This window comes from Pyrus communis, chromosome 14 (genome assembly GCF_041283825.1).
Source record: "Pyrus communis isolate YQ-2024b chromosome 14, ASM4128382v1, whole genome shotgun sequence".
In the NCBI taxonomy this organism is placed as follows: domain Eukaryota; kingdom Viridiplantae; phylum Streptophyta; class Magnoliopsida; order Rosales; family Rosaceae; genus Pyrus; species Pyrus communis.
In genome coordinates this window covers 21,325,677-21,388,539 of record NC_142578.1, presented here as the reverse complement: position 1 = coordinate 21,388,539, position 62,863 = coordinate 21,325,677, and the positions used below count along the sequence as shown (strand labels likewise).

General features: G+C 37.2%; 7 protein-coding genes and 2 pseudogenes across 12 annotated transcripts in view; 2 read left to right on the top strand and 7 right to left on the bottom strand.

The window, feature by feature from the left end:
• Positions 1-9,557: 9,557 nt before the first annotated feature.
• LOC137711932 (protein POLYCHOME-like) lies at positions 9,558-12,289 on the bottom strand. Of its 2 annotated transcripts, XM_088683852.1 has the most exons (4): positions 12,153-12,287; positions 11,762-11,953; positions 11,295-11,685; positions 9,558-10,449 (listed from the first exon to the last, which is right to left on the bottom strand). In XM_088683852.1, exons 3-4 carry the CDS (start codon positions 11,670-11,672, stop codon positions 10,066-10,068), a joined length of 762 nt encoding a protein of 253 aa, XP_088539978.1. In that variant the 5' UTR covers positions 11,673-11,685; positions 11,762-11,953; positions 12,153-12,287; the 3' UTR covers positions 9,558-10,065. The 2 variants fall into 2 exon arrangements, with proteins under 2 accessions (XP_088539978.1, XP_068307188.2); XM_068451087.2 differs by lacking the exon at positions 11,762-11,953 and having other exon boundaries at positions 12,153-12,289.
• A 2,403-nt stretch (positions 12,290-14,692) lies between these two features.
• Positions 14,693-16,458, bottom strand: LOC137713786 (ras-related protein RABA4d-like). Its single transcript, XM_068453138.2, has 2 exons — positions 16,124-16,458; positions 14,693-15,412 (listed from the first exon to the last, which is right to left on the bottom strand). Exons 1-2 carry the CDS (start codon positions 16,456-16,458, stop codon positions 14,968-14,970), a joined length of 780 nt encoding a protein of 259 aa, XP_068309239.2. The 3' UTR covers positions 14,693-14,967.
• Positions 16,459-20,189: 3,731 nt separating this feature from the next.
• Positions 20,190-23,277, bottom strand: LOC137713917 (transcription factor bHLH130). The gene is made up of 6 exons (XM_068453271.2): positions 22,194-23,277; positions 21,346-21,446; positions 21,095-21,262; positions 20,913-20,978; positions 20,752-20,820; positions 20,190-20,668 (listed from the first exon to the last, which is right to left on the bottom strand). The coding sequence occupies exons 1-6, from the start codon at positions 22,663-22,665 to the stop codon at positions 20,597-20,599; spliced, it is 948 nt and encodes a 315-aa protein (XP_068309372.2). The 5' UTR covers positions 22,666-23,277; the 3' UTR covers positions 20,190-20,596.
• A 2,334-nt stretch (positions 23,278-25,611) lies between these two features.
• Positions 25,612-27,301, top strand: LOC137712124 (FHA domain-containing protein At4g14490-like; annotated as a pseudogene).
• A 5,324-nt stretch (positions 27,302-32,625) lies between these two features.
• Positions 32,626-35,007, bottom strand: LOC148691378 (uncharacterized; annotated as a pseudogene).
• Positions 35,008-44,503: 9,496 nt separating this feature from the next.
• Positions 44,504-47,139, bottom strand: LOC137713922 (receptor protein kinase-like protein ZAR1). Its single transcript, XM_068453279.2, has one exon. The coding sequence runs from the start codon at positions 46,828-46,830 to the stop codon at positions 44,878-44,880; it is 1,953 nt and encodes a 650-aa protein (XP_068309380.2). The 5' UTR covers positions 46,831-47,139; the 3' UTR covers positions 44,504-44,877.
• A 1,276-nt stretch (positions 47,140-48,415) lies between these two features.
• On the bottom strand, positions 48,416-52,924 carry LOC137713628 (WD repeat-containing protein 55). Of its 3 annotated transcripts, XM_068452951.2 has the most exons (16): positions 52,396-52,528; positions 51,788-52,061; positions 51,625-51,689; positions 51,446-51,533; positions 51,287-51,359; positions 51,101-51,207; positions 50,950-50,992; positions 50,794-50,850; positions 50,590-50,666; positions 50,380-50,428; positions 50,241-50,287; positions 50,078-50,151; positions 49,669-49,724; positions 49,305-49,425; positions 49,067-49,181; positions 48,830-49,019 (listed from the first exon to the last, which is right to left on the bottom strand). In XM_068452951.2, the coding sequence occupies exons 2-15, from the start codon at positions 51,913-51,915 to the stop codon at positions 49,099-49,101; spliced, it is 1,068 nt and encodes a 355-aa protein (XP_068309052.2). In that variant the 5' UTR covers positions 51,916-52,061; positions 52,396-52,528; the 3' UTR covers positions 48,830-49,019; positions 49,067-49,098. The 3 variants fall into 3 exon arrangements, with proteins under 3 accessions (XP_088540246.1, XP_088540247.1, XP_068309052.2); XM_088684120.1 differs by having other exon boundaries at positions 48,416-49,181; positions 52,396-52,924; XM_088684121.1 differs by having other exon boundaries at positions 48,416-49,181; positions 51,788-52,058; positions 52,396-52,520.
• A 520-nt stretch (positions 52,925-53,444) lies between these two features.
• On the bottom strand, positions 53,445-57,095 carry LOC137712859 (OVARIAN TUMOR DOMAIN-containing deubiquitinating enzyme 4). 2 transcript variants are annotated; one of them, XM_068452033.2, is made up of 7 exons: positions 56,863-57,095; positions 56,194-56,245; positions 54,991-55,575; positions 54,797-54,918; positions 54,602-54,642; positions 53,961-54,059; positions 53,445-53,744 (listed from the first exon to the last, which is right to left on the bottom strand). In XM_068452033.2, exons 2-7 carry the CDS (start codon positions 56,216-56,218, stop codon positions 53,573-53,575), a joined length of 1,044 nt encoding a protein of 347 aa, XP_068308134.2. In that variant the 5' UTR covers positions 56,219-56,245; positions 56,863-57,095; the 3' UTR covers positions 53,445-53,572. The 2 variants fall into 2 exon arrangements, with proteins under 2 accessions (XP_068308134.2, XP_068308135.2); XM_068452034.2 differs by having other exon boundaries at positions 56,707-57,003.
• A 4,654-nt stretch (positions 57,096-61,749) lies between these two features.
• The window catches only part of LOC137713845 (protein cornichon homolog 1), a 2,732-nt gene continuing 1,618 nt past the window's right edge, over positions 61,750-62,863 (top strand). Inside the window, exons 1-2 of one of the 2 annotated variants that reach the window (XM_088683807.1) lie at positions 61,750-61,934; positions 62,391-62,572. In XM_088683807.1, the coding sequence (XP_088539933.1) occupies positions 61,860-61,934; positions 62,391-62,572 (257 nt within the window). In that variant the 5' untranslated portion in view covers positions 61,750-61,859. The remainder of the gene's footprint in view (positions 61,935-62,390; positions 62,573-62,863) is intronic. The other variant, XM_068453200.2, reaches the window with a different exon arrangement.

The window sequence follows — 62,863 nt, the reverse complement described above, 5'->3', positions numbered from 1 at the left end:
ATCGGACAAAATTGAGTCAGTAGCCTTATTTCTTCCTTCTTTTCCATTTCAACTTCTATCTGTGGGAAAAATCACCAATACCTTAAATTGTTTGGCCATTTTCTCTCCTCACAATGTCATTTTTCAGGATTGCCTCACCAAGAAGACGATTGGTGAAGGGTTTTACCTAGATGGCCTCTATTACATATCAAAAAACAGTCCCAGAGGATTTCAAGCCAAGTCCAGTTCATCCCAAGATAGTCAATTGTGGCATCAACGTTTAGCTCATCCTTCCCAACCTGTTTTGTCTTCCTTGTTTCCAAACTTAGGGAATGATTTAATTTCGTGTGAAACATGTCATTTGTCTAAAGCCACCAGATTGTCTTTTACCTCATCCTTATCTAGGACTAGTAAAGTTTTCGAACTAGTTCACTCAGATGTATGGGGACCAACGTTTGAATCTTTTGATGGTTATAAGTATTATGTAACTTTTGTCGATGATTTCTCTAGAGCCACATGGTTGTACCTTTTAAAGTCTAAGAGTGAAGTGATTGAAGTTTTTAAGGATTTTCACAATCTTGTTAAGAACCATTTTTCCTCTCAAATTCAAACCTTAAGATCTGACAATGGCACCGAATATATGTCCCATATCATGTCATTATATTTGAGCAAGCATGGTATCATGCATCAAACAAGTTGTGTCGGCACACCTCAACAAAATGGTGTAGCTGAAAGGAAAAATCGTGACATTCTGGAAAAAACGAGAGCATTAATGTTACAAATGAACGTACCAAAGAGATTTTGGTCACAAAGAGTCATGGCGGCTGTGTACATCATCAATAGACTTCCTAGCCGAGTCTTGGGGTTTAAATCTCCACTTGAAGTCATGAAAGGAAGAAAAATCGTTTCACATCTTAGAGTCTTTAGCTGTGTCTGTTTTGTTCATATACAGTCACACCATCGAGATAAGTTGGACCCTAGAGCTCTCAAATGTATTTTTCTTGGTTATTCATCAACACAAAAAGAATATAAGTGCTATGATCCTCAACTAAGAAAAATAATTGTATCTAAAGATGTACGATTCCATAAAGCTAACCCTTTTTTCAGCAAATCACATGAAGCCACAAGTCAGGGGGAGTGCATCTTAGACCTAATTCCTCTACCAAGAATCTGTACTTCTACACCTCCCATTGAAGTCAATAATGAAGGTACTCATCCTGATAATTTTGTGCATGATGATGACAACGGCAACATAGAAAATCCTCAAGGTGTGGATGACAATTTGAACGAGGATGAGACAAACCTCCTAGTACCTCGACGCAATCCTCGACATGATAGACAACCTCCCACAAGGTTTCAAGATTTTGTCACATATAAACCGAGGCATCCAATTTCAAATTGCGTGTCGTATCAAAAGGTAACTCCATCTCATGCTGCCTTTCTTAACAACATTTCAAGTCACAGTGAGCCTCAAAACTTTTATGAGGCTAATAATCAAGTTGTGTGGAAAGAAGCAATGAGAGATGAACTCAAAGCACTAGACCAACACAAAACCTGGAGCATCACCAAACTTCCACAAGGAAAAAAGGCAGTGGGCTGTAAGTGGATCTATAAGATCAAGTTTAATTCTGATGGTTCGATTGAGAGGCATAAAGCCAGGCTGGTGGCTCGAGGATTCACTCAAACATTTGAGGTGGATTACAAGGAAACATTTGCTTCTGTTGAAAAAATGAACTCAGTAAGGGTTCTATTGTCTGTTGCCGTCAATAAAGGTTGGTCTATGTATCAAATGGACGTGAAGAACGCCTTTCTACATGGTGATCTTGAAGAAGAAGTCTATATGAGATTGCCACCAGGACACCCTCAAAGCCAAGAGCCTAATTTGGTGTGTAAGTTACATAAGTCAATTTATGGACTGAAGCAATCACCACGTGCTTGGTATGCAAAACTAAGTACCGTTCTTCATAGCATTGGTTTCAAAAGGAGTAATGCAGATTCATCATTATTTGTTCGCACAAGAGCTGCAAGCAAATTAGTTGTGTTGATATATGTGGATGACTTAATAATTACAGGTGATAATGCTGCTGAAATCACCACACTCAAACAGTCACTTCAACAACAATTTGCGGTTAAAGATCTTGGGGTGTTGAAGTATTTTCTTGGAATCGAAATGGCATCTTCTTACAAAGGACTATTTCTTAATCAACGAAAGTACGTCATGGACCTACTTAAAGATGCCAATATGAGTGATGCCAAGCCTGCACTTACCCCTCTTGATAGCAAGCTCAAGCTTGACTTGGGAGGCACGCCACTCTCAGATATCAGCTTATATCAGAGGCTTGTTGGCAAGCTGATCTACCTAACGATCACCAGACCAGACATCTCACATTCAGTAAGTATTGCCAGTCAGTTCATGCACTCTCCCACCATCGAGCATCTGAACCTTGTCAAAAGAATCTTACGTTACTTAAAAAGGGTCTGTTGGTCGTGGCATCCTCATGGCAAAGAATGACAACACTCAAATCATGGGGAACTGTGATGCTGATTGGGCAGGAAACGCAATCGATCGCAAGTCCACCATTGGTTATTGTACCTTTGTTGGTGGAAACCTGGTCACGTGGAAGAGCAAGAAACAAACTGTCATCGCAAGATCAAGTGCCGAAGCTGAATATCGTGCAATGGCCTCAACCGCGTGTGAGCTGATATGGCTAAAAGGACTTTTATGTGACTTAGGTGTGTTCACAGCTCAACCAATGACCTTATTTTGTGACAACCAGGCTGCCATGCACATAGCATCAAACCCCGTCTTTCACGAGAGGACGAAGCATATTGAAGTCGATTGTCACTATGTCCGTGAACAAGTACAGTCGCAGGTGATTCAGACACATTATGTAAAAAGCTTCGATCAGCTGGCTGATATATTTACCAAACCTCTGGCTTCTCATCAGTTTCAAAGACTCCTCTCCAAGCTTGGATCCATCAACTTACTGGATCCAGCTTGAGGGGGAGTATTGGAAGAAGGACAGCACGGCAAGCTGTATGTACAGACAGCACAGCAAGCATACAGCACAGCAAGCATGGGTAAAGGAAAGACAGCAAGGGTGTGCACTCTGGAAAGGAATGTGCATGTGATTGCTGTCTCATGGACAGCAGGGAAAGGAATGTGCATGTGCATGTGTGCTATCAGAAGTCTTCCCATGCGTGCTTGGTTACTGTTAAATCATTTTCCCATGTGTGCTGTCAGAAGACAGCAGATGGTGCTGCTGCATGTGTGTGTGCTGTTACCTCGTAGTTTAATGTGTAAAGGTGTATAGATGGTGCTGCGGCATGTGTGTGCATGCTGTCACTTACAGTTTAATCTGTAAAGTTGTTGTTGTGGTGTATATATCAAAGCCTTCCCGTAAGGCCTGAACATATGAGATTTTGAAGTAAAAAAAAAAAAAAGGTATTACAATTCAAATCAGAAAAATCAATAGTTTCAATATCCTGGGTATCTGGATGAGGGTGTTTTAGCCATGATAAGATGTAAAAGAAGAGGTCGCGTGAGGGGAGGGTTTGATTACTAGATTGGGTGACTTGTAAATTTTGGTCTTAGTTTCAGTTACATCTAGTTTTTAACGGTAATTATACAATAGCATAGAAAAGACACAATTCGCATTTAAGTTTTGAGTTGTAGAGATACAGAACAGGCCAGGATTTCAATCAAATTTTCCTTCTTTTTTTTTTTCTCTTTTACCTAGCTTACTGGATTTGGGTTTTATTGTGAATATGATCTCCTACTTTAATTGTCATTAGTTTTCTGATCCTTCAATGTTTTATGTGTCACATGCAGAAGTTGACCAATAAATCATTTGAAGGGAGAAGTTGTTATGCTCCCAACTGATAGCACGATTGGCGTCCATGTTTCGGCAAATCTAAATCCTGTTTCATTTGAATATTGGTACGGCATGGGATTTGATAATGTGACTATTATGTACAAGATTGTTCGTGTTTTTGGATATAAGATTGTTCTTTGGATGGATTACCAAGTACAAGTATTTGGTTTCTCATCTTCATGTGTTGGGAACAAGCTCATGAAAGGAGAGAGAATCAGTTCCTCCTTGTAAACTCATAAGAAGGTATCTGCATATGGAGACATGCATTGGTTAACTATTTACTCAAGAAGAGTTTGAGAAAATATTATCTTCCATATAAGCATATTGACTTTCAACTTCAAGAAAGAGAAGTTTTGTGGAACATTCCCATATCGAGTGCTTGTTCCCACAAAACTTCTTATTCTTGAAGTCGAAATTCAATATGCTTACATGGAAGATAAAAAATTTCTGGAACTCTTCTAGACCAAATAGCTAACCAATACATGTCTCAATATACAAATACATTCATATCGGTTACTTTACGAGAAGGAACTGATTCGATATCCTTCCAAGAGCTTGTTCCCAACTCATGACGATGAGAAACCGAATACTCGTATTCGGGTTATCCATCAAAATTAACAATCTTATATCCAAAAACATGAACAATCATATACATATCGGTCATCACATTATCAAATCCCATGCCGTAACAATATTCAAATGAAACAGAATTTTGATTTTTTGAAACATGCACAGTAATCGTGCTACCAATTGATAACATAACAACTATTCCCCTCAAAGGATCCATTGACCAACTAGTGCATGTGACACATAAAACATACAAACATAAGGAAATCAATGACAATTAATGTAGAAGATCATATTCACAATAATACCGAATCCAGTTAACTAGGTAAAAGAGAAAAATTAAAAAGGGAATTTTATTGAATTTCATGTTCTGTATCTCTGCAACAAACTCAAAACTTAAATGTGAAATGTCTTTTCTACGCTAGTGTACCGTTAAGAACAAGATATAATAAAACGAAGACCAAAATTTATCAATCCACCCTACCTAGTAATCAAACCCTCCCCTCACGTGAACTCTTCTTTACGTTGTATCATGGCTAAAATCCCTTCACCCAGATACTCAGGATGTTGAAGCACATACCACAAAAATCAAAACTAGCATACCTAATTACTATCAACTAAAGAACTAGCTAGATTGTGTAGGAAACTGAAGAATGAAGGTTTTTTCCTCCATTATTTTCTAACTCACTGTAGTCCCCTATAGTATAAAATCCATGGGGAAAAAAGTGAATTGGAATTTTAGAAAATGAGAGAATTTGCAAGATGACACTATTGCAGGAGCAAGGAGAATAACAAGAAAATCATGGAGGACAAGAAATACTAAAGAATGCAGCTATGGCGTCTATGAAGGATGACAAGAATTGGGTCCGTATTTATAACATGGTGTTGAGTGCCATTTGTGTTGGCATACGATACTAGCATTGTCCATATCCACTGAATGGCATATTTTACCTAACAATTTCCATATAGAGTTGAATTAGGTGGTGAATACGTCATACTCAATTTGGAAAATTATTTCGTTATTTCTAACAATGAGTTTCGAAAGGAGATATATTAACTTATGGGTTCGTCAATAATCTTTTAATTTAAATCGTATTCAACTTTACTTATAAAGGGAAAAGGAGAGTACTAATTATTCAAAAAAAAATCATTGGTCGTTTTAGTCAATTACGGTCAATAACGACTAACGGTTTTTGAAAGTACAAAACTTGCTTTACTCTATGCGTGTACAAACCTTTCTTGAAAAAATTGATAAACCTAAAGGCATTTTCCATAAAAGAAAATCATTCCTATGGAAATTACATAATATTACTAATTACAATATATACTATTGTCGACATCTCGTGGTGGCAGACCTTGGTGAGATTGCTAGAACTGTGATGTTTTACTTTTTTTTCTTTTTTTCCTTTTTGTTGTTGAGCATTTAGCCTGTTATTAACTGAAGAAAATAAAAAGAGAGGTCATAGATGGTAATTATATTTTTCTTTCCTAGAAAACAAAATTATCGTTATAGAAATAACATAACTATTTTTCTGTCAATAATTCATGTAATGTGTGTACTTACCACTTATATCCCATCCAAATCTAGCTTTGTATGGGAAAACGTTAGGTAAATTTGTCGGTGAATAGGATGTGGACAATGCTAAGATGGTATATGCCCACACATTCACACAAGGGTACCTTTCCAAACGTTATAAATTAGGGAAAGGGTCCGGATCCCTTCCATCTAATTCTCCTCATCAAAAAATCTGGACCGCTAAAGTTATTATAATTTTTAAAGTGAGCCCCTATTTTTAGCTATTGGATCAAATTTCAAGAGCCCAGCCCAGATGAGGAGGATTAGGTTAAAGGGATCCGGAGACCTAGCTAATACTACAATATTGTTGCAAACTTCATAAAAACCCTAGCTATCCTGTAGTAGGTCGTCTTTTCTAGAGTGCCAATGGTATCGTCCTGAATATAATTACCACCTTTTCAATTTCATACTGCAAGAGAATAAAAAGTGCATTATAAGATGGAAGAAATATCCCCATTACTTTTAGATTTGTAACTAGAAAGAGAGTAAAAAAATACTCGTTGGTTTAAAATCTACTAAGAGTTTATCGGATCCATGACTTACCAAAACAAAGTATGATGTCTCTCTCAGAAAGTACACTCTCTTTCTCTTCTCTCCGTCTGGTATTTTTGGTGCTTTCTAGTTTTCTTAATCCTAATGTTTATTGCTTTGTGCTTGAGGGGTGTAAACTTTTGGTTACTTAATCGCTACGTACTCAATTCTAGTGTGCCTAATTAGATGGTCTTTTTTTCTATCATATATATATATATAGCATATAAATCCTCAAGAACGATATATCAAAGCTCAGAGATCATCAATCGGAACGACGGAGTGCGTTCCAAAAATTCGAAAGCTCATCACCTCCCTTCAACCCTAAGATGACTTGTATGAGAACACAAAAATACTGCTGATCATGATGTGCATTTAAACAAGGTTTCATATATCACCATCCAGGCACAAGTTCTTTTTCATTTCTTTATTTATTATTTTTCTCTAATATTCTTGTGTTGTTTGATAAATAAATCAGAACAACATATTTACTATTTGACAATTTTAATGATTTTATACCAGGTGACCTTCCAATGTTCCGAATCGTCTAATCATAAGGGAAATGAAAGGATGCAATCATGCAAACAAAAGAAATGCAGCAAGAGACCAGAATTTTGAATCAAGCATAACTCATGCTTTCTGTATTACTACATGTAGCATAACATTACCTTTTTACTTTGTTCTAATCAACAAGTAATTCTGTATATTAGTTGAATATATATACTGTCAAGTTTTGTATTTCCCAGCTGCCTTGCCTTTCAATGATATTATTCTGATAGAAGTAAATAAAAAGAACAAAAAGCAACACTATTATACAGAGTACACAATTAATCTATGTAATCTCTTATTTTTTTAAAAGAAGATACCATATATTTCATTCATGAAACGGGCAAATACAAAATTTAATACAAGAACATGACCCCTATAGAACAAAAATCTGAAATCATAACATTATAATCCCAGATATTTCAAGAGACTTAATGATACGAAGGATCCGTAAAAGCCAGTACTACAATATCATATATATGTACACACACACACACACACACACACACACACACACACACACACATATATATATAAGCTCCCAAAACTATGTAATCTTTTCGTTAAGGAAATTAAACTGGTGACTGACGGTGGAAGAACCTTTGCTCCATGATTAATCTTTTCGAGTGCTGACGTGAATATATTAGGTGATTTTGCAAATCGTATCGGAATTTGTTAAGTTTAAAGAGGAATAAAAGAATGGAGGTAGGAGATGTCAACTAGCATGGTTAGCAACAACTTCAACAAAGTCTTCTTTTACATTATTTGAGTAACAGTTGATAACGACCAACGGTTTTTTCAAAGTACAATTCTTGCGTCACTCCATGGGTGTACGGTTTTTAAAAAATTCAATACATGTATCTTAAATGCTTTTTCCATAAATGAAAATCATTCTTAATTATGGATTACATAATCATTTTTTCTAGGGTTAGAAATGAAAATTTCCTCTATTTTATATATCTACCAATTAGAAGTGTGAATTTTTTTATGCACCCAATTAGCATGTAATTTAATTAATGCTAATAAGGAAATTGTTAGGTAAATTTGGGGCCAGAAGGATGTGGAAGCAATGCCAGAACGGTATGCCAAATGGTAGCATATTTGGTTTTAATGAATTTTGGTGAATATATAAGAAGCCAAGTCGAATGAGAAGATAATAGGAAGAACCATAAAATGGTACTGCAAACAGCTAGCAGGTTTGGAGTACCGGCGATTACTCGAATACCTGAGTCCATGAAGCTGGATAGGATGGGCTCGATAAGAGCGTCTAATTAGTTTAACAATCATGACTTAGTTTTTTATCATTTAGCTAATTGTTTCCTTTTTAAATGTTTTCCTTTTTATATAACAACATATTTAGACTAAAGAGCAGTTTCAAACTCGTCATTTACAAAATTCCTTTTTGCAGGTGGCATATAAAGTTTTTCTTTGAGAATTTTAACGAAAAGCTTCCGATATTATTCCATTTAACGAAAAATCATATTTTTACATTAAAAAGTCAATCATGGTACTATTTATTTTATCCTTTATTTTATCTTTATCGTTAAAACTCAAAGTTTTCAAACCATTTTCATTAGTTTTCCTTTTTTCTTTTACACTTTCATAGGTGGTATGAAGTTAACTTTAGTCCATCAGATTTTTATATATTTGGGCTTGGTTTTAGTCTTTATCATGGAATTGAATATTCAATACTTGTAATTTTCTGAATCAATATTTCTTGTTCGGTACAAGGACAACGCGATTAGATAATTATAATAAATCTGTCTAATTTATGGGTATGAATTCGAACTCCAGCTTATGGTCTTATTTTCTCGTAAAAGTAATCTAGGAACTAAATATTTATCAACCAATTATTGAAAGACAAAATCAACAGTTTATTCTAAAATAAATTAAGAAATGTGATTCAAGTATTTTAATTGCGGAAGAAAAACTTATTAACATAAAATTCATATTCAAAGCCTATAAAATTGTCATGAGACTAAGTCTTATTTTCTTATAAAATTCACTCTCTTACTACTACTACTATTTGTTCTTCCTTTGGTCAGGATCTTATCGTTTCTTAATGGTGAATCTCCATACCACAAAACTGTTCCATCTTGATTCTTGCTGTTTGGTTTCTGCAATCACATGAATTGCAATTTGCAAACGGCAAACTTACACTCTCCTCGCATTATTCCATTGCTAACACGCAGTTTGGATCGAACAATCCCAGCTCCAATGTTTCCCTTTTTCCACTCGGCTATATTAAAGATGTAAGACGGTGTCCAATTTAATCGACCCTGTCAATTTCTTGTATTTCCATACAATCCAACAATATTGTGAATGTTTCACTTACCAGCAATTAGAGACAATTGGCATAACAAGTTCAAGGGAATTAGCAATCAGAAGCGTCCGATAAGACTGCTTCCAACAAGCAACAAGTCATCTGCATCACACTCTCATATGAACATCAGATTCCAGAAGCATTAGAGAATTAAACAGCAATATAAAGACCAAAGCTTTTTCATATCAATCATCATACATGAAAAGTAAAGGGTCGGACACGAGAAATTATCACATCAGATACAAAAAGGGTAGTGCTATGGCCTCTTTATCCGTCAGCTCCTACAATATATCTAAAGCTAAAACCATCAAAGAATGATGGCAACTAGACACACATTCTACTGTACTGTCTGAAAAAAGAGTTTTCAGATTGATAACTCAACACTTTACTATGACCTTCAGCGAGACATGAAGCTTCAAACTAAAAAATGACGGTGCTCAGTCAGTGTAAAGTTACCACCAGAAGATGATAGAATGTTATGTGTCATCAGTAGATGATAAGCAATATCAACGGAAGATGATAGAGGTCACACTGAGGGTGAGAAAGGTATCACTAGAAGGTGATATGTCTCATGATGTAGGTATCACAAGAAGGCGACACATCTTCACCTGCTTGGGTCCTTGTCCAAACTCCTATGTGCTATGTTGGTAATGTTCCTTCATCAAAACAGATCAGCGCATTGACATCAGAGTTCGGACTTTTTGCTCCCTCTCAGCCTTCTTTGCGCTAGGCGTTCTCTTCAGCCTCTCAAGTTCTTTCCTGACCACTTTCTCCACCATGTCAATTGAGTTCATTAGTTTCTTCTGTGGTGTAAGAAATTCTCCTTCAGATGGCTGATTACTGACATCCCTTAAAATTTGTTGAACTTTACCAACAGAAGGGGGCAGACAGCGCTTGGTCCAAACAGCTGAATACGGAGTCATAGGTACTCCATGATCAAATTGAGCACCTGACACTGGAAGAGACTGACCAAGGGCATTCTGGTCTTGTGGAACTTGACCCTCAGTGTTTTCGCCATCGCTCTCAACCAAGCGAGCTCTTCTCCTTTCAATAGCCTAATCAAAAGTATACAAATTACACATGTCAACCACCTATTAATTATATGCTAAAGATTCAAAACAATTAAGAGACTATTCAAGAACATCAATGAATATCATTAACAATTCCACGACGGACTCAGAGGCAGAATCCTGAGCTAAATATTCCAGTTTATAACCACCACTACTCAAATAATTTGAAGTTGCAAATAAAAACATGGGAAACAGAGGCAACAGTATACCAAAGTCTGAAGATTATAATTGAGCAGCATTCAAAGACCAAGAACCACAGCTCTTTTACAATCAACAGAAAATCATATAAGTTACAATTCATATCAAATGTAAACAAGGAAAGAGACACGAGACGGGAAAAACTATCAGGGTTATCAAATGAGGTTTAAAAATTTGAACAAAATCAAGGAAAATGAAACAATTGAAGTATGCAAAGAGATACCAATAACATTCATCAATTGCTATATGTTCAACTTCTTACTGCAACAAACAGATACTCATCAATTGCTATAGATTTAGAATCAAGCCCAGGCCAATAGACAATCAGATTTACTCAAACATTTGGAAGAAGTTAATCATAAACCATGAAGACCAAAACATAAAGATGAAAAGATGTAAGATTTGGAGATTTTGATTGAGCAACATTCAAAGGGGAAAACCAGAGTCATAATTTAATTATTTGCATATTATATAACAAGTACACAAATTCCCTCAATGTATAACATTCAAAGGGGAAAACCAGAGTCATAATTTGATCAAATGAGAATCCTATTAAGGCCAATAGAAAACAACTTTAAGTCAAATGAATTATATTCTCAATGTATAACAAAGGGTTAAGAAAGTGAGCATACCCTAACCACAGCAGTGATATCCTGGAGAGGGGATCTTGGGTACCAATAAGGCAACACGCTGTTACTAGCTCGGCCCCCTCTCCGGTGAGAACTCCCGCTGGGCGTATTCTCTCTGTCCACCGTTGACAACCTAAATGGGATCCGACCACGCCCAGTCACGGTTATGGGAGTCCTCAAACTGCTCCTTGGGAGCCCTCCACCACCAACAATTCCGGTAGCCCCAATCCCCAACCCTGTTGGTCGTCTCACCGGAGGAGAAAGGGCTAGAATAGTCTGCTCTGGCGGATCAATATAGACTCTCCAGTTGCCGGCCAGCCTCTGAGCATAGGCTGCGGCCAGGTCAACTGGTCTTGACAATCGATCTCTCGCTTCAGGCATTTTCACGATTCAACTGAAACGGCAAAGTGGAAACTTAGATCCAGAATTTTCACATGAAGTTCAAAAAGAAAGAAGAGGGGAACTCTCACTTTCCCAGAAAACTGAACATTTTCTCGGGAAAATAAAAGAAAAGCATCACAAGAAAACGCAAAATCCCCCGACCCAGGACACACTTGTATCACAATCCATAAATTTTTATCACAGGTCTTCTTTTCCCAGAAAATCCATAAGAAAACGTAAAAAGTTCCTGAGGATATTTCCACCAGTAGTGTGATTAAAATCTGCACAAAGAATATAAGAGCTCTCACTTTCCTAGAAAATATTCCATTTTCTCGGAAAATCAAGGGCAATCGTCTCAAGAAAACGCGAAATTAACCTAACCCAGATGACATTCTTGTCAGAAATGACAAATCTAATAGCAACCCAGATGTGCGATTACAGGGTAATAATCGTTCAGAGAGAAGAAACCAGTGATTTTACCTGGATGTAAACTAGGGTTTCGGGAGGTTGCGTTTGGGAGCGTAGAGTGGGAGGTCTCTGATATGAAAGTTGAAGAAGGAGAAGATTTGGCCCTGAGAGAGAGAGCGAATGGCAAATTTCAAACTGGAAAAATGGGCGGTAATATAAACCTACAAACAAAATCCCCAAAATTTTCACACGTGTTTGAAAACTTTCGCACGTGTTAGAAAAAAATTCAGTTTTTCGTTTTTTGTATTTTGCCCCAAATGTCCAAATATGTTGAAATTTCAAATTGTGTTAAGACCATCTCTAACCCTTGAACAAAACTTTGGACTTTATACCATGGGCTAGAAGTGGCCTTTAACTGGCCGACCTTGACCCCTGTTATTTTGAGGTCATATCTAGTATTCAAAGTTTGCCTCAATTTGGTACTGCTCTCGCAACTCACATCGAAACAGTGCTTTACCCCTAGATGTCCAGTCAGCTGTTGCGCCCTTTCTTCTGTTCTTGCTTGCTCGCTAGGAATGAACACACACATGTCACTTGCAATTGATGTGTGATTCCAATCTTTTATCATCGTAACTTATTTTGTTGGAACTCAAATTTTCTCCCAATAACTAAAAAGTGTGTCATGCCTGAATCTAACTAGGGTTCGCGGTGGTGGAGGAACTGGATCGGAAAAAAGAGGGCTTCTAGTTATAAGATTGGTCCCTGAGCAAGTTAAGGAAGTGGGCGATATATAGAGGTTAGAGCTTTTTGGGCTCAAGCTGCTTTGCTTCACCAGGCACCCATATATTAATTTGTTGAAAACAGCTCATTCGCCTCGTATGGCAACTTTCAATCTCATCTTTAGTTTTGGGTGCGCATTTGCTTCAAAGAGTTTCCAAGTAACTGTTTTACGTCTTTGAGCGCGAATCAAGAAGTTTTCCAATCATTGACTCAAACCCATTGGCATCGACTGAATTGGTACGAAAGTTGTAACATGAGAAAATCACAGAAAACAAAGAGGGCTAATGAGTATAAAGTGAGTGACAGGACCGGACTAAAAATTGCTAAGTTGGCCGCCAGAGAGGAAGCCAAACCGGCCTTTTAAGCACAGCTAAGGTAGTATGCGCCGGAGAAAGCCAAGGCTCCGGAACCACAAGAATCCTTAGTTAGAATGGAATTCCAACTCAGCACCTTTCCTTTTGAGATTTTGTAGACCACCGTTGTTTTCTTCCTTCATTTCATAGCTTTAGGAAGGAAGGTTTACTTTTGGGTCATTAATTTGCTGGGTTAAAACTTATAATTTTTAACCCAAAAAATTTAGGTTTTAACTCAGGAACAATTTTTCTTCTCCAACCCTTCTTGGTTAAATTTTTAGTCCGAGATTATTAAAGAATGAATTTAGGATTATTTTTTTCTTAAAGTAACTTAAAAAAAAATATGTAAACTATTCTAATTTAATTTTATGAACATTTTAACCTAAAAATATTTAGAATCCAATAAATATTTAAAAATCACTAAACCGGCACCATGAAACTCATACTACGAAAGAATATGAAACACATAAAACAATTTTTTTTAATTACTTTAGTAGTTAGATTTAAATTTGGACCGTTAGATTTTTTTTTTTTTTTTTTACCGTTATTTGATCGAATTAAATTTTAGTTGTTGGATTCAATAAATTTATAAATATACAACTAAAAAAAATATACATATATGGTGGGTCAGCCCCACTAATCCAGGGGGAATCTGGGCTAAATTTGGCCCAAAAATGAGTTTAAGGTTTTAACTCACATTTGTCTCAAGGGTTGGAGTAAGTTGGGGTAAGTTTAGAACTTAAAATTTGAGTTTTAATCCAAGAGTTGGAGTAGATCTAATGAGCGGGTTTTGTATTCTTGGTGCTTCCAAGTCTCGTTTTAAAATTTAGCACATTTTGAAAAATCTCTATTCACTATTCGTAATAATTCGTTATACATTGGAAAGTAATTCGAAAATTGTTACAAACTCATTGCAATGTTAACTAAATTTCTAAGGCTCTGAAACCTCACCGTTGGTACTCATCGTTCTAATTGTTTTTGCTTTCAAGGCACAAGGGGGAGCCCTCGTTCTTGCCCAATTTCTGACTTTGGTACTCAAGATCATCGTCCTTTGTCCGTATTTTGGTACTCATCTTTCTTATTGATTCTGTATTTGTTACGAGGAACACCATTATCCGTAACTCTATATATAGTTACTTTACGATCATGATTTTGTTCAGTATTTCACTCACAATTTACGTAGACGATTTTCATATGTATATGAACTCTCTACTGAGTTGAGGAAACCACCAAGACACACCAAGAATTCCGAATTGACGTAGGCCGATGATTTTGGTTGCGTTGCAAACTGTCAATGCTGTTAATTACTCTTCTGTAGTGATAACAGTAGCTTCAAGTGCAAGGCATGTTTCAATGATGTCGTATCATGTACTATGCTTCAAGCACACAGTTAATTAAGAACTGCAGCATATGGAAATGCATGAAAACAGAAAATATAAAACGTAAATACTCGAATTCTGCCCTTGAAAGCGACCAAAATACAAATGAAACTTTAATTCTGAGAAATTGTGTACAAAAACTCCTATATTCTAAATAGAAGAAACAGCTTTCCAATTCCAGATACAATTGGAGGCTTTTTTTTCTGTAAATTAGGCTTGTAGGTACCTCATCTGTTTAATACAATCAAACACTGCCATATATAAACTACAATCTCTTCTCCTACAAAGTATATGCAGATGAAATGGACGGAGGAGCCCGAATGAAACATATTTCCCCGAAAATAAATTGCAAAGAGAAAGTGAAGTTCAATGAAATTAGGTGGAGGAGAAGCAGCAGCCACCCTTCCTAGCACCATCCCCATCCGGGCCGGGAACAATAATTGTTGTTCCTTTTAGAAGCCCTGAATCTCCACTGTTTAGGTCACCAGCAGCAAGCGGCTTCTTGCTCATTATCCGGTATATCTCCATTAAGATCATCAAAAATGCGGTTTCCACGTTGGTGGCCTCAAGAGCAGATGTTTTCATAAAAAATAGGTTTTCTCGTTGAGCAAACTCCTGTGCATCCTCCATTGGCACTGCTCGAAGACTCCCCAAGTCACATTTGTTGCCAATGAGCATTATAACGATGTTCTTATCAGCATGCCCCCTCAATTCCTCCAACCACCGTGCCATGTGATCAAACGATTGACGCTTAGTCATATCATAAACCAACATTGCTCCTACTGCTCCCCGGTAGTATGCGCTTGTGACTGCTCTGTACCTGAAGAGAGACTAAAGCGGATGAGTTTAGGAGTCTATGACATTGCAAGCAAAATCGAAATCCCACGGAAATATATAAACACAAACTATGCTTTCAAATATTGGAAATCAGCACAGTATCAAAGAAACCGAAAAACAAAAGCATCTAAGTTTTATTTATTTTTCAAGTTCTTATCCCTTTCATTGCAAAAGCAGCTTCAGCTATCATGAATTTCGTAACTTTCACTGAATCATAAGGTATGTTGATATTCATTTGCAGATGTCATTTATCTTCCTTCATAGGAGATGAGCAATAAATATGTTTCTACATCGAAATCCAGTCACACCTGATCGTAACAACAAATCGATCCTAGATAAGCAAACAACGATATATAACTCAGCGAGATCATTCCTATTTTTCATACCAGGCATTAGATCAAATCTTTACAAATCTGTGATCATCGAACACCGTATTTTCTTGGTCAATCGTAATTTTGTTTAAGAAAATTTAAGGTTACAATTGAACGGAAAATCCGAAAACAAACACTATTGGATCCTTATTATATTCCTTTATTGTTACCATCCATTTAACAAGCATGCATACATTATGATCTATAAACAATAATCACATTACAGTTTTTCCATCATCATCATCTAAAGTAAAATATAAGGTAAATAAGATCGTGTGATTGTAACAAAAAAAAAATGATCATTAAGGCATGCAATGTCGAACCTTTCTTGGCCAGCTGTGTCCCAAATCTGCGCCTTGACGGTCTTGTGATCGAGAACAAGGGTTTTCGTCTGAAACTCAACCCCGATGGTGGCTTTTGAGTCCACACTGAATTCATTCCTAGCAAACCGCGCGAGCAGCTGTGTTTTCCCCACCGCCGAGTCTCCAATCAACACGACTTTGAACACATAATCAATCTTCTGATTGTAATCTCCGTATAAATTCGACATCCTGGCCACGACCGGACCCCAAACCGATTGATTCTCAACCCCACAATCTGGAACATAAAATACCAAAATTACATGAAATAATGATGGTAAATTTTTCAGATCAATCATGTGGGTACATTTTATTAGATCGACTAGAAGATTAAAAGCTTGTGCTGCCTGCAGCGGGCGGGGTTGGGGTGGGTTCGGGAAATTAGAGAAAGAGAGGGGGAGAGAATGGGAATTGTGGTAAAATTAGGGTTTGAGAGGAAGAGGAGTTTGTTGGAGAAAGAGAGGGAAAGAGGAGTTAGAGGCGGGGAAACCTTCGGCTAGTGCGGGTCCCATTAACGGTTTTTCAAGTTCACTGCGAAAACAGTTTTTTTGGTGTACTTGCTGGTACAATAGTTTTGGTACACATGGTGGGATCCCGATAGTTTTGGTAACAATAGTTTCGGCTAGTTCGGGAGATTTTTTGCTGTCAACATAGATTCTTGGAGTGGTTTTTTGGTAAAGCGGGAGACTATACAATTCAATCACTAAACGATCTTATATTTTATTAAATTTGTACAAAGATGATCTTTACATAAAGTATCATAATATTAACGGTTCCAATCATAAACACAAAATTTTATGAGTCAAAAAGCCTTCCTATAGCGAATATGGTCCGTGCTCTACAAATTGCAAGTTTGGCAACCTATGTAGTATGTTCTACTAGTGAAACTTCTCAAAACTATGATCACCATTGGTATCTATTGAATTGGATAACAGATTGATAATGTATATCAAAGTTATAAATGATGGAAAATTTTCAAATATTTTAAGTGATGATTTGTGGTGAAATGATAAGTGTGGAGCCAAAAATAATCAAGAAAATTATGGAGGTGACATGTGGACTTTTGGATTAAAAAGACAAAATTACCCTCGAGGCACATCGGGATTCTCACGCACAAACAGCGAACAATAACGGCCCAATCGAGGTCAAAGGAGATCAAAATGGTATTCTTTTAAACCCTATCATCATTCCTCATCAAATCTTCACCCATAAGGTAACTCCCAATCTTTCTTTTCAAATTGGGATTAATTGCCAAAATTAATTGATTAATTACCTAATTAATTGATTAATTTCCAAATTAATTGCAAGATATTATTTTACATAATATCTTGCAATCAATCCCACCAATCAACCAAATGTGGCCGGTCCCAATTCTCCTAATAGGGCCGGCCACACCCCTATATATAGCCATTTATTTCCTCCAAAACCCAAGTCCAATTCTTCTCCTAAAATTCTCTAAACATTTTCTCCCTCAAATTCTAACTTTGGCATCAGAGGTTTTTCGGCCAAAGGCCCCCCATTCAACGTGGGCGCATGAGACTCTTGGTCTTGACCTTAGGTATTAATTGTTTTGCAGGTGCATTCTCGTCCAAAAAGAAGAAGGTGGAAATTTGCATCCACAAATTGGTGCTTTCATTGAGAGTTTGATTCACACGCTCGAAGAATACTCTCGCATTCAACGTTTCTAATTTCTCATTCATTTGTAGATTTTTCGTACATTCTTATTCCTAGAATTTTTATAAAATTCTTTGAATAAATGCAAAAGAAAAGTACAATGACTAGAGATTCGGAAACCACGACAAACGAAACTTCCAACGTTTAAGAATTTGGACCATGACGATCTACGAGGCTCAAAACGCTGATGAATGAAGCGACACCATCCCCTCGAGGCACCACCGTGGTAGCAGCAACCCTCGATGATCCCACTGCTCAGGGTGAGTATGCCACCTCACAGCAACAGTCCCAAATGTCAGCAGCCGAAGCCTAGCACGCAAAGGCCTACGCCACAAAGCATTATCAAGCCCAAGCCCTAGCAGCACAGTAGCCCAAGTCGTGTTGTGGAAGAAGCAAGCTTAGCATCCACACACACCGCACGCAGAGCAGTCCACGCCAGTGACTCGACCTGCTTACGTAGCCCACTTCTGTGGCCTTCCAAGCAATCCAAACTAGTCCGAGATCAGTTTAACCATCCCGACTTCAGATTTCTGGGCCGACGATTGAACCGAGGGCATTTTCACCCCATTTCTTCACATATTTAACATTTCCTAACTCAAATCTCTCGCCCAGAGTTCAGTACACTTCTACCAACTATAGGGAAACCTACCATCCTAGCCTTTCCATCATGTATGACGAATAACACTTATCCCGACAAGTCATAGAATTGACAAGCACCCTCGCACAACAGACGACTTTAGTGAATCAGCTTTTGCAACATGTCTCAGATGAAGTGTCCTGAAGCAGGACAAGGGCAGATGACGAACCTTTCCAGCAGCATATCGATAAGCAGCCTTGCAACCTGCCACGATCAACCGAGCAGCACAAGTTGTGGCCCTTGCCATACCATATCATCTACCCATGCCAAGTTGACTTCTAGCCCCTGCTAGCCGATGTGTCGCACCACCCTGACGGCTGCCTCATGGCAGCACCACTTGCAAAGAAGACAAAAAAATCAATGGAAGATGGTTCTTTGCACGGACAAGCAAAGAAAAGTGATAAAATAGGGGGAACAAATTTCCTCTAGCTTTCTCTCTTTCTTGTAGGGATAAATAATTTCTCTCCAAAGTTGATTTAATCCCCTAGTTAAGGTAGGCTTAAATAGGCTTTGGAGACGATTTATTTCCCTTTCCTAAAAGAATCTAATTCCAAGTCCAAGTGGGAATCTGCATCAAAGTTAGAGATTTCTACACCTGCAGCCCTTTCCTGTGAGCAGCCCAGTAGGTGTGGGGCCATTTGTGGAGCCAAAAATAATCAAAAAAATTATGGAGGCGACATGTGGACTTTGGGTGAAAATGACAAAATTACCCTTGAGGCACACCGGGAATTCCATGCACAAGCAGCGAACAATAATGGCTCAATCAAGGTCAAAGGAGATCAAATGGTATTCTTTTAAACCCTCTCATCATTCCTCATCAAATCTTCACTCATAAGGTAACTCCCAATCATTCTTTTCAAATTGGGATTAATTGCCAAATTAATTGATTAATTGCCAAATTAATTGATTAATTACCTAATTAATTGATTAATTTCCAAATTAATTGCAAGATATTTTTTTACATAATATCTTGCAATCAATCCTACCAATCAACCAAATGTGGCCGGTCCCAATTCTCCTAATAGGGCCGGCTAAACCCCTATACATAGCCACTGATTTTCTCCAAAACCTAAGTCTAATTATTCTCCTAAAATTCTCTAAACATTTTTTCCCTCAAATTCTAACTTTGGCATCGGAGGTTCTTCGGTCAAAGCCCCACCATTCATCATAGGCGCGTGAGGCTCTTGGCCTTAACCTTAGGTGTTAATTGTTTTGCAGATGCTTTTTTGTCCAAGAAAAAAATGGCGAAAATTTACATCCACAATAAATTTTTTTCGTAACCAATGTTCAACATTCTATGTTCAGTTGGATAAAAATTCGAAAACCAATCTTCCTTGAACATAAGTTGAATATAACGAATTATATATACAATTCTAAGCATCAAACCAGCCCTAAAAATGGAGGGCATTGAAAAGGTTGAATATAACGAATTAAGTTGTGGCTGGATTATTAATTAAAAAAGAAAAGAAAAGGGAAACATAGCTACACAGAAACGTTACTGTTTGTCTTCCAAATAAGGACAAGCAAACTCTTCAAATCTGGTAGTCCATTACAAAACAGGATAAGGCTCAGTGGCAAAAGACAAAACAAGTGTGTAACCAAAAGAGAGACATACCATGCCATTAAAGCATTTCATATTATAATTGAGGTTGGCATCAATAATTTAGTTAATTACGTAAGATTGTCATGACTCAGTCACTTGGTTTCTGTCAATAAAAATTGATAAAATCGGTTTTTGAGTTTATCCATGAATCATTTTGATAATTTCGTTAAGAATCTGTCAATATCCTTACATAAAATGACATGAATACAAAAATAAAGAGTACATTATTAGAACATCTCCCGTACGTTCTAGTTATGTTTATTTCATATATTGTGTACTGGGAACTCAAGCTGCTTGTTTATACAAGACCTGGTCCCCTCCATGTTTGTGGTGGAAAATCTAGCAACCTTCTACATCACACCCCCATCAAAAACTACATTACCTAATAGCTCCCTCTACTTGCTTTTGCGTTCTTTTGTTGGTTTAGTTTCTACTTGTTCTTCACTGCGTAAAGGAAAATATATTATGTGGTTTCAACCCACTTCCCCCATCACTTTCCTGATTTACTGTACAGAAAAGAACGTCAAACGGTCCGATTCGAAACCTGCTTCTGCATGTTTAAACACTTGCAGTTTGCTCGAACATCGCTAAGCGTCTGCAAAACAATAAACTTCTGTGAGTAACAACTGATAATGCTTGTCCACAGTGCAATGTTTCTCGATTTAACTTGTTTGATACCTTGAACTGTTTCTGAAGATCTTTAATATAATCAACCGCCAAATCTAGCATGTCTGCCGTGTTGGTTTGCTGCCAAGAATTTAAAGAATATAATGAGTTTCCGAACACAATTGTGTGACAATAAATCTGAGGCTAATTAAAATGCTTATGTGAAATTCTACCTTGTCCATGTTCGGGACAAGTTCTTGTAGTTTCCTCATTCGTTCACTGATCCGTGTTCTTCTCACCTGTAAATAGACTATGCCTTAGCGTCATCAATGTTCGAGCAAAAGACTAAAGGGAAAAAACCACAATGAAGTTGCATGGTGGATGTACTAATTATAGGATATAGAAAAATATTTACTCTTTCGGCAATGCTTCGAGGATGAGTGGCACAACCTCGCTTTGCTCTAACTTTGCAAGGTACAGAATCTTGAAGTTGCAAGAACTTTTCCATGGCCATTTCTGCTGAAGTTTTTGGTAAACTGAGGTGATGGGATAATACATGATTCCGGTTTTCAAGCTCCCCGCTCTAACCATGAAGTTTATTCAGAATGAGTTAAATAGGCAACAAAAATTTGCGGAAATTCAACCACATCCACCATAAGGACGTACCTGATCAACAGAAAATAATTTCCCATCATGATGGTCTCTTTTCAGGCCACCAATATTCTCTGGAAAATTTGATGAGTTGTTCCAAGTTCCGAATGGGAAACCTGTAACATAAAACCGAGTATCAACACTGCAATCTCCATTAGTACGATGCAGTGTAACTTTTTAATGGTGGCATCTGCAATTTACTGAAAGATTCTAATCCTAATCTATCAGCAGCAAATCCGGATCAATTTCCTTAGAAAACACAGTATCAATTCGTTCTTCCGAAATATATTATACTTGTTGATAGTTGATGCTCTTGACAACTAAATGTATGAAGTTAGAAATCAAACATCCCGTAGATTATCATCTAAATTTTCTAAACCAATCATATCCTACACAACCACAGAGGAATACAAATGTATCCAGAACACGTTTGTTTGACTGCCCAAACTCAAATCTCCCACCTTCTGCATTGAAAGTAGCCTATAAATAGTACAGGCTTAATGTACAGGCTCGGGATCCTATTATACAACTATCTATAGAGAGAGACGAACTCATTCTCTTTTTGTTAACTCTTAACAAATTGCAAATGAGCTTCTCAAATCAATGTATCTCTTATCTACTACCAAAAAACAAAAGAAAAATCTTCAAGCTAACATACTCGGATATCGAATCTACGATGGAAACAACAGGAATCATACAATGACATGGTGAAAAAAATTAAATAAATGATTAAGATATTAAAAAAACTAAACAAATGAATATCTAAGTTCAAATCTCCGTCCTCGTAGTTATTAGATTAGATTAGAATATCGTTCACGTTAGAAAAGCCATAAGCTAATGAAAGGGAGAAGAAAACACAATACCGTTTTGAACAGAGGTGTTGGAGAAAAGGCCGGCTGGGGAGCTACTTTGTCTGACAACATTTGAAGTTGAATGAAGTGACTTGTTGGCCGCAGTGTGATGATGCTCCATTGCACCCGAACCCGCCAACCCATATCCGCCATTAAACGAGCTCTGCCTCGGATAATGAGGTGGCAGCAGCCCAGAATACCCTCCCTGTGAACTCACCCGGCTCGCCGGCACAGCCGCCTTCGTCGCCGTCACCACGGATTTATCGTCTAATTCTTGAAAACTCGACGGCCAAGAATCCGAGTCGTTGGTATGGCTGTAATTCGCGAATCTGGAGAACAATCTCTCGGACTCCAAAGAACCCTCAACTGGGTTTTTACTGTGAAGGCCCGAATCGCCGCCGTCGGCGAAATTGGCGAGGAGGGAGCCCGGGGCGGAGCGAAATCTGAGCATCCCAGAATTGAGTTGGTGGGTATTTGAATCCATGAATGGCGGTGCACTGCTTGCTACTGTAGGGGATTTGAATTAATGGGCTCGTGGTAGAATTTGATGCTGGCGGACCATTATGCATACGCTGCAGCTCTCAGTGCTAACGTAGCTTTTCCAGGAAAATTCTGGGAATTTCTTCTTTTTTTCTTTCACTTTCTCAGAGAAAATTTTAAGCTTGGTTTTTAAGCAGAGTGGGATAAGATCTTGTGGAAGAAGCAACCGGAAGTGAAAAAGCTAAGCTTGACCAAAGCGTAAGCCCAGAGAGACAGAGCTAGCTTAGCTAGAAGTAGAGGATAAACAGGGTCCCCGTAATTAAACGGACCCTTGAGGTCTGTGTGCAATGGAAGTAGAGAAAAAAAGATGCAGACTTGCAGAGGCTGGAGAGAGAGATTGACTGCGAGCCTCAGATTAGCTTCAAGGAAGATCTTGAGCTGATGAGAGAGAGAGAGAGAGAGAGAGAGAGAGCGAGCGATGTTGCTTGGTGCATGTGGTTTACGAGTTGGGGTGCGGCCAATGGAAAAGTACAGAGAGCTTTCAATATCTGGTGTGTCTCCAAGCCTCACCGCCTACCTTTTCTCTTTTGTGCTTCTTTTGCTAAATTGCCCATTTACTACTTCCTTTTACGCCTGCGTATCTTCTAGGTTGTTTTTTTTTTTTTTTTTTGGTTTAAAATTTTTTTTAATTTTTTTTTAACAAACGATATTATCTTCATTAAAGATATATGAGAGTGAATCAAACCTTATAATGTGTTAACAATAATATGATTCAAATTCGTTTTTAGTGAGAATCGATATGAGATATCTTACTTACAAGTGAAAATAAATATCACAGATCGTAATACTAAGTAACCTTAAATTTTCATTTTGAATAAGCAATATAATATTTAACAATGATTTTTCTTGATGCACATTTTTATTTATGGTCTTTAGTTCATATCGAATAAAGTAAAAAAAAAAAAAAAATATATATATATATATATATAAGACAAAAATAAATGGGATTATGCAAAATGAGAGAAAGAGTGCTGAATTAATTTACCTTCAAATAAACATTTACATAGGTTCACGATATTTATTTTTATAACTTCGATACTTAATTGTGGCTAGCACATGATAGTTTGTAGTTTTATTATAAGGCGAATTAACCAATTGTAAAAATAGCCAAGAGAATATCCTTTCATTTACTCATTCATCTACAAAAAAAGACTTGTTTATATATCTGACTATGTACAGTTTAATTTTTTTTAAACTTGATTAATGATGTTATAATTTACAAGAGAAAAAAAAAAAATCATGTGTCATGGGATAGTTAAGCTTCTTCATATGCTTGATCGACCACATGTTCTTGCCAGAAATGCTAAAATTAGTCATGCGCGTGCTTGGCTAATATAGCAATTAAGAAAAATAATTGGAGAATGGTAACAGTCTTCTTACGTGGACCTTCTAGCCTTCTCATCTTATATTGTTGAACAATGATTGAAATTATCTATTTCTGAAGGAAAACATTAAAGACATCTCTACGAAAATTAACTAAATTCAAAATTAGTTAGTAAATTAATGGTCATCCAACAAATAAATGAACAATATTTTTCAATTAATCACTAAAACTATAATAACATTAATTAAATGATTAAATTTTTTTTTTTTAAAAAGGACCAGCTGGTGGCTTCGCCACGGCTGTCCACCCTCTGGGCCCGGAATGACTCACATAGCCATTTTAGCATCCCCTGGCCAGTATCGTGTGATTCACCAATGCCAAGAATTGAACCCAGGACGTGCTGTGTGGAATACAGACCTATAATTCGTCCCTAACCACTACATCATCCTATGATGGTTGATTAAATAATTTTTTAACTCAATTGATTTTTTGCAAGATAAATCTCTAAATCATTGCTTGAATATAAACAGTTGTGATCACCAAGCAACGTTACAAGAACATAGAAAAGGGAGTGATAGGTTGTTAGTTTATGTTTTAGGAAAACTAATAAAAAAGATTCGAAAATTTTGAGTTTTAACGATAAGGACAAAATAAAAGGTAAAGTGAATAGTACCATGATTGACTTTTTAGTGTAAAAATGTGATTTTTTTGTTAAAGTAAACAGTACCGTGAACTTTTTGTTAAAACATCTTTTTTTTTCTTTTTTTTCTTTTTTTTTTGTATATTTTTGGTCAATTTAGTTTGTTAGTTTGTGACGTATGGCCGCATGGGAGAGATGGGATTGGCATTTGGCATGGATAAAGGGGCATAATTGTGACGTCAACATTAGCCCCATCCCGTGAGCACCAAATTCCGTGCTGCATCTGATTCCTGTCGTCGTTTTCAGTTTTGGCTTTGGCTTCCTTGGCTTTGGCTTTTGCCTCTAAAATTGCAGGCGCCGCCTTTCCCCAAAAACCTCTGTTGTCGGTAAATGCACGCTGTCTCTTTCTTTTTGTCTTTCTTATTCGGGTAAATCTCAATTTACTACCCTCAAGTTTTGTGTTTAGTACATGAAGTTTTTTTCGTCCCAGAATCATACCAAAACTGTTAATTTTGGGACAGTCTCATGCATCCGTTAGTCTGGCTGTTAAATCTTCCGTTAACTGATAACGTGATGCCCATGTAGACAATGATTGGGCGTCATGTGTCATTAAAAAAATAATTAATTAAATAAAAGTATTAAAAAAATAAAAATAAAAAATAAAAAACCCAGAACGCCTTCGTCTTCCCCACCCTTCACCCTTCCATCCCTCAACGGCTCCCAGGAAAGCCCTAATTTGCGTGTAGAGATGGTTGATGTGAACAAGTTAGCGTATTTCCAAGCGATCACAAGCCTTGTAGATTTCGATTTGTGCATGGAGATCCTCAACGCCCATGGCTAGGACCTCGAGCTCACGATCTCTTCATTCACTCTAAAAAGCATTTCAAAACTCAAAAACTTTTTCCCTCTTTTCTTCTCTGCCAAAAATGGAGCCTTCAGCTCTCAAATTGGTAATGGTTCAAGGTCCGCGGAAGGGCAAAACCTTCGAATTCGTACTCGGATCCAAGGTCCAAATCGGCCGCGTTGTTCGGGGCAACAACCTCTCGATCAAAGACTCCGACATTTCCTCCAAGCACCTTTCCATCGATTCTGAATCAGGCAAATGGGTTCTCTGAGACCTCGACTCCTCAAACCGCACGATTTTGAATGGTCGGATATCCCCCCAAATACGCTCATGGATCTCACCAATGACGACGAAATCAAAATTGGGAGTACACTTCCATCTAGGTGAGGATCGCCGGGTACGAAGAGAGCCGACTGAGACGAAACCTTAGGCGTACGGCGACCGCAACATAAGCTACTGCGGTGCTGGTTTTGGAGAGTCGGGGAAGGAAATGTAGGCTTGCGAAGGAGATCGAAGAGATATCGGAGGTGGAGAGAGCGAATGTTGAGGAAATTGAGATCGCAGGGAAACGAGGGAGGGGTCGACTGCCCAAAGCTAGGGTTTTGAAGACTAAAGCTATGAAGGAGAAGCCTGTTGAGGAAAATTTGGCACAACAAGTGAGTACGAGGCAAACTCGGAACTCCAGGATCGAGGAATTGGGGAAGATCCCAAGTACCGTCAGAACCTCCACAACCTCCGATGCCGGTAGTGGGGACGGCCTTCGCTCTATTCCTCAAACATTGTACCAATCTGGACAGTTGTCAAACCCCATCGCGGCACCCAGGTTTTTGGGGGAAGGGATAAGGCTGGGTTTTTTGGGAATGAGAAAAGGCTTGGTGGTAGGGGTGGGTATCAGGGAAGGGGAAGGGTGTCGATGGTTGAGAGGTGGAGGGGATGGAGGGGTGGAGCCGTGAAGGGGGTGGAGGGCATGGAAGGGTGTCGAGTGAGGAAGATGAAGGTGTTCTGGGTTTTTTGTTTTTGTTTTTAATACTTTTATTTAATTAAATTTTTTTACTTTTTTAACTTTTTTTAATGACACGTGGCGCTCAGTCATTGTCCACATGGGCGTTATGTCATTAGTTAACAGAAGACTTAACAACCATTCTAACAGATGTATGAGACTGTTCCAAAATTAACACTTTAGGTATGACTCTGGGACAAAAAAAACTTCATGTACTAAATGTTGAAAACCATAAAACTTGACGGTAGTAAACTGATATTATCTACACTAAGAGGGGAGAGTGAACTTAGCCCCAATGTGGTTCAAATTCGCCTTTGGCGAGAATCAAACATAAGACCTCTCACTTACAAGTAAAAAGAAATATCACTAGACCGTAGTACTAAATGTCATTAATGATTAGATATACTATAATGACATCTAATTGCAATATATGATCGTCAATGAATGACTGTATTAAGTAAATGTTGTGTAGTCAGTTTTAAAATTAGATAGAGATTTCAAACTCGATGTACGTGAAATCATTCACTCATGTGAATACTAAAACGGTAACTAGTTGTGAGTTCAATACGGTAATGCCTAATTAAGAATAGCCAATTTGTGGTGGCTTAGCTTTGTTATATATGACTTAGCTCTTATGTTATAGATATCTTGTTTCTTGTTAAAAAAAAGTTGGAATTTATTCCTCCATGACGGCATAAGCATAAACTACTCATAGTATGAATTTTGCTTATATTCTTTCTATTTTTGTGAATTTTTAGTTATTCCTAGATGACGACATAAGCATAAACTACTCTTAGTATGAATTTTACTTATATTCTTTCTATTTTTGTGAATTTTTAGTTATTCCTAGATTGTTAATTGCTAGTTTCTCTTTTCGACATGAATTCTTACTTGGTACGTAAAACTATTGCGCTTCAATTGACTTTCTCCAAAGTAGGATGTTATCAAGAGTTTATGTATGAAAGCGCTTAAAACTTCACTTAAACTGCTATATAGGAAGCAGATGCTCTGCTAAAAATCACCAAGATAATGATAGAGAGAGGGAAAATCTTGGGGTTGTGAGTTAGACCACACAATAAGTCAAGTTTAATTAATTGGTATCGAATTCGTCATTTATGAGTCAAATCAAGACATCTCACTTACAAATGAAAATAAATTTCAATAAACTGTAGATCAGCACAAGAATATTATCATGTCATAAGTATCGTATTTTAATTATTGTAAAAATAAAAGGCAATCGAGATGGATACTCTATGTAAAATCGAATATGTGCTTAGAAAAGTGACTAACCACCTAGAATTGCAAGCAACATTACATATATTATTCCACCAATGATGTAATGAACATATGAAAGTAACATTTTCAAATTTTAGGTAGTGCAGATATAAGTATCAAATTCTTTAGTTTTAATAAAAGAGTCGTCAATTTTTAGGTAATTCGGATATAGGTATTGAATTCTGTATTTTTTATAAAAGAGTCGTCTGCTACAAATCTACTTGTCATTCTTTGTGCTTCCTCTTTTGAAGAACTTTTAACTCTAAATATTATTCTTTCAATGATATTATTATGTGTTATGATATGAATAAACGATGTAGCTATATTTTATAGACTTTGGGTGTAATGACATTCTATTATTCACCTAATGTTACTACATCTTATAATTTGAATGAATGACATGGTTATATTCTATAGACCTAGAGTATAATGATTTTCCTATCATTTACATATTGCTACTACATGTAATGTTATACGTTTTAAAATCCTCTCTTTAAAGTTTAAACGGTATGTTATCGGTCAAATTTCATCAATCACTTGTTTTGATCCTATGTTTTGATCATTCTGAACTAAAATCAAATTTATTAGTAGAATAGTCATGTTATGTGACTCTCTATAGTATATACACGTTTATATATAATATAGAAAGGATTATTTGTAGGTGGGGATGAACCAAATTCTTATTGATTTTAATATGACTGAACGATAGAGCTATATTTTATGGTCTTAGAAGTATAATATTAACAAATAGATGCAAATCTTAATACAAAACTGGATTTGGAACGCCACAGACCCATCATTATGAAAAATTACTCAATTTTTTCTCGTAAATTTCCAATTTACAAAGTAGGTTTCATGCTCCAGGAGACGTAATTATATGCTATAACGTGAATGAACTATATATAATTGATATAAAAATATATAAAAAAATTAAAAAAAAAAAGTTAAGTTTTTACTATAAAATCAATTGGCAACATGAGAAGTAGTCCAATTATAAACACATGCAAGGTCTCTCTTTTCCCTAATGTGGGATTCACTCTCAACGCCCCCTCACGTGTGACAAATTTTTAAGCTAGCACATAGACAACACAAGTTGCTTAATGCATGTGTGCAGCTAGGGTTCATACGTGAGACAATCTGGCCATATACTATGAAGAAAGTTGAGGCTCTAATATTAAACCAATTGCCAATATAGGAGTTGCTTAATTACCTAGAGGCACATGTAAGGCTATCTCCAACCGAAGAGTCTAGAGAGCCAGAAAGCCGAAAATAGCCCAAAAATCGTCTCCAATCGAGGGTCAGGCCAAAGGGCTCGTGGGCCCCAATGGACAAAAAAGGGCCAAAGGGCCAACCGGGCTGCCCAAAGCAGTGAACCAGCAGGCATCGAGCCAGAATTCAAATTGCAACGGCTAGCTAGTTGACGTCAATTAGTCGTTATTTTTTATTTTTTTACAAAAATTAAAATTTTTTTTTCCCTATAACTTCATAAGCCATTAAAAACATTAAATTAAATTAAATTAAGTAACATGAAACAACATTAAATAACATTAAATTTAATTTGTAGTTTTTAAATTTAAGTTTGTAGTTTTTAAATTTAAGTTGTAATTTTTAAATATAAATGTAGTTTTTAAATTTACGTTGTTGTAGTTTTTCAATTCAAGTTATTTTAGTTTTTAAATTTAAATAATAAATTATGTTTGGCCCTATGACCCTTTGGCTCTAAGTTGGGGACGATTTTTTGTGATAGGGCTAAAACGAGCCCTATGACCCTTTGACCCTCGGTTGAAGATGGTAAGGAATATGGCCTTACATTGTTCATTAAAATATTAATATCTTGAAGGACCAGAGGGCTAAAACTTGTTTTAACCCTCTGACCCTCGTTCGATTGGAGATGGTCTAAGGTCCTCCTTTCCTCAACGAGATATTCATTGTCAACTATTAATACTTCATGGATTTAAGATATAGTACTAATGAATAAATGTCATGTTATAACATTAGTTCATTCATAAGACCATCGGTAACTGATTCATAACACTACATGTTATAACATTAGTTCATTCATAAGACCATCGGTAGTCACATCGAAACTTACTTCACTTTGTGCTAGTAAAATTCAAATATACAGAGTAACTTTTTTATTTTTTTTCATTAAACAGATAAAATCTAAGGAAAATTAATGAAAATGACTTGAAAACTTTGAGTTTTAATCAAAATGACAAAAAAGTGTTGCAAGTGAATAGTACCAAAATTGACTTTTTAGAGTAAAAATATCATTTTCGTTAAAAGTAAATAGTAACATGAGTGTTTCGTTAAAACTCCCAAAACCTATCTAAAAAAGAAATTAAAATTAAGATAAGTAGAAGAATCTAGATCATATCCTATGAAGGACCACAGTTTCGTGGATGGAATCAAGATCATAGATTTACCAAACTTATTAAAGTTGAATTAAGCCATCATACTTTTTGTGAATTTATTTGTGGTGCCCCTTCCCAGTTCCCATTGTCTCGTGGTACCTGTGATATAAAATCATAATAAAAGTATAGAAAGTAAACCCAGAAAATAAAAAGGTCAATTAAAAAATGATAAATGATAGTGAGAGGATCAACCCATTGCCTCGAGGGGGCCGAAGGGTAAATGTCTGTGTGGAGGGCAACAAGGCCACGTGAGGCAGCATTTGCCTCAAGAAGTCTGCCTATTCCCTTGTAACTTTTTAGCACACAACAAAAACACCCGGATCCAGGATTTAAACTTTGGAGAGTTAGTGTTAAATATAAGTTTTTCAGATAAAACAAAACACAAAACGTAAAAAAAAAGAAAATCAGTTTATTTATTTGATGAGCTTATTATGCACATGTCAATAAATATAGGTATTTCGAAGCAATCAGATGAGTAATATAAAAAGAACTTGCCGAGTGTTGCTAATGCAACATATTGAGATATGCTTAACATGTATTACATCAAATATTTATTACACAAAAGGAACACGCACCAAATATTCAAAAGATCCTCAAAAACTTTTACATGTATATTTTCCAAACTCAAATGATTTTGTAACCATGGTCCCTACTTCCATCCTCCCTTAGATATATCTTGTGTTATAATATACTTGCATAAAAACGTACTTTACTTTTGAATTTTCTATGCGTTCAATTTAAAATATTAGAAAATTCTTTGGAAAAATTCTTTAAAATCCGTAATTAAATATTCATAAATCATGAATCAAATGAATCTGTTGATCCGGTTCTCTTTGGTACCGTTTGGTACGTAGGACGGGACGGAACAGAGTGGGACAAGGCGTTCCGTCCCATGTTTGGTGCGCCTAAAACGGGTGGAACGAGCTGTTCCACAGGACAAGTTTTGGGTGAATTTTCGTTCCACCTCATCTCCTGGAACGACTCATTCCACATCCGTGGAACACAAAATTATAACCTCTTTGTCTCCTTCTTCCTCCTTGTTTTCATCCGATGGCATCTTTGCTCCCGCTCCGTTTCGTTCCATCCTGTCCCGTCCCTTCCCTTCCCGTCCCATTCCGTTCCGTCCCGTCCCGTCCCGTCTGCATACCAAACGATACCTTTCTTACTTGATCTTATAATACATATTGTATCAGCCCAATTTTTGGATACATAGAAAAAAAAATCTCTAAAGAAACACCCGACCGCATAGAAACAGCCAATATCTTATAAAGGGCTTTTAATTTAGGCAGAGTTTGCATATGTGGTTGCCGGAAAATCACTTTTTTTCTGTTTCTGCTTCTGGGAGGAGAGAATGGTGTGGTGGGGACCCAAAAGAGGCATGAACTGTAGAAATTAAAATCACTGAAAACCCCACTTTGATTCAGTGATTCCCATATCTTGTTGAGGATACATACACATGTAAAGCAATTTCCAATTAGGGAATCCAAAAGAATTGGTGACATCCTCAGATTCTATGCTACCTCCACTTTTGGCAATCTTTAGCCATAATTGCCAATCATATAAATAAATTAAAATACTACGATATAATAATATTCATTCACTTGTAAGTAAGAGCTCTTAAGTTCGATTCTTGTCAAAGACGAATTTAAACCACATTATTGTTAGTTAATTGTGAGGATTAACCCACTCTCCCTACCCTTTAGTGTAGATAACATTGTTTGTTAAAAAAAAATGTAAGTCTCAAGTTCAACCCACACAAATGTGAGGATAATATATATTTACAGGGCGTTCGGTCTGAAGTTGTTGAACAATATATTTGTGAGTGAGTTAATGCCTTGTTGCACAAGAGAAATAATTTTCACACATTTTTTTATCCTCATGCATGAATTTGTTTTATTCCTATGCATTACTTTTCTTGGCAAGAAAAAAATGGATGTGTAAATTATTTTCTTGTAAGATTTGAATATTTTAGACTAAACATCTATCCTTTTAGATATTTGATTAAACATTTTTCTCCCAAAATTATAAGAATATCGTTGTCCTATTGAAGGATTAAAATATCGGCCGTGCAGATAATATCGGGCCTCCAATTTACTGATATTTCAGGAGATATATCGTTATTATTTTATGTATCAGGAAAAAATCAACAAAAATGACAGATATAGGCATTGAAACACATAATTTTGGTCTAAAAATTTCATAGATGTTATGTACATTATCAATGAATGTATTGAACAAATAAAACTCAAAATTTACTAATAATAAGATATACATATGATGAAATATAAGTGGTAAGTAATGCGCGTTAACGAAAAGTTTTCTAATAAAATGTTTATTAGAATGAATAAACCATGAATAAATCCATAGTTTGTTTAAACATTAGATTACAATTTAGATAAGTGTCCAACTACATAAATGAAGAGCTCCTATGAGGTTCAAACAATGAGGAACAACCATCTAGATTCATACAATAGTCATACCAAGTCATGTAACCCGACCAGTTTGTAAGCCATGTTTGAACATAGTGCACATATGTCTCTCTTGAGCTCCCTGCTGTCCTCCCATGCATGGGATAGTTAGGATTAATCCAACTAATAGGTCCATCGTCCATTTCATCATCTTGAGCTCCATAACTAGTTCCACTATAATTAGACATGACATACCCATAGCCATCATAAGATTCATTCGAGTTAGTACTAGGTCTAGTTCCTATGCTCATAGATCCAAAACTGATCGCCATGTCATCTTCAGATGGATTGATTAGTTGGCTTCTTTTCCCTGAGTATTGCTTCCCAATTGTGCCAATGCCTGGTCCAGCTTCTCTGCATCCATGATCCTCATCTTGGGTGGCATGAGTAAAATCAGCCTCGATAGTAAATGGGCTATATTGTCTTCCTTCTTCATTACCCCCTGATCCAACATTACTTCCTCCATCATTATCTTACGAATTGGATAAACTTTCCTTTCTACTAGTACTGGCATCGTCTCTCAAGGGACGTCTTTGACCTTGCCGAGTGCCAAGCATATCCCTTTCAAATGATGAAGTATCTCCACTCCTAACATCTTCGGATATGACTCTATCAACATCAACTCCTTCTTAGGCAGCATGTTGTGCTATAACAGCATCAGGGTTGCCTTGTTCATCATCCAAGTGAGCTGTCATAATCCATTGTTGAATTGGATTATTATCAGCATCAAATGGTTGCCCTGCAATGTCAAGAAGGTCTATGTAGTCATTTTCTGCAACTTTGTTCATTTTGGCCTCTTCATCACTTAGCTTAAGTTTCATATTATAATAGCAAAAGACAATCTTTTCCAACCTAGTATATGTGAGACGGTTCCTTTGTTTCGTGTGAGTAAGAACAAATGTACTCCAATTTCGCTCACATGCCAATGATGATGCTGTCTGTGACAATATACGTATAGCAATTTTTTGCAAGTTCGGGGCAGAATCACCATGAAGATTCCACCATTCTGCTGGGGGGATCAATTTTCTTGATTTGACGGCCATCTTAGTGTGAAATGTCTTTCTACAGTCTCTAAAATTTATCACCTGGATTCACAATGTTTTGTGTTCAGTATCATAAACCTAAACTTAATGAGGAAGACATTGTTTTGTGTTCACTTACCTCAGCCCCAAATGCTTGCAAACCTCTATCTGCAGTTGGATTCAACCTTTCAAATATGCGTTAGAGTCCTGAAAGTAACTCTTTATTATGGCCAACCCCTATTTCATATTGATATCTAGGTTTCAAGTAGTGGGCTACAAATATGAAGATTAGTTAATGCCCGTTGTACAAATTTAAAAATTGATGCACGTTTTTACTAAGAAATTAAAACATACCAGCTTGATGTAACGGATGAGATAATGTGACATCCCATCTGTGAATGATGATTTTGAGAATCCATTTTTTTCCCTTAAACTTAGAAATCTTTTCTTTCATTATGTGAAACATATCATATAAGATAGGCATTGTAGGAACTACCTCTGTGTCAACAATTCACAGGATGTTATACAAAGGCTCATAGATGGATTGCACTCCTTCCATGGCATCCCAGAATCTATGATCAAGGACTCAACTTTCAATTCTCTTCCCTTCTTCTGATTCACTGAATCGACTATTATACCATTCCTCACTTGTAAAAAGTTGCCTCAGCCTAACTTTCTTATTTAAGATGCTATTGATGGTGATGTAGTTTGTCGCAAACCGAGTTGCACCGGGTCGGACCAAATCTCCTTGACAGAAGATCCTCATCTGAGCCGAGCCAATAGCCAACCATGATTGTAAATGTAGTTTGTTAATTTCCTAGCTTTATTTATGACATTAGTCACCAACTCTTGCTTCCCAATATCTTCAAATATTAGATCAATGCAATATGCAGCACAAGGAGTCCAATAAATAGGATACCACTTCATCATTATCTCTCCAACCTTAACAAAGGCTAAACCATTATTGGTGACAATATGAACAACATTTGACGGCCCAACCTCTTTTATGACATCCGTCAACAATTTGGTGATGTACTTTGCATCCTTGGTTTTATTTGAAGCATCCACTGATTTTAAAAAAATTGTTTTCCCGTTTGAGTAGACCATGAAATTTATTATAGACAACCTCGTCAGGCAAGTCCATCTATCACTCATGATGGTGCATCCATACACGACCCAATCTTCCTTTACCTTTTCCACATATGCTTGCATGTCTGTGTGTTCCATATCTAAGTACTTATGCTTTATTTCATACGGCGATGGTGTGGCTACGCCTTGACCTAATATAATCGAATTCATATTAGCAATTGGTGTGTTTAGAATATTGAAGTTCAATAAAGGAAAGTCATAAGGAATAAAGCAAAACCTGCTTATTAGGCTGCAGCAATCATGTTCTTGAAATGAGGGGAACTTGCTTTTTGAGGAGCCACATTCTCAAGTTGAAGAATTTGCTACAGTATTTTGCAAGTACCTCTGCTGAGTTTCTAATCATGCCTTTGATTGTTCTCTGTTTTGCTCTAGTGTTCTTGTGTGGCATTGGTACCGGAGGAAATCGGAGTGGGTCTCGAAGGCTTTGAGTGCGGCGATAATGTGGTTGACTACTACCACTTGCTCCCCTTGCAAATCGTTTACTTCCTATTATGTAAACTCCTCCTTGCCTAAACCATTCTTCTTCCTTCGACGCTTTAATGGCAACAAGGTAATCTTCTTTCTCCGCAGGGTGCATGTCTGGAGGATATGCATATCCATCCTCATCATCATCATCATCAACAGGATTGCTACTTTTATTGCCCATGTATCCCCCTCTTGTTGTAGATCTTATGTTTTCTTCAACAGATTTCTTATGTTGTTTGCTAGACTATTTATCCTTTATCCATGCAATTACCTCCTTCTTAATATCTGGTGGTACTTCTTTGCATTTCTTTACACTCTTATGTGGATCAAATCCGGCCAAATGATACTTTAACCGTGTAATTCCACCACTTTGAAATGTGGATTCACAAAATGTGCATATTGTGCCATGCTTATTGCCTTTTATTGGACGAGCATATTTCCATGCCACATCAAGACCACCAGGCACATTAGCTCCACTCGGTCTACTACTACTTGCCATTTTTAATCTATCACACTTAAATATATTAAATTAACTTACAATATCAAATCTATCACAAAAATAATACTAACCATGAGGGAGAGCCACACACCTGAAACAGCAGTAAAAAAGAACTTGCAAACAAGGAAAAAAGCTCACAGGCTAAATAAAAATTGAAAAGCTTGCAAAGAAAGAAGAGAAGTGAAGATTTGGCGCCCCAAAAAAAGTAAAGCAACCTATGATTTAAAGAGGGCTTCTCTCGTGATAACAATGGGAAGTTTTGAGGGTTGGGGGATAATGGTATATGGGCTTTGCAGACTTTATTTTATGGATTCCATTTGGATGATTCTCTGGTTTTGATAGAAATAAAGGTAGTTAGATTTTTTTGGAGGTATATGGGCAGTGCATTGCATATTGCCAATTGCCTGACTTCAAAAAGTGAAAAAGAAACAACCAAAAAACAAAACAAATATTAAATGATAAAGAGTTCCACAAGAAGCTTAGACACATGTGCATCATTTTCTTGCGGGTATTAAAGATATATTTGACCAGAAATTTAATATTTGGATTTGTGTATTTCTTTCTCTTCAAATAAGACACGTGTGTCCCCTCAATTCATTGTGCATAGATTCTTTATAGTAATAATTAATGGATACTCCAAAAAATCTTTTGAATTGGATATTGCCAAAAGCCTTCACATATATCTAATCACTGCCCACATACCTCCAAAAAATCTTTTAGGTTTCAATTTGCTTCAAAACTTTTGAATTTTTTTGGGTTTTGCTATAGGTATCGGGAAATATCGAGAATATCGGCAAAATATTAGAGATATCGCACTTATCGGGGATATATCGTCTATATATGGGAAGATATGGCCTTACCCCCCATTATCGGTATCGACAGTTGAAAATATCGATATATCGATGTATCAGCCGATATTTCAATCTTTGGTCCTACCTGAATTCCTCACATTCGAAACTAAAAATGCACATATATTCATTTGGATTGAAATAAACTTTTTGGAATCTATCTCTTTTGATTTCCCTTCTAAAGATAATTTGCCTATATTTTTTTCAACTTGTTTAGACTAAACATTTGATCTTTTACAAAATTTGATTAAGATGGTTTAATCAATTGCTAAGTCAGCATTTATTTATTTATTTAATATATATCCACTTCAGCTAGCAAACAACTAATTTTCTACTATCTAGGAGATTTAAATTGGTGACTTTATTAAAAATATTAATTTTGTTGCAGTCATATTTAGAATAGAAATGTGATGTGTAAATCCTAGGAGATATGGGAAGGTATCTTATATTTCTATTAGGACTAGATTACCTATTAAATGTTGTAATCCTAATGGGAAAGGTTTTTACCTATCTTACTACTATAAATAAAGGCACAATGGGGTGAATCAAACACATCTCACAATTAAATCAATCTCTCTTCTCTCTTATTGTGGCCGGCCCCCTCTCTCTAAACCCTAGATCGTTCAATCAAAAAGGCCTACAACACGTTATCAGCACACTCTTGCTAGAAGCTGAGGAATTGACGTATTGCAGCAGGAGGCTATCATCCACCACAATCAAAGGCTTATTCGTTTTCTGCTAATTAGGTATGCTTAAAATAAAAGAAGATATTTGAAATGTCCACGAAGCATGAAAATATTTCCCATGATGCATGAACCCCTCTATGTTTATATTTTCCTTTCGATATATATATATATATATATATATATATATATCGTATATGTTTATATATTTGTCAATATATATTTTTTTTTCATGCATCGCACAATTAAATTGTTATGTGGAATTTGTGAGTCAAACTATACAAAATAAATTAGAAGCATATTTAGGGTTTTTCCTAAACCCTAAGGGATTTTGAAAAAAATAAAGGGGGGATTGGACATGGTGCGGCATACCACCGCATCATAACTGTGGAAGCAGCCACTAGGCCTCGGCTTGGCACTCACCTCATCAGGGCCTGAAGTCTCATGCCCATCCTATTGCATTGGCTCGCCGCCATAACACCAGCCTTTTTGAGGCTGGGCCTTCAATCGAACCCACATGCCAGCCCACGGGGCTGGGTTTTTGTCCTCCCATGCATCACCCACAAGGCTAGCTCCTGCTGGGCCTTGTCCCGTGCACCCTCCTTCAACCCAAACAAAAACCCAGTTGCGGCTGGGGGATTTTTTCCACCCTGAGGTCCTTTTTTGGGCCCTTTCCTTATACTTAAGGCACCCAACCCGTGCCCCTTACCCACGACACCAAGCCCAAATTATTTTGGGGCTATATTTTCAATCCAATAATATTATACTAATATTATCTAGCTTCTACAATCGACCTCGTATGGCTCGATTTATTGAATTAATTAAAAATGACCTGCAATCCATTAATCTAATAATGAATCCAAAATTATTGACCTGATTATCACATTTGGACATTAATGATTCAATAATTTATTTTTATACTTTGAACCGTCACATACTTTCGTACTAAAGAAGCTCTCACACTTGAGTTCCTGAAGAACCTCAAATCCACTAATTCAAATCAATATATTGCATTCTATGTTTCTTGCAGGAACATCTCATTATGAACTAATTGTTCATAAAACTAAATTGAACCTGTAGTTTCAAATTTGGTGCCTTTGAAACCCAAAGTTTTCATTCAAAACATACCACATGAAGCCTGTAGTTTTCATGCATAAATTAAACTAATACATGTCTATAGAACCTGTATGTTCTACGATATATGTTTATGACTTACCATATGACTACTCACATTTTTCCCTCTGTTTTAGGGACATGTCGAACTTGAACAAGCATGATTTCTCCACTCTAGAAGTTTCTGGAAGAAACTATCTAAAGTGGGTTCAAGACGTGAAGCTCTATTTAACTGCAAAGGGCATTAAAGCCACCATTGAGGCACCTATCGCCGACAAACCTGTTGACGAAACTCAGAAGGCTACTGCGATGATCTTCATTTGAAGACACATCCATGATACATTGCAAACTGAGTATCTCGCGGAGGAGGACCTACGCACCCTCTAGCTTGCTCTAGCTGACCATTTCGATCACCAAAAAGACATGTACTTGCTTGAAGCAAGACATGACTGACATCATCTTCGCTTCCAAGACTTTAGGTCCGTGAATGAATACAACTCTGAAGTTTGTATAATATGTTCTTTATTGAAATTCTGCAAAGTGGAACTAACCAAATCAGATCTCCTAGAGAATACCTATTCGACTTTCCATGCCACCAATATTGTCTTGCAACAATAATATAGGGCACAGAAATTCACCAAGTTTTCGAATTTGATCTCTGTTTTACTTATCGCTGAAAAGTAGAACCAGCTTCTGATGAAGAATCATCAAGCTCAACCCACTAGCTCGAACGCCGCACCTGAAATGCATGCGACCTATTCTAGCAACCATCAACGACGAAAGAATCGTTGTGGCCGTGGCAATGGGCGACAAGTCCAACCACGGGCCCAAGGTTAACAGAGTGCCGCACCTAAGGGAAGAAATGTAACCCATCAGCATACACCACTCCCCCCTAAGGCCCCAAACTTCAAGAACAAGGGCAAAGCTCTCGTTCAACCTGCTTCTACTGAACTGGACATGTGATATCGCTGTGGATTAAGGGACCATTGGTCACGCGTATGCCGAGCTTCCCCTGAGGCTATTGCTAAGTATCATTCTCTTTGTGAGTCTAACTTTGCACATGTGGATCATCCGGAAGATGCAACTACATCAATGGAGATATCAGATTTTCAAGAGGCGTCAGTGCCTATGGATGAATAAATTAGACATGTTTTTAGGGTGTTTACCCCTAGTGGCCGAACCCACTAGGAGTGGCCGGCCCTACCCCCTTATTTTGCTAGGTTTATGGTTTAATTTTGAACAATTTTCCTAAGTATTTGGAATCATTTGTAACATCCCACATCGCCTAGGGGAGTAAGCCTTATATGTATATTCTCATCTCTACCTAGCGCGAGGCCTTTTGGGAGCTCACTGGCTTCGGGTTCCATTGGAACTCCGAAGTTAAGCGAGTTTGCACAATAGCAATCCCATGATGGGTGACCCACTGGGACGTTCTCGTGTGAGTTCCCAGAAACAAAACCGTAAGGGTGTGGTTGAGGCCCAAAGCGAAAAATATCGTGCTACAGTGAAGTCAAGCCCAGAATGTAGTGAGGGCCTGAGCCAGGATGTGATAGATCCACTGGCCTTCCCTCTTTATATTACACCCAAGATTCGACAGAGTTTTGGCCCATATCGTGGAAAATGACGGAAGGGGACCGAGAGCACCATGAACAGTGATCCACCGATCCTGCAACCATCACCGTCGACCACCACCTTCATTCAACTTTTATGGAGGTAAGGAACAAAGCCCAAACAAGTTTGGGGACAGCGAAGCTGCACATTCAACAAATCGAAGCCCATAATATCCAGGGTTTTCAGCAGGTTTAAATGAAATTGGGGCATTCCCGGCCAAATTGGCCTTGATCATAGGTATGAAACTTGTTCTACTCATCGAGATCTTCATTTTGGTAAAATTTGGTAATTTTTGGAATTAGTTAGATTTTCAGATGAGTAAGGGCGGTGGTGCGTGGGCCAAAACCCGACATGCCCATCCTCGGCTAAATTTGATGCCCTGATTCCATACTTGACATCCGTTTAGTAAAATTCAAATGTTTAACTTTGTTTTGTAGTTGATCGCCTAATTGGCCGTCATGGGGTTATTATTTGTAATATTTGATGACATTAGGAATTGATGGATTGGTAATACGATGTACTGATCGTCCCGAATTGGATTTCTAATTTTGTAAAATCAAACGTTGACCGCCACTTAATCTTAGCGATCGACGAAGATCTGACTGTTGGATTGTAATGAAATCTTAGTATGTTGTTCTAGAAAACCAATGAGAATCTTTGGAAGTTACGGATTAGAAATCTGATAATCGGATCTTCCGGTTTTGATTTCTAGGGTTGTGGACCATACTCTCGACCTTGATTGACGGTTGGCTTTTTAGTCAACTGGCCCGAGTTTTTATAACATGTCGCTGAGCTTAGAGTGTTATTGAGATTTCATAGAGCTTATTGGGCTCAGCATGATGATGTGTCTTCCTCAATTGAAGTGTACCTCAATTTACGTATTGATGGCATCACATTATGTTATGCTTGTTTATTTTATGTGATTTGACTTGTTTATTATGGTTGATTTGTATGTTTGGCCTGATGTGATGAAATATGAAGGCTAGTAGTGGACCATGAACCCATTGTCATGGGGTTTGTTGCTTCGAGACTTATTTCACATATCGTATCATTATTTCATTTCTCATTTCGTTGAGCCGTTCTAATTATGTACCTTATGCTTTGTTTCATTTCTTGTTTCGTTGAGCTTTTGTATTTTGAGTACTTGTTTCATGTCTTGTTCTTCGAGCATTGCTATATTCCTTGGATTTCCACTCAGTAACATTGAGTGATCTGGAACTGGGTTTCTGCTAAGGTTCCGTTGAGTGGTTTGGTTCCCTGCTCTGTCTGGATTCCGTTAAGTTGTCCGAAATCTCTAATAATCCACGATTCCGTTGAGTGGTCCAGAATTGTATCCAGCTTGGATTTCATTGAGTGGTTCGATATGCATTGTACTCCATAATTCTGTTGAGTGGTCTAGAATCGTATCCACTTGGATTCCATTGAGTGGTCCGAAATCCCTTTTGGTGTCTTGGTTCTGTTGAGTGGTCCGGAACCCGATGTTGATGAGTGGTTTGAAATTGCATCATTTGACTTGTTGGTTCCTTGGATTTGATTTCAGTTTCAGAGATGTAGGCTTTGGCCAAACTGTGTCACTCTAGGCCTACATTTCGGTGTATGGTATGTGTTATTGATTGATGTGATTGTGGAATGATGTTGGTTGTGATTGTTGTCATTATGATTAGACTTGTTGACCAATATTGCTAGAGATTTATGTTGTGCTTCGTCAAATGTTCCTCGAGATGTTGCATGCTTGTTGTATGGTATTATGTTGAGACATAGTGATTTATGTGATAATTGTTCGAGTGTAGTGAAGGATGAACTACGAATGGCTTGATTCCTGTTTAGGGTACATAGGCAGTCTAACGAAGAGGTTAGGTGCCATAAAGTGTACGAAAAATTTCTACGCAGTTCAATCGTGAGTTGTGCTTTGCACATATCCCAAAGGCTGGGTATGCTAGATATACATGTAATTGGTGACATCATGTGTCGATCCTGGACATATGTCATGATCGGGGCACGACACAAACACTGGGTGCTGCACTAAACGCCACCCTTGCTTCACTAAAAGAGCGAGATTGAATGCATGAAGATCCCGAAAGCCTAGTCCAGCCTTCTGCTTAGGCCCTGCACATCTTATCCAAAGACATCCAATGAATTTTACGGGCATTGGGATCATTAGTCCACCAAAACCTAGCCATAAGTTGTTGGAGCTCCCCCCAAAAAGCTTTAGGGAGTAAAAAATTCTACATGGCATAGGTCGGCAAAGCTTGTGTAACCACTTTAATAAGCAACTCTCGTCCCGCACCACTCAATAGCTTCCTTTTCCACCCATTCAACTGATTTGTAACCTTCTCCTTAACGAAAGAGAAAGTTTTCTTCTTGTTTTTACCAATAAAGGTCGGGAGGCCCAAATAATGATCATGATGATCCACTCATTGTACTTCCAAGAATGAGGCAAGACGAACGTGCGCAGCTATTTCCACATTAGAACTAAAAGCCACACTACTTTTATGGAAGTTTATCGCTCACCCCGACGCTTGGGAATAAATGTCCAATATATGTTGAACCACGCCACAATCCTCCATTGTAGCACAAGTGAAGAAGAAATTGTCATCTGCAAATAAAAGGTGGTGTAGGCTCGATGTAGTATCATCAATATGGATCCCATGAAACACACCATTCCTCTTATTTTGGGAAATTAGAGCCAATAAACCCTCCACACACAGCATGAAAAGATAGGGTGAGATGAGATCACCTTGTCTCAAACCCCTTAACAGCTCCAAATATCCTTTCGCCTCCCAATTAACCATGAAGGAATATGAGACAGACGAAACACAAGTCATCACAACTCGGACCCAAGCCTCCGCAAAACTGAGCCGAAGCAACATGGCTTCCAAAAACCCCCATTCTACCCGATTGTAAGCCTTACTTAGATCCAACTTGAGAGCTAGAAAACCCCCATTACCCCTCCACCTATTATGCAAGAAATGGCCTACCTCAGCAGCCAGCAGAGAGTAGTAAAAAATAAGTCTGCCAAGAAGAAAAGCACTATGGAAAGGAGAAATCATGGATGAGAGAATAGGCTTTAGTCGATTAGCAAGAACCTTGGCACATATTTTATACAAAACATTGCACAAACTTATCGAACGTAGCTGAGTCTCTTTCTAAATTAATTTGCTAAAATTTTACCTATAGTTAAATAAATAAATTTACTTAAAGTTTATGGTACATTTGAAAATAAATGTACTCACTTTTGGTACTTTTAGATTCTAAATGTACCAAGAAATAAAATGTGCCAGAAATCCAATTGTATCATAAAACCAAAGGAAAACTAATGAAAACGGCTTGAAAACTTTAAGTTTTAACGATAAGAACAAAATAAAGGGTAAAGTGAATAGTACCAGGATTGAATTTTTAGTGTAAAAATGTGGTTTTTCGTTAAAATGAACAGTAATGAGAGTTTTTCGTTAAAGTTCCCCAAAACCAAATGTACCAATATTATAGATAATCGAATACCTCCAATAAAATTATAGAAGAAAATATTTAATCAAATTCTTAAAGGAACAGATGGTTAAGCAACGAAAATTTTAAAACGCACTAATGTTTTTGCCAAAAAAAAAAAAGGCACTAATGTCTAACAAAAAAAATGCGAAAGATGAGAGAAAATCTTTGTAAATGTTCTAACTCTTGTTAAAACGCAAACACATAATGCATAGGCCTACTTGGTGAAAAGATATGGGCCTCTTTCCCCACCAACAAACTCATATTAGTATATTACAAACCTTTGGGCTCTGACAAAGAACCCTTTTGAGCCTCTAATTTTGGGTAAAGCCATTGAAGCCCGTTATTTGCTTATATTTATGAGCCATTCTTTAATTATTTATATTAATTTAATAGGTCATAAAGTTTTTATTTTATTTTTTATTTTGCACCATAATATATTGGTATAGTATTAATTCATACCTTTGGTAGAATCGATAGTTTTGATTCTTGATGATGTGAGATCCATATATAGACTAACGTGTAAGTCACATTTGCATCACATTGACAAAATGATTCATCAATTTAATAATAATTAAACATTCAAAGATACAAAATATATATATAAATTAAAACGTCACGATGAAATATGATAAAATTAGAACCTCATATTCCATTTAGAAAATCACCTCAAACATAAATATTGAAAAATGTAGTTAGCACTTGATCTTATTACGTTAGCATATTATGTTAGTACTATGTACTCTTCATAAAACCGAACTGATGTGGTGGCATTTCATTTGGCTGTACTTGGGTTTATAATGAAACAAGTTATAAGAATAAACAACGGTTATGTTGCGTGCTACATCAGTTGATATAAAACATTTGAGATGGTAGTTGGTGCCCGTAACAGTCTACTCTATAAAAAACGTTGTCTTTACCCTAAACCAGTTAGCAAATATGAAGAACACAGATGCTATTCAACATTAGCCATTACAAATTTCAACCTGAGGGAAAGCAGGGATCATATGGTGAGAATAGTGCAAAAAGCAAGTGTTACAGAAGAGAAACAAACGGCCGGAAACACTCTTCTTCTCCCCTTCCACCAGAATGCCGGCAACCTAAGAACATGCCGGTCCCCGTTGAATTCATCATCTTCAAACAACCAATAATTCAACTACACAACACATATGATACATCCAACCCATTAAGCTTATGGATTTCCTAACAGTAATCGTCTCCACAAAAACATACAATCAAACGCCCATCCGAGACCATTTTCAGCACCATAACCAATTCCGGATGAACAGTCAGCTTTTGCATTCTCTGTTTTCTTCTCTTAACATTGCAGTCTGATGCGATCAAGGCTCTCGGAGACAGTTTTCATCCTAGGACGCAGTTCGGGGTCGAGCTCAGTGCAATTAAGGGCAATGTGAAAGGCTTCAACAACTTGCTTCTTTGCATGAACTTCTTGCACAAGTACAGGGTCTATGATCTCAGAAAGGGGGCGCTCATCTCTGAATGTCTTCCTGACCAGACTCTCGAGTCCCTCGCCACCATTTTCGAGCCCCTCATCTGGCAACCTACCAGTCAAGATCTCCATGAGCACAACTCCGAAGGAGTACACATCACATTTCTGAGTGAACTTGCTGCCAGAAACTCGGGCCTCGGGCGCCAAGTAAATGGTTGAAGAACTTGGACCAGCCACACCAGAAGCCACAATGGATTGATTCAAGTTCTGCTTTCTCGACGCTGAAGTGGAGAACTTTGAGGTACCCAACATAAGACGTGCCAATCCGAACCCGGATATGTAAGGTTGGAGATCATCGTTGAGAAGGATCTTTGTCGATTTAATGCTTCCATGAACATACTTTCGAGGGCTGTGTTCATGTATGTACACCAAACCCCTTGCGATCCCCTGAGCAATTTTTAACCTTGCCGTCCATGGCAATGGCGGCAGAGAGTCGGTTAATTTACCGTGGAGTGCATTGTACAAGCTGCCATTGCGAATGAAATCAGTAACCAAAAGTTTCTCATCATTCGCATAGTAATATGCTCTCAGGCGGACGATATTGGGGTGGACCACCTTCCCCATCGCCTCCGCCTCAGCCTCAAACTCCTTGAACCGCCACGCGGCGTCACCCTCGCTCAGCCTTCTCACGGCGACAACCGACGGCGCCGCACCAGATCCCTTCCCTCCATTCCCGGCGACCACTCTGTACGTAATCCCACTCCTGCTCTTCCCCACCACGTACGCCGATGCCCTCAGCAAATCCTCCAATTCCAACTCGAACCCCTCGTCCACCACAACGAATGTACCATTTTGCCCTTCCCCCTCATTCTCCACCACGACAGCCACCTCCTTTACCACTTTCTCTTTTCCCGTTTTGCCCTCCTTCGCCCTGCTTTTTACGCGAAGCAGCCACACCGATACCGACACGGCCCCAACCACCACCGAAACGCCCGAAATTATCGGAACCGCCACTGACACGCCGCTCCGATTTTCTCGCTGCTCTGCCCTCCGTACCAAACTCGGATCCGGGTTGAGAGGCTTTTGAACATCCTCACCCCCGCTTTTCGGGGAATCAGGGTTTTGAGCTTCCGGGCACGGAATATCCAACGGAATCCCGCAGAGGCTAGGGTTTTCGGAAAACGCGGTGGGGCCCTGGTTCGCCAGCGATCCCACCTGAGGCACTTTTCCGGTGAGGTTGTTGTGCCGGAGGTCCAGGCTCACGAGCACCGGAATCCGCCCGTACGAAGCCGGAACTCCGCCGGAGAATTTGTTGTACGAGAGGTTCAGGGTTCCGGCGAGGGAGGGAAGGTCGGCGAGAGACTCGGGGAGGAAGCCGTTGAGGAGATTGGAAGACAGGTCGAGGTGGTTCAGGGCCTTGAGTGATCGGATTTGGTCCGGGATTGGACCCACGAGAGAGTTGTTGGAGAGGTCGAGAGAAATGAGGGCGGCGGCGTTGAAGAGGTGGGCCGGGATGGGCATGGAGAAGTTGTTGTTTGAAAGATTGAGTCGCTTGAGCGAGTCGAGGTGGCCAAGTTCGGAGGGAATGTAGCCGGTGAGGCGTTTGTTGGTGAGGAGGAGGTCGGTGACTCGGTTGCCGGTGCAGGCGACGCCGTGCCAGTGGCAGGGGGTGGGATCGGATTCCGACCAGGAGTCGAGGATCCGGGTCGGGTCGGTTTCGATTGCGGATTTGAGTGCGAGGAGGGAGAGTCCATCTTGGTTGAGACAGTGCACCACTTCAGGAACCAGAAGTAGAGCAATTTGCAGCAAAAAAAGAATCATGTTTTTTGTGTTTGAAGTTTTGGGAAATTTGACAATGCCACTCTCTCTCTCTCTCTCTCTCTCTCCCCTTCTTTCTCTCTCTACTGGTTCATATGGAGTTGCAGAGAGACTGGAGGAAGAAGGGGTTTTGCAGTTCTGAGTTTAAAATTGTGGAGAATTGTGTTATTCGAGGGAAGGTTTGAATTTTGCTGACCAGTGTAGCACTAATGAGTAGTTAGCTGCAAATCCCCAATGTTTAGCATTTTTTAATTTATTTTTTAAGTAATGCTATTCATACTATGTTTTTGTACCACTATACCACCTTAGGTAACATTTGACGATGATAGAAATATCATTTGAATTAATCAGATTTTTAAATTTAGTTCATTATTTAATAAACTAATAATTAAGAAAAACTAATTAATTAAATGATAATTGTGGTATATAATGAGCCATTCTCCTTCATTGCCTTGGGTTGTGTAAATTTTTCAAAAATGATGTGGTTGTCCACATCAGATGCCACATAAGGTGGTATAGAAATGTGGTATATAAAAATATGGTATGAATAGCATTACTCATTCAAAATATTTGGTGTTTGTTCCTTTGGAAAATTAAGAACAAACTAAAACGTGATTAAAGTTTGTTAATTTCAAACAAAACAAGCAAAAGAAGGGGGAATAAGAAGATTTGTGAATTTTGAGGCTGGATATACAACTAATCCCTTTGTATTATTAGCTTAATTATTTTCAAGACGACAAGATTAGGTTATCCTGTTTGCTCCCACGTTGTGCCCAAATTCAAATTCAAGGGTTATAAAGGTCAAGTGACATTTAGAGCGTTATTTTATTTATAAGTAGGATTGGTTTTATGATTCGTAGAACGTCATTGTACACGTTTTGAGGCAAATCGTTCATTAAATTTAGATATTCTATGGTTTTTTTTTTTTTAAGTTTCTTTCAAAATATTTCTAGAACGACCTCTACTTTTTTTACCCTTAACCTCTATCTCTTAACCGGAAAATGTATAAATCTTCGTTACATATATTCAAACTATCTTAACAAATTCTTTAACATTATCCTAAAAGTTTTATCCAAAAAAGTGTCTGTGTAGGGACTGTATTGTAATTTAGTAATGGGTGTCAGAAGATCGTTTGACAATGACATTATTTACACATGCAGACAATGCTTGTTACACTTTTCAGTTTCCACTAACTAAGCAACCCGGGGTATTTATGTCAATTCATTCTAAAATTTTGAGATTCAAAATATTAGTGGGATACTGGTCAAGAGAATCCGAGTTCAAAGCTCTCCCTCGTCTGTACTGTTTTCTCTTGTGAACTACTACCCGGTGACACGTGTTGTGATCTCAACACCTCCAATTTTTCTTCAATAATCCTGTCGAGTCGGTAGTACACAAAATAAAATGTCAGTATTAAATTGAAGAAATATTATTTTTAATTATTTGTCAATTTAATAGATGTCAAGCCGAACTTTTGAGTAGTCCGGACAATTGAATACTTACACCAACACCGTCAGGAGCAAATACTACTCCAAAGAGCTTTATGTAGGCATTTAATAAAATTTCACCGTTTTTCTTTTAACAACGCTTATACAAAAACACTCATAAATTGAAAAAATTTCCACATACAGATACAAAGATATGAGTAGGATGCGTTGGGCCATAACCCGACCCAACAACTGAGGAAAAACAAAAAATTTCAGTTTTGTGTTACCCGAGCCCATCCAAATCCCCAAAATCCCCAACCCGACCCAATATTGTATTTCGGCTTCATCCTTTGCTACACCTACAAAAACAATAAAACAGAGAGCTTTCTTTTCAAGTTCCTGGTTTCAGGATCAAGGTATTAACGATCGAATTTCGGTCACATTTGACCGGATTGTGCTCGCCTGAATCGACTCGAGTTAACCTCCATGTCCGGCCATGTCGTACTAGTCTGTTCGGAGTATTCCTTTCATTATTGTGTGCATGGTGCAGCCAGAACTCTGGAAGAGATTTAAACTGACGGCAATACTCGGCGGAGAAATCTTTACCAGCGGATATTTTTACAACTCCAGATTCATCAGATTGTTTCGACATCTAAATTAAAAAAAACCCTCCCTCCCACACATGATAAAGTTAACCAAAACCAAAACTGAATATCTTACAATCCCCTAAAGCATGTGTTGGGAATCATTGATCAACAGGTCTAGCAACTCTGAAGGGAACCATGAAACTATAGGTATTTTGTTTGTCCATGAAAAATGTCGTACCAAAGTTGAAAAACCGTACTCAACCCTCCATCTGTAAATCAGCAAAAAAATCATTTGAACTTCCCGAAACACGATCTTTGCTTGCATTTTTCTTCTTTGTACCTGCAAAAGACGGTCATATCAGTTAAATACAACACAGAAGAATGTTTTCCGGTTACATGATTATTGTGCTTGGTTTTGGAGTCAAACGAAATTCTCTATTTCTCTTTTATCAAATAAACCTACCTTTGTTAGACTTCGGAGGATTCATATCCATATCCATATCGTCACTATCGCTGTCCTCCGCAGCTGCTTGAGGCCTCGATGTATTTGTAAAACCTTGCAATAATTCATTCATATCCCATAGCTGCATTAAACGATTGTCAATAGTAAATTCAAAAACCCAATAAAATCAGCACTAGAAAATAGTTTGGCAACTGTTTACCTCTAAGAGAAGTGATATTTGCATACAAAGTTAAAACTTCATAAACTAGAATGTACGCGTGAATTGAGATTGCATCACAGAACCATAAGCGTGACGGGTTAAAAAAGCATTTTCCACAATAGACAATAGTATATTGAGCACAGAGAGAGAGAGAGAGAGAGAGACCTTCAACATCTGATCATGTGCTATACTGCCCAGAAACTTTTTATCATAGGAAAAAGCTACAAAACCAAAAAAGACAGGTTGTTAACCAAACACGGCCCAGGAGATAACTTGCAGATTAATGAGGCCTAAAAGGCCAGAGTATAAAAGCGAAGAGTTACATAGTTACATATAATAAACAAATAAGAAAATTTGATTTTGGGTTGATGATAAAGATTCAACAATGAGACCATATTGAACGCGGATAACTAGACCATATTGAACTCATGATCAATGAGTTCGCTGCCATAATGTATTTTCTATGAATTATAAACAGATATGTATCCTCAACCTTCCTCAAGACAACAATAAAAGTGGAAAAAGAAACACATTTTGATTACTCAACCCTCCAGATAAGAAAATAATGCATTACCGAGACCCTCAACCGGATAGTCTGAGTGTTCTGCAATAGGTTGGATGACTCTGTTGGGTAATATACCTACTAGGCTGAAACAAATTTGTGTGAAATCAATCTTAATGATAAAAAGGTTAAAGAACAGTTGAAATATTATGAATCGATTCTGCAGCAGTTTCACCTGATAAGTCCAGTTTCCGATCCAGTGATCAACCTATCTTCATCAAGCTGACACAAGAAAATTCAAAATGCTTCAACAAACAACAGTTGTACAAATATCAAAAGCCAACATATGTAAAACAGATATATGACCAACTCACCTTCACCAAAACATCCACAGAATTCGGAGAAAGATCAACAAATCGATCGCTGCAATTCGAAGAGTCATCCAGAAGAGAAAATCAGAAGTGGGAGGGAGAGAGGAGCAATAGAATTGAAAGTCTTTCTTTCATGCTTGTAGACAATATCTCTTACAGTCAAGTACAATATTCAAATTTTCACAAATGATTAGAAACTAAAATATAATATACCTGCAATCCTTGAAACAGCCCCATGAATACAATAATAGATTCCCAATGTGTGAGCTGCAAACAACTTTCCGACCATTCTGATCAAACCAAAAGCATGAAAGGTTAGGAATAACAGCAAAGAAAAGAAAAAGGGAAAGTTACATAATTTGATGAAATCATAAAATCACTGGAAGAAATTCAAGGGGAAAGGAGAAAGCGGTGAACCTTCATGATAAGCACAGACAGCAGCTCCTCTTCCGAAAATTCAGATTGAGCTTGAACCTGTCATAACCACAGAACCAAATTTGGAAATCTTTTAGTAAATCCACTATGAGCATTGAGCATGTATTTTATGGAATTTTAGAAAGGAAAAAATCTTACTTTATTTCTTCGAAGATTGCAAACAGAAAGAGTCCCATCTCCACTTAAAAATGCAAAAGAAGAAATATAAATAAACAACTCTTGAGGGTATGTCATTTGCCGCAAAAGTAAGGAATACAATACAAAAAAAAAAAAGGGAATGCAGGACTACCTAGTTCCTAGGAGTTTCATGGAATCAGCTGCAAAAGTCATATCGGAAATGTACTCTTCATGAGCTTTAAAAGTATTGCAGCAAGATTGTTGCCTGGTGTCCCACACCTGAGCAATAAGCAATGTCAAACAAATGATAAAACCAACGAAAACAACAGTAAATGAAGCACAAGTCACATAAAATGACCTTAATACAGCCTTCGTCATCTCCAGAGGCCACTGTGGACTCAGTCAAATTGATAAGCTTATTGACCGCAGACCTGCATCAGATTAAGGTAATGTTTAGCATATCGCCAAAATAAGAATTCCTTGAGACTAGTTACAGAGCAGAGAGAGAAATAGAGACCCGTGAGCCTCGTCAAGGCGAGCAATAGAAGCACCAGTTTCCACATCCGTAGCAAGAATTGAGCAGTCGGGAGATCCCGTCAAAATGGCTAACATTATCGTCCATGAGTAGCTTCATATTAGCACAACTAATTACGGTATGGCAACAATATCAAATAACTAAAAAAAAATCAATAAAACCTTGCCCATTGTTGATGAATCGAACAGCTCTGCAAGATTCACTGTGTGCATGAACTTCCAACACCCTAATATCATATTCATCTTAGTCATCACCACAAGTAATATATAAGAATACAAAAGAGTAATTAAGAAAAAAGGACAGAGAAACTTAAAAAGTATTGACCTTTGAGGTATGGAATCAGATGCATATCGGTACAAGTGAAGGTCGCCGTTGATAAGACCAGTAGTGACCAACTGCTGCGATGGATGAAAATCAATGTCAAACGCCAAGTGCCCCAAATTTATCTCCATTCCTTTATTACTTTCCTCTTTCTTTCTCACTATACACAACGAACGATCGGTGCCTACTTCTCACAAGCAAATATGTTCGTAGGCCTGGTTTTCTCAATTCAATCCAGAATCCACTCCAATCTTTGAACTAGATGATTGCTTTTCTACTAGGAAAAAAGAAAACATAATGCATACATTACAAGTTGTCGTCCAAACCAACCCGAATAGCAATATGTACAATTAACCACAAAACTGGACACAAATTCAACTAGAATATGTGTAAACTCAAACACAACAAAATTTCTAAAATCCAAAATAATCAAATAAACTGAGAGTAATCATTTCAACAAACAGCTCAAACTATAAAAAGTAATATAATTTCATATCCAACTAATTGGGCCTCAAATTTATGCAAAAGATGTCAAAGTTTTCATATTAATAATGGTAATCGCAGAAAATCGAGAAAAAGATTACTGCCGAGCAAGATGAAGTATAACTTACAGAGTGAAAAATGAGACTGAGAAAATGAGGGAAGGCTGTGATGGTGGTGGGGTGACGAGACCGACGGAGAGAGAGAATAATGAGGAGGAGGAGGAGGAGGAGGAAGCGGTGCAGCGGCAGGCAACAGAGGAAGAGGCGGAGGGGTTTTGAGGGGACTTAGCGAAGGTACAAAACGGAATCACTGTTTATTTTTCGCTGGTATCCGTTTGGGTTAAATGATTTGAAGGCCCACGTTCGATTCCAATCCAATATTTTGAAGGCCCACACCTATTTTTCTTTTGGTTAAAGGCCCGCATCTACTTTGAAATACACTATATTTTCAAAATTAAACTACATAGGCTGCAATTTTCCTTTAAATGTGCGTGGTAATGACTGATATAGCAAATGAAAGGATGAGATTGAAAATAAAATATTTAACAATTGGGAAAATTAAATCTAACTGCTAAAATGCGTTGCAGCACCAAGTGCTACGTAGTATTAAGGCCACACACCCCATAGATGGATTGATTTCATGTTAAAATAATTGTTTCAAAAACAAAACTACACTAACATGTTGGTATACGATAACTTCACACTTTAGGCATGAGTTTTTCAATTTTGACCTTTCAAATGGTTAAAACATGCAATTTTGGTGTGCATACAGCTAAAAGAGAAGTGTGAAAACTGCTACTCATTCTTTTTCACGCCTCGGATCAACTTTTTGGTGAACTAAAGCTTCTACTAAAAGCAGTTTCAGTTAAAGAAAGGGATGTGATATCCACACACCTTTTTTTACTTCTCACACATCCTTCTGATTTTCGGCCGTCAGATCAGATGAATTCAAAAAATCAACAGATAAAAATTAACAAAGGGTGTGTGAGAAGTAAAATGGGGTGTGTGGATAGCACACCCCTAAAGAAATTCTGATGTCCTCCATACCGAAGCAGCCAAGACATTCCGTTAAACAACATTAAGAACCAAGAAAAAATGACTTCAAGTAGAATATAAGATGCACAAGAAATTCTGATGTCCTCCATACCGAAGCAGCCAAGACATTCCGTTAAACAACATTAAAAACCAAGAAAAAATGACTTCAAGTAGAATATAAGATGCACACGTACATCATAATGCTATTGAGTTGGACATTATTCCTTTAAGAATGTTGGTAATTCGTCCTGCTTTCTGTCAAATACATATACTAAAGCCTCGATCTACCTCGGTTCTTTCCGGGAATCTGCAACGCGTCATAATGGCCAAAGCCGTGGTAGAGAACTCTGATCGGGTTGTCCGTGCCGTATTCTTGCCCGTACTCGGCAATGGTTATCAAGCCACCAGCCTTCTCATCGTACATGTATACTGTTATTGGCATCCTACAGTAACCAATGGATTCATCATTCCAATGTCCAACAATAGAAAGCTCCGTAATAATATAGTTTTCAATACTGATGTGCTAAGGTTTTTTTCCGCTGGGTTTTCGTAGCAATGTTTATTGTGGATGAACTATGTTCCTCTGGTAATAAAGGTTTCATACTGATGTGCTTCTGTAACTATACTGGCGAGTGTGAAAACGCAGAGAGAGGACTTACTGGAGAACATGTGAAGCCATGAACAATTCAGGCTCACCTCCCCATACATGTGGCTTTCTTATTTGGGAAACGTAAGTGTCAAAATTTCCTTCAACAAACCTGTCACATTGTACAGACATCAATTACAAGTCCATCATCAAAAACTTCGAACAACTTGGAAAAGTATGTAAATTATGCTGGTGTTGGTTATCCATATGCCTTCACCGCAAAGGCATCATGCACTCGGAACCTGTTTTCACTTTTTGCTTCATATAATGAAGCCTTACCAATAGGGAGAAAAAGAAGGGTGGTTCAAATAGAGAAGAAAGGGAATGAGAAAGATTGGGGAAGGAAGAAGAACAATAGGGAGATCTAGGATTTCAGTAATCCGTTGTCTAAAAGAGTTGCATCTTCGCTTGATTATACAAGTCAACCCAAAATCTACTCGCTCTCCCTAATTACATCAAACTCCCCCAATCAAATCCCTAAAGTTGTGATTTCTCCCTCAGATATTATCCTCCGCACATTTGTATATAGAAATATGACATGCAATTCTTCTAGGATAGTAAAAGATGGATAGCATATATGTCATGCAGAAAGGAAATGCAATAGAGCACACGAGTTGTCAAAACATTAGTTAAGCTCACAATTAGAAAACTCACCATTCGGTTTCTTCCCTCCTTTTGATAAATTCATCCGCAACCTACAAATTTAACATATCAACGCATCAATGACATTAAAATATCCATGGGCAAAAGTAGATAATTCATTATCAAGATTCTTTCATTATTTTCTGGATTTATGGGCTTTGGCTTAGGATGTGCATGGAACGGACTGGAAAAGGTACAAAGACATACTCTAGCTCTCAAGCCATCCGCTAATTCTCTCTGAAGGCTCTCACTGGGAGCTGATTTTCCAGCTCGTAAATGAGCCCCATGAGCAACTGAACGGAATAAGCACCTCCCGTCGCCAGGTATTCCTGTGCCATATAGAGAATACAGTATTCATCTGTCGTAAAAAGACATGAAAACTAAGAAGGATGCCTACTCACCAATGATAGAATAGTCAGTGTAAACCTTTTTCCCATGAGAAAATTTTACATATGACAAATCACTGTCCTCTTCCTTATTGTCCTTGTGAGCTGCTTGAGTATGCGCTGGTTCAGAACAATTACAGACCAACAACCCAAATAATAAGGCAGAAGAGGCGCATCCTTGTGGGCAAGATACACGGCGCACATTACACTTGATTTTGGGAAGCATTCCTTGTCCTGAAACCAAAAGCCTGGTTTTCATACCGTGACAGGCAAATGAAATGTCAAAACATCGCTTATGAGGCCCTCCAGCATTAACTGTTAATGACTGTGAGTTGCCTATTTCCTTGGAGAAGAAAGATTTGAAGCAGCTTGTATAGGATGTTTGGCCAATAATGGATGGACGAGTCTTGGGGTTAGAAAAACGGACAAACTTTGTTCCTGACTTCCCCGTCTGCAGGGCGTAACAACATGAACTTGATGCTCCTCGTGACACCACACTACAGATCTTACTGCCCATCTGCATTAGGGTACAGTCACTCCGGCAGACAGTAGTCTTCGAAGAATGGTTAATGGGAGGACAAACAATTGCGTTCGCATAGCCTAAGGCAAAAGAAGAATGTAATTTACTCGTTAGTATCATTATGTAACGAAATGGAAACCTATCCATCTATAGAAGCACGACTTTGCAATTGAAATCAATCTAGAGAGGGAGATGAGATCGTGAAAGTTAAAAAGTATTAGTAACATTGGAAACACAACATGCAGAACTTCTTGCATAATGGTTTATCCCTGCACGATCAAGTTAACTTCATATGTTATGAAAAGCATAGCGCCAAACTTCTAACACAACATAAATTTTAGTACTGTACTGCACCCATTCCCTTTACTTTAATAGCCAAAGCATAAAAGGTCTGCCTGGTTGATCTTTTTAAGCCTTTTTTATTGTTCCGACAAGAAAATTCTTTTTTATTGGTCGAACGAGAATAAGGATCTTGGCCAGATCAGTAACCCACTTAGCATTTGGTTTTCGTGAAAAGCAGAAGACTGAGCTGAATATTACACTGAATCGGAGATCTGTTGACTAAGTTATCAAACCGATCTTCAAAATCTCATTACGATTCGGTTTGTCAACCCCAAAAACATAAGCAAATGGCAAGTAAGAAGGAATACACAGATCAAAAGGAAGGGACATCAAAGCTATGTAAACCATCACATTACCTTGGTAATCGAGATTTAACTTCATGCCATCTCACATCAACGGAGATCCTCCCTACCAGTTAAACCCGCGTTACAGAAACACATGGCAAAGGATTTTCACACATGAATTAAGTCAGTAAACTATAAAATGTCAACATTCAATGAGACATTCGGATGAAAAATATACAACAGATGATAAATTTAACATTTTTATACCATCATTTAGAAACTACCCTAATTTCAATCATACTAAACAAAACTTTCAATCCGTAGCGGTTCCATTGCTCATCGCAACATTCATACCTCTGCTCTACCAACACAAATATTTTTTTAATATTCAATTACTGAAATAAAATAGAAATCAGGCTTGTAACATCTGAGACCAACCAATCCAACAACAAGCAAGTATTATGAAACTCTTTAACATTTGAAATTAACACACTCAATTCAACAACAACTATAAGATTCTAATTCCAATTCCAATTCCTTAGGTTTAAATTATAAGGATTATAGAAACTGGAAAAAAAAAATTACCTGCTGGGATTGCAAATCAACAAAATAAAGAGGGAAACTATTTAAGAGAAAAGCTTGTATATAAAGGAGAGGAGGTTAATAAGTAAATGGATAATTCCGGAGAATTCCAGAAGGGAGAGAAAGAAGGATCTGGAAGTGGAAGGAAGAAAGGAATACCTGCAAATTGCAATGCATCAATCAAACAAAAGGCATTACTCAATTAACAAGCAATGGATATATGAAGACATGGTAATTCGTAAGCTTGTAGCAATTTTTGTGTCGGACCCGGTGGCTTCTGGTTGCTACTCGTCAGTAGTCACTTCTCAGTTGCGTTTTGCTGTGTTTACGGATGACAGGGTCGACCGGACTTGGGCTTATGGTTTGTCATATGGGCTTTACTTCACATGTTTGATTTCTAATTTTATCTTTCTTCAGCATCAAAAGACAATAATATACGGTTGAGATTTAATTAACTAGGCGTTTTTTTGTGAAAAATGACTAATTAACATTACTCATGTTTTTGTCAAAAGTAAAAGGAAAATTTTATTCGAATACATGATTTGTATCTCTACACCAACTTACTTTCTACACGCAAAGGAGGAAAAAAGACAACATTAGTCATTTCCAATTCCCCCCGAAATGTCAATTCCTATGGGGCATGATGTTGGATTTACAGCAACTTCAAATTCATTTTTAGTAATTAATAATTTTTTTTTATCATTTTGTATTAATAAATGCTTTTATTATTTTTTTGTTCTAAAAATAGTTATTACAATTGTGAAAAGTAGATAATATAATAAATAACAGTTTAAATTTAGGAAGTTTTAACGAAATACTTCCGGTATTGTTCGCTTTAATGAAAAACCATATTTTTACATTAAAAAATCAATCATGATACTATTCACTTGCAACACCTTTTTGTCATTTTCGTTAGAACTCAAAGTTTTCATGCCATTTTCATTAGTTTTCCTTTAAATTTAACATATCATGTAGAGAACAAAATTTAGGAAAAAAAAAATCAAATTGCATATAAGTTTTCAAATTTAAGTTTTATGTTTACAATTTAACATCTTCTTTAAAGATGCTTTTAACATCATTGAAAATAGACTAGTGAAAAAACAAGAGAGATCAATCAAAACACCAACACATTAACGATATTAACAAACAACAAAACACAATTACTAAAGAGAGATCAATCGACTTCAGTTTCAAAATTTGACTTGAATTTAATTTTCAGTTTAATTTCTTGAAGAAAAAAAAATCAAAACACAATTACTAAAGAATTGAACATTAAAATGGTATCTGACTAGCTTTCAAGTTTTTCTATTAAGTGGAAGACATTTTTTTTATCAATCATACCTTTATAATCCTAAAAGAAAAATGTAGATAAAAAATGAGTCAAAGACCACTTTCCTTTGAAAAAAAAAAGAGTTAAATATTATTTATAAAAATCTAACAGAAATTGGAGTGAGACTATTATTTAGAGGAAAGTGTAGAAATTGTCCATTAATTTTAACTCAATTGGAGTAATGTTTCCTTAACTAAAAATACATAACCAGTGGTCCCTTAACTCATCAAAAGGTGATGTTGTGGTCCTTTTCGTCAGCTCAATTTGAACTTTGTCAAAATGAGTTACAACGTCATGTAGAGATTGAATCAAGGGGCAAATTTGGAAAACCAAATGCGAAGAATTGTAGCAATGGTCCCTCAACTTTAACCCAATTGAAGAAATGATTCCTTAACTTTAACACAATTTGAGTAAATGGTCCCCAACTTTAAACCAACTGTAGCAATGGTTCTTCCGACATGATTCATTTTGACGGAATTCTACGGAGTTGATGAAAAAGACCATAACCACACGTTTTTATGAGTTAAAGGATATTGGTCATGAATTTTTAGATAAGGGACCATTACTTCAATTGGGTTAAAGTTTGGAGACTACTGCTACAATTTTATCTATTATTTAAGAGGTATTTGTTGATTTGACTCCTGAACTTGTATGCAACTGCCAATTTCCCATGAACTTTCATTTTAACCCGATTACCCCCTTGAACTTTTATAAATAACCAATTTCCCCCTAGCGTTAGATTTTAAAAAACTTTCATTTAATTTTTCATCCATCCAATTTTTCATCATTTTTGCCTTCATACAGTTGTCATGTGTTGTTTCCGTAATCAAAATGGATGGAAAATTAGATGAAAATTTTTAAAATCTAACACCAGGGGCAAAATTAACTATTTATAAAAGTTCAAGAGGGTAATCGGCTAAAATTATAGTTTATGAGAGAAATTGACTAATTATAAAAGTTCAATGGGGTAATCAACTAAAATTAAAGTTTAGGAAGAAAATTGACAACTCCAAACAAGTTCAGAGGGTAAATAATATTTCATTATTTAATGTCCAAAAGTCTTCATCCACCACATTTATACATCAAAGTTCAAATGTAGCAGAATTAGCATTGAATTAATGAAATGAGAGCATTTTTCTCTATATTAAATTCTAAAGGGTATTAAAGGCAAAAAATAATACAAGTTAATGAAGGGTGTTCTTGTATTTTATCGTGCTTCTTCAAGGATACTTAGGCCCTTTTGCTAATTTACATAAGTATTATTGGAGTAGTAGATCTGGTCCTGAACTTCCATGTTTATGACTTCGTTTCTCAGGAAACTCATGCAGCAGAAGATCTTAAATTTGAGACTTTCTCCCAAAATATTCTCTTAACGAAGGTGGTGGCAAACATTTTCAAATCTCACCTTTTTTTAGAATTTTTGAGAATTCACTCAAAATTTTATATAAAATTCATAGAAATCAATTAAACTCCATCAAATCCATAAATTTATAACAACTAAAATTCATGAATTTATAAATCAGTTAAATTCCTTTTTTTTAATTTTAAATTCCTAAAATTCATGTATTCAAATCATTTCCACTTATTTTTCTATTTTAAGAGTACTATTTGCATCTGAATCTGGTTAACTTAATAAATATGTTTTCATTAAAAGCAATCTAGGACCAAACAAATGACTTAAGGGGCTCTGGACTCCCTTCATTCAAGACGATGAACTAAAAGTCCTTATTTACAAGGCAAGAAAAAAAACTTAATTTGGACTTAACCCATCCACGACAATCTTTTGATAACAAAGAAGTTTGAGTAACTTGGGCCGCAAGTAATCAACTTAAAATACATTTGTTCTACATCTACTATACTGAGATAGCAATGGCACGCCTAGCAATTAGTTAGTTTTGATTGCGAGTCTCAAGGCCTACACCTAAGGCTCCACAAATGCACCTTTCAGAACTAACTTTGTTCTCTTCTTGTAGTACATCAACAAGTAAGAGCCCGACTACATACCCAAAGTGCCGATCCCTTAGGGAGCTGTGTTGAGGACCAAGGATCCTTCTCCAGATAAATCTTTGCCCAAACAGAAGGATTAACAATTTTTGAGCTTAGGTACAAAATATTCTTCTTGGCTGGAGAATTCACCCAGCTGAGTAAGTGAACGCCAAATCCTGCAAAAACTATCCTCTGTGCTCAAAATTTCCAACTTCGTCAAAGCTTGCACAACGTAGACTTATTACCATGTTCTGCCATCCTCTTAGCCCAGTTGACAGCATCCTCAAGATTTACTGCTCTGATGCAGGGAATGCTAAGACCGTTATCAGACCTCATCTTCTGAATTAGCATTCCGGAAGACCAAACTTGGAGACATTTATGAACAGGTAGCATTAGTCAGGCAGAGAATTAGAATTAGTTGGTAAAAAATAATAATCAGAGATGCAGGTAAATTATATTTCATATACCGTGATGTCCAACCCTACCACACAAACTCGAAGTAAAACTATTACAAAACTGCAACGACATGTACATTTACTCATAAATGACAAGTACATTTACTCTCTTGATTCCAACATAACTTTGCAGGGATGCTGCAGCTTCTATAGACAGCTGACAGGGACTTGTGCCAATCGAAAGCAATGCAAGCTGGAAGAAATGTGAAGGCAAGTTTATCCAAAATTTTGATGATTATTCATCCATTTTTTGGAGTTGGAGGATTGGTGGAACACATTTTGGTTGTTATATTGTGAATTTCAGAAATGATAGCATTTTTCTCACTGTCCATTTTTCATTTGGGCTTTAGATTTAAGTCTTTCGGTTCAGATTTCTGACAAAACACCAAAATAGTCACACACAAAAAGGAATTCATGACAAAATCTCAAGAATACTCCACAACTAAACTAAACGAGGCTGCTTATTTCCCCACATGAGATTCGTTCCAATGCATCTACTTGAATGAATCAATTAAGAACGGATTACAGAAACACTAATAGAATTATTGGGTATATTGCGGTTTTACCCCTTGAATTATTACCTCAATTAAAATTGACACCCTAAACTATTTGAAACCAGCCAGCCAATTAACCTTTTACTATTAGATTAAGTTCACTATTTCGTAGTACTAAGTGACAATTTGGTGTTAAGATGCATAGTTATTCTTTATCAATATTATCGGTATAAAGTGTATTTAAGTGAAAGACATTTTCGATCAATCGTGCATTATTTATAAGAGTAAATTGTAGTAATGGTCCCTCAACTAAAAATTCATCACCATTGGTCCCTCAACTCATCAAAATGTGCAGTTATGATCTCTCAACTAAAAATCCATTACCATTGGTCTCTCAACTTTAATCCAACTGGAGAAATGGTCCCTCAACTTTAACCTAATTGGAGCAATAGTTCCTCAATTTTAACCCAATTATAGCAATAAGCCTTCCGACATAACTCATTTTGACAAAATTTTGACAAAGTTGACGAAAATGACCATAACTATACGTTTGGATGAGTAGAAGGACCCCAATTGTAGCAATGGTCATTCCAATATAACTTATTTTGACAAAATTCTGATGAAGTTGACGAAAAAGACCATATCTCTAAAAATTAACAGAGATTTGAAACCTACAAAAATAATTCTTACCTTCATGTATTATGTAATGTCCAAAATCTCCCTCCGTTACCTTTTTGCCTCCATAAAGTTTTGTTTTTAGGAAATTAATTACCTCCATAAAGTTGAAAGCCCTACCAAATTAGCAAGGAATTGTTTACCCAAAAAAAAAAATTAGCAAGGAATTTTAGCAGTAGAGCACTACAAGTAGTCCGGTAAATTTGGCAAGCAAGCATGGCTTGGGAATTGATGTATTGGCTGATCTGCTTCTGCGTCGACCTTGCCCTCTTCGCCTCCAGCCTTTACCAGGTACTTGTTTCTTCTTCTCTTTTCTTTCTTAGAATGCCACCACCTTTAAACCCAAGAATCGCTGCTTCTCCTTTTTCCCCTAATTTTTATTTTCTTTGTCGTTTTGGGTTTGTTTTGTTAATGTGGGAGCCAATAGCTTTCTCAGATCGCTCAAGTATTTGTATTTGTGCTGAATTTTCATGGGAAAGTGGAAAATTTTTGTGGGTTTTTGAAATTTCCCTCTTAATTTCCTGTGGCTTGTGGTTTTCAATGGAGCATATCAACTATTAGCATGAATAAATATGAGAGAAATCAGTACAAATTTTATCGTAAATCCAAAAATTCGCCTTTCTTGTTTGTGGGTTACAGAATTTTCATAGCATAGTTGCATGTACTGGGCAGCATTTATGAAATTCATATTTTGTGCTCCTAGAGTGAAACGACTCTAATGTTTTTTCACTGCTATGTATTTTGTAGTATGTGATGTTAACAGACTTGGAGGCTGACTATATCAACCCGTACGAACTATCATATCGCATCAATCAATTGGTTGTCCCTGAGTTCATATTGCACATTGTGTTCTGTGCTTTTTTCCTCTTGGCTCGGCGTTGGTTCATGTTCCTCATTACAGTCCCTCTTACTAGCTATATTGTGATGTTGTGAGTATTACTCGTCATTTGAATATGCAATGGGTTGCTAAAATTATATGATGCTATTATCTCAACAAAATGCTTGTGTTACAATTTGTGTTTTAACTTGTATGGATGCATGTCGAAATCATAATAGACTCGTTTACCTTTTAAAATAGGAATGGGATTCTTCCATTTTAAAACTGTGCCAAATTGTTTCACTAGACTTGATAATCGCCCGTTGCGTTATTTTTCATTTGAGAGTGCAGTTGAACCGCATTTCACCTTTTTCTTTTGGTTTATAGTACATATTAAATGTCT

Coding starts and splice junctions, on each gene's coding strand:
- LOC137713917 (XM_068453271.2), bottom strand. CDS start 22,665: ATGGATTCAAATACCCACCAACTCAATTCTGGGATGCTCAGATTTCGC. Junction 21,447..22,193: donor CAACACCTCTGTTCAAAACG/GTATTGTGTTTT, acceptor TTTATGTTACAG/GTTTCCCATTCGGAACTTGG. Junction 21,263..21,345: donor AATTATTTTCTGTTGATCAG/GTACGTCCTTAT, acceptor CTTCATGGTTAG/AGCGGGGAGCTTGAAAACCG.
- LOC137713786 (XM_068453138.2), bottom strand. CDS start 16,458: ATGATTGATCTGAAAAATTTACCATCATTATTTCATGTAATTTTGGTA. Junction 15,413..16,123: donor GACACAGCTGGCCAAGAAAG/GTTCGACATTGC, acceptor GTCTCTCTTCAG/GTACAGAGCAGTCACAAGCG.
- LOC137711932 (XM_068451087.2), bottom strand. CDS start 11,672: ATGCCTGAAGCGAGAGATCGATTGTCAAGACCAGTTGACCTGGCCGCA. Junction 10,450..11,294: donor ATATCACTGCTGTGGTTAGG/GTATGCTCACTT, acceptor ACTTTTGATTAG/GCTATTGAAAGGAGAAGAGC.
- LOC137713628 (XM_088684120.1), bottom strand. CDS start 51,915: ATGGAGATAAATTTGGGGCACTTGGCGTTTGACATTGATTTTCATCCA. Junction 51,690..51,787: donor TCTGATTCCATACCTCAAAG/GTCAATACTTTT, acceptor ATATGATATTAG/GGTGTTGGAAGTTCATGCAC. Junction 50,851..50,949: donor GCAATCTTCGAAGAAATAAA/GTAAGATTTTTT, acceptor TGGTTATGACAG/GTTCAAGCTCAATCTGAATT.
- LOC137713922 (XM_068453279.2), bottom strand. CDS start 46,830: ATGATTCTTTTTTTGCTGCAAATTGCTCTACTTCTGGTTCCTGAAGTG.
- LOC137712859 (XM_068452033.2), bottom strand. CDS start 56,218: ATGAAGTTAAATCTCGATTACCAAG. Junction 54,919..54,990: donor CACTGACTATTCTATCATTG/GTGAGTAGGCAT, acceptor TATATGGCACAG/GAATACCTGGCGACGGGAGG. Junction 54,643..54,796: donor CGGATGGCTTGAGAGCTAGA/GTATGTCTTTGT, acceptor TTAAATTTGTAG/GTTGCGGATGAATTTATCAA.